Below are 72089 nucleotides of genomic sequence, written 5' to 3'. Positions count from 1 at the left end.
ACAAAATGCTGATCACTTTTATACATTGAAAGAATACTGTGCTTAAGCCATCTTGAATTTAGCTGTTTAGGAACATCTTCACATAAGACTTATCAACAACTCACTGCATGTGTGAAAGAATATTTATTACATTCATACACTGAACCAAGACTGTGGTTAAACCATCTTGCTTGTAGTACTCTGGGATGATCTTTTTATGACTTTGTAAACATTCCAGTATATGCCATACAAACAGCTATCACTGTCTCACAGGGAAAGTACGCTATTGTGAGCCCAGTCTGCACATAACTTTTTAGGAATATACAAATGCAGGTTAAAAAACATGTCACTACAGGCATGACAGAACACTTACAATGTTCATTCACTGAAAGAACATTGTGTTTAAATTGTCTTGCTTGTATTTGTTTAGGAATATTTTCTTATAAGACTTTTCAAACATTTCAGCTTATACCTTACAGAATGCCTCTCTTTCTTACAATGAAAGAACACTGTACTGAACCAGGCTTGAAGACAGCTGTTTAGAAACATCTTCATATAACTCTTAGTGAACATTTCACTACAGGCAGGACAGACTATCTTAACATTCAATGATGAAATAACACTCTGGTTAAGCCATTTTGCTTGGAGCTCTTTAGGAACATCTTCATATATGACTTTTCAAACTTTTGACTATATGCCAAACAGAATGGCTAACAAGTCCTGACAAGGAAAGAACACTGTGCTGAACCAAGCTTTCAGGTAGCTGTTTAGAAATATCTTGATATAATACTAACAAACATATCAATAAAGCTGTGGAAGAATATTTATAGTGTTCATTCACTGGAAGAACACTGTAGTTAAGCCATCTTGCTTGTAGCTTTCTGGGAAAATCTTTGTATAAAACATTTCAGACATTTTAGCTTAGGCCTGACAGACTGCCTATAACTCCCTTATAATCAAAGAACACTGTTCTGAACCCAGCTTGCAGATACCTGTAAAGGAACATTCACATATAAGAGCTAACAAACAAGTCACTCCCTGCATGACAGAATATCCATAACATTCTTTCACTGAAAGAACACTGTAGTAAACCATCTTACTTCTAGCTCTTCTGAAACATCTTCTAATATGAGTTTCAAACATCTCAGTATATTCTGAACACAATGGCTATCACTTTCTTACAAGGAAAGAAACACTGTGTTGAACCTAGCTTGCACATAGCTGTTTAGGAACATTATCAAAGATTTCATTACAGGTGGGACAGATATCTATAACGTTCATTCTGTGAAATCACACTGTGGTTAAACCAACTTGTTTGCAGCTGTTTAGAAACATCTTCCTCTATGGGTTTCCAAACAATTTAGAATATGCTGCACAGGATGGTATCACATTCTTACAATGAAAGAACACTGTGGTGAACCCAGCTTGCAGGTAGCTATTCAGGAACATGTTCATATCAGGCTTAACAAACATATCAGTACAGGTATGACAGAGTGTCTATAACATTCATTCACTGGAAGAACACTGCAGTTAAACCATCTTGCCTGTAGATCACTAGGAACAGCTTCTTATAAGATTTTCAGACATTTCAGTATATGTTATGCAGAATGACTATTACTTTATCACAAGGAAAGATCACTTTTCTAAACCCAGCTTGCAAGTAATTGTTTAGGAAAATCTTCATATAAGACAACAAACATCACAACCAGTGTGACAGAATATCTATAATGTTCATTCAGGGTAATAAGCCAGTGGTTAATCCATCTCGGTTGTAGCTGTTTAGGAACATCTTCTTACAAGACTTTTCAAGCATTTTAGCTAAGGCCTCACAGAACACTGATCATCTTCTTACAAAGAAAGAATATTGTGCTGTACCTAACTTTCAGGAACTTCTTCTGATAAAGGTTTTCAAAGATTTTATTATATGGTTTAAAGAATGGTGATGACGTCCTTATAATGAAATAACACTGTGGTGAACTAAGCTTTCAGGTAGCTATTTAAGAACATCCTCATATAAGCCTTACAAAACATACCACTCCAGTTGTGACGTAATGTCTATAACGTTCAATCAAGGAAAGAAAACTGTGGTTAATCTGTCTTGCTTACAGCCATTTAGGAACGTCTTCATATAAGACAGATCAAACATTTCACTAAAAGCATGAGGGAATATCTATGAATTTCATTCACTTAAAGAACACAGGGGATAAAGAATCTTGCTTGTAGTTCTTTAGGAACATCTTCTATAAGACTTTTCAGCAGATGGCGTCAAGATGGTGGCATGGGCAGACTCTGAACTCACCTCCTCCCATGGACAGAATGAATTTACAACTACTCTTTGAACAACTACCCCTAAGAAAGAACTGAAAACTGGATAAAAAGAACCACCACAACAAGGGATGGTGCTGATGGCAGTGGAAGAGGCAGAAATTCCTTTCTAGAGAGGAAAAAAGCCATCTTATAGCCACGATTATTCGTGGCTAGCTGGACACAACCTTAAGGTACAAAGCCTTCCATACAGGAGTGGTGGATCTGAGCAAGGGAGCATTACCACAATAAACAGCTTTTGGACTCGGCACAACTGAGGCAAGTGTCCTAATACCTGGAATACTTTTGTTGGCTATTAACTAAAATGAGGAGTATCCCCAGAAACACTATCAGACACAAGGGGAGAAAAAGAGCCCATGCACCAATTCACCCTCTTCAGAAAGCTACCTAAAATCACCAGAAGGAAGGTACACTATCCTTTGGTGAAAAGAGACTCACCTGATAGACTCTGGGAGCATCTCAATGAGAGGCAAGACCCCTGCAGGGACTTAGACATTGGTGGTAACCATTATTCTGGTCTACTTCAGGTGTGTTGAGACAGACACTGGCAGATACCATTGGAGTTCTTCCTCTGGCCTGTTAGTGCAGGAGTCTGCCCCCCCCTACCCCCACCAGACCACCAATTTAGTCCAGCTTAACCAGGGCAGGCAGCCTGCAAAGAGCAAGAACTTAGACAACTTGTGGGTCCACATAGGTGGGGTGACTGATACAGATGCTACCAGGTGAGTGGATCTGCCTCTGTGGGGCAGGATGTGTATGAGGGGAAGGCCTGCATTTGTGGAGCATGTGGGGATTCTGCAGTGGGGCAATTGAGTCCACTTGAGTGAATCTGGACACACACTTAGGGCAGGACTCTGTTGACAGGGTGTGTGGCCCTGTGGGTGGTGAGGACTGTCAGCTGCAGCAGACTTGTGCTTCTCAAACAGCCACATAGGGGATTGGCCCCATCTTCCAAGGCCTGAAAAACTGGGCGCTCCAATACCTGTGCTAGGCCCACTCACCTACAACCCTGAGACAGCTGACAACAGCCTTGCCGGCAGCAGGCCTGCAGCAATTGTAAGGTATTGAGCCTAGCAACCAGCCATACTGATGACCTACTCACTTAGAAAAACTGAAACAGGAATGTGCTATTAGTCCTTGCAGCCAACTATGCTGGAGCTTCCCATGCCTGATAAAGTGACTGAAAGGACCATAACAGCTAAATGCAGCTAAGCATTACAACCAGCATGCCAGGGGGACAGCCTACACTCCCTGGGCACCTGTAGCAAGAGCAACCCTGCTATAACAGAAGGACATATGTAGCCCACACAGAGACATCCAGAAAGAGTTGGAACTGGTGATGAGAGGGAAGCAAACTGCTGGGCCTCATAGGGAATCTTGTACATAAGTCCATCTCTCCAAGATTGGGAGGTGTAGCTGACATACCTAATACATAGATATAAGCACAGAGAAATAGGCAAAATGAGGAGACAAAGGAATATGTTCCATGTAAGGGAACAGGACAAAACCTCAGAAAAAGAACTAAATGAAACAGAGAAAAACAATCTAAGTGAAAAAGAGTTCAAGCAAAGAGTAATAAGATGTTCAGATGCTCACTGAGCTTGGGAGAACAATGGATGGATTTAGTGAGAACTTCAACAAGAATTGGCAAATATGAAAAAGAAGAAATCAGAAATTAAAAATGCAACACTGGAAATGAAAAATTCACTTGTGGGACTCAAAAGCAGAGTAAATAATACAGAAGAATGGATCAGCTGGATGAAAGACTAGAAGAAATCACCCAAGCAGAACAGATAAAAGAAAAAAGAATTAAAAATAATAAGCACATTATAAGGGACCTCTGGAACAAGACCAAGTGCTCTTACATCTGTGCTACAGGTGTCCCAGAAGAAGAATATGGAGACAAAGGGGAAGAGAATCTATTTGAAGAAATAATACCTGAAAACTTTCCTAACCTAAGGAAGGAAGCAGACATCCAGGTACAGAGAGCACCAAACAAGATAAACCCAAAGAGGCCCACACCAAGACACATTATACTTAAAATGTCCTCTAATTAAACATAACGAGAGAATCCTAAAAGCCACAAGAGAAAGGCAACAAGTTATGTACAAAGGAAACCACATAAGGTTGCCTGCTGACTATTCACCAGAAGCTTTACAGGCTAGAAGGGAATAGAGTGATATATTTAAAGTGCTGAAAGGAAAACACCTACAGCCAAGACTACTCTCCCTAGCAAGGTTATCATTAGGATGGAAGGAGAGATAAAGTGTTCCCCAGACAATCAAAAACTAAGGGAGTTTATCACCAAGAAACCAGATTTACAAGAAATGCTAATGGAACTTAAGTGGAAAACAAAAGACCATAAGTAGGAATAGGAAAATTATCCAAAAAAGCAGTAAAATCACTGGTAAAGGCAAATATACAAGAAAGATCAACCACCTATGAAGCTAATATGGTCAAAAGACAAAAATACTAAAATTATCTATTTCCACGATAACAGGGCAATGGATATACAGGAACAAAAAAGAGGTTAGATATGATATCAAAAACATAAAATGTGGAAGGAGAGGAGTAAAGGAGTAGAGCTTAGCAACAGATCAAACTTAAAAGACTATCAACTTAATATAGGTTGTTACATACATAGGTTATTTTATATGAACCACATGGTAATCACAAAACAGAAACTAATAATAAATACAAAAAAAATAAGAGAAAGGAACCCCAACATAATAAAAAAAAAAAGAAAGCCATCAAACCACAGAGAACAGAGCAAGAGAAGAAGAAAGGAACAGATTAGAACTACTAAAACACCCGGGAAAAATTAACAAAATGGCAATAAACACATTCTTACCAAGAGCTACTATAAATGTCAATGGAGTAAATGCTCCACTCAAAAAGCATAGGGTGGCCAATTGGATAAAAAACAAGACCCATATATATGCTGCATACAACAGACATACTTCAGACCTAAAGACACTCACAAACTGAAAGTGAAGGGATGGAAAAAGATACTCCATGCAAATGGCAAATGAAACAAAGCTGGGGTAGCAATAGTTATCTCAGAAAAAAGAAACTAAAACAAAAACTGTAACAGGAGACAAAGAAAGGCACTACATGATGATAAAGGGAACAATGCAACAAGAGGATATAACACATAAATATATCTGCAACCAACATGGGAGAACCTCCATATATAAAGCAGTTAATAAAAGACATAAAATGAGAAATAGCAACACAATAATAATAGGGGACTTGAACACACTACTTACATCAATGGATAGATCACCCAAACAGAAGATCAATAAGGAAACAGTGATCTTAAATGACACATTAGACCAATGGATTTAGTAGATATATACAGAACATTCCATCCAAAAACTGCAGAATACACATTCTTTTCAAATGCACATTGGACATTCTCCATAATATATCACATATTAGGCCACAAAACAAGTTTCAATAAACTTAAGAAGATTGAAATAATACCAAGCATCTCTTCTGACTACAACAGTATGAAACTAGAAATCAACTAAAGGGAGAAAATTGGAAAAGCCACAAAAATGTGGAGATTAAACAAAATGCTACTGAATAACGATTGAGTCCATGAAGAAATCAAAGGAGAAATCAAAAAGTACTTGACAAATGAAAATGAAAATACGACATGTCAAAATTTATGGGATACATCAAAAGTGGTTCTAAGAGGGAAGTTTATAGCAATATAGGCTTACCTCAACAAACAAGAAAATCTCAAATAAACAATCTAACAGTGCATCTAACAGCCCTGGAAAGAGAAGAACAAAGATCAAAATCAGTAGAAGGAAAGATATAACAAAAATAAGAGGAGAAATAAATGAAATAGAGTCTTAAAAATGGGGGGGGGAATCAATGAAACTAAGATCTAGTTTTTTGAAAACAAAATTGACAAACCTTTAGCTAGACTCACCAAGAAAAAAAGAGAGAAAACTTAAACTCAGAAATGAAAGAGGAGAAATTACAATGGATACATCACAAATACAAGATTGTAAGAGAATACTACAGAAAGCTATATGCCAACAAATTGAATGTTCTAGAAAAAATGGATAAATTCTTAGAATCGTGAAACCTTACAAAACTTAATCAAGAAGAAATAGAGAATTCGAATAGACCAATCACCAATAAGGAGATGGAAACAAATCAAAAAAGTCCCCCAAAATGAATTCCAGGACTAGGCATCTTCCCTGGTGAATTCTACCAAACATTCAAAGAGACACAATACCTATCCTTCTCAAACTCTTCCAAAAAATTGAAGAGGAGGGGAGGCTTCCTAATTCATTCTATGAAGCCAACATTACCCCGATACCAAAACCAGGCAAGGACAACACAAAAAAAGAAAATGATAGGGCAATATCACTGATGAACATCAATGCAAAAATTCTTAACAAAATACTTTCAAATCGAATACAACAATACATTAAAAATATACACTGTGATCAAGTGGGACTTATTTCAGGGATGCAGGGATGGTTCAACATCGGCAAATGCATCAACGTGATACACCACATTAACAGAATGAAGAATAAACTCTCATGATTATCTCAATAGATGAGGAGAAAATATTTGAAAGATACAGTATCCATTTACAATAAAAACCTTGAATAAAATGGGTATAGAAAGAACCTCAACATAATAAAGGCCATATATGACAAACCCACAGCTAATATCATTCCCAATGGTGAATAACTGAAAGCTATCCCTCTAAGAACAGGAGTTAGACAAGGATGCCCACTTTCACCACTCTTACTTATAATTTGGAAGTTCTAGCCAGAGCAATCAAGCAAGAAAAGGAAATAAAAGTGATCCATATTGGAAAGGAAGAAGTAAAACTGTCACTATTTGCAGATGATATGATTTTATATAAAGAAAACCCTAAAGAATCCACCAAAACGCTTTAGAAATAATAAATGGGAAAATAGTAAAGTTGAAGGGTAAAAAATCAACATAAAAATCAGTTGTGTTTCTATACACTAACAATGAAGTAGCAGAAAGAGAAATTAAGAAAACAATCCCATTTACAATTCCAACAAAAAGAATAAACTACCTAGGAATAAATTTAACTAAACAAATGAAAGACCTATACACTGAAAATTGTAAAACATTGTCAAAAGAAATAGAAGACACTAAGAAATGGAAAGATATTCCGTGCTCTTGGAATGGGAAAATTTAACATAGATAAAATATCTATACTCCCTAAAGCAATCTACAGATACAATGTAATCTCTATCAAAGTTCCAAAGACATTTTTCACTGAAATAGAAACAAGAATCCTAAAATATATATGGAACAACAAAAGACATCTAATAGCCAAAGGATTCCTGAGAAAAAAGAACAAAGCTGGAGGTGTCACACTCCCTGATTTCAAATTATACTACAAAGCCATAGTAACCAAAACAGTATGGTACTGGCACAAAAACAGACACACGGATCAATGGAACAGAATTGAGAGCCCAGAAGTAAACCCACACATTTATGCACAGCTAGTACTCGACAAGGGAGCCAAGAGCATACGATGGAGAAAGGAGAATCTCTTCAATAAATCGTGGTGGGAAAACTGGACAGCCACATGCAAAGGAATGAAAGTAGACCATTCCCTTACACCATGCACAAAAATCAACTCAAAATGGATTAAACTCTTGAATGTAAGACCCAAAACCATGAAGCTTCTAGAAGAAAACATGGGCAGTACGCTCTTTGACATCGGTCTGAGCAGCATATTTTCAAGTCCCATGCCTGACCGGGCAAGGGGAACAAAAGAAAAAATGAACAAATGGGACTACATCAAACTAAAAAGCTTCTGCACAGCAAAGGAAACCATCAACAAAACGAAAAGACAACCTAACAATTGGGAGAAGATATTTGCAAACCATATATCAGATAAGCGGTTAATATCCAAAATATACAAAGAACTCATACAGCTCAACAAAAACAAACCCCCAACAATCCAATTAGAAAATGGGCAAAAGATCTGAACAGAGATTTCTCCAAAGAAGATATACCAATGGCCAACAGGCATATGAAAAGATGCTCAACATCATAAGCTATCAGGGAAATGCAAATCAAAACTACAATGAGGTATCACCTCACTCCAGTCAGAATGGCTATAATTAACAAGACAGGAAACAACAAATGTTGGAGAGGATGTGGAGAGAAGGGAACACTTGTTCACTGCTGGTGGCAGTGCAAACTGGTGCAGCCACTATGGAAAGCAGTATGGAGTATCCTCAGAAAATTAAGGATAGATCTCCCATATGATCCAGCTATTCCACTGCTGGGTATTTATCCAAAGAACTTGAAAACACAGAAGCATAAAGATACTTGCACCCCTATGTTCACTGCGGCATTGTACACAATCTCCAAGACTTGGAAGCAACCTAGGTGCCCATCAAGGGATGAATGGATAAAGAAGGTGTGGTATATATACACGATGGACTACTACTCAGCCATAAGAAATGACGAAATCCAGCCATTTGTGACAACATGGATGGGCCTTGAGGGTATTATGCTGAGTGAAATAAGTCAGAGGGAGAAAGTCAAATACCATATGATCTCACTAAGTAGAAGATAAAAACGACAAAAAAAAACAACATCGCATTGGAGATTGGACTGGTAGTTACCATTTGGGAAAGGGGGGAGGGCAAAAGGGGTGATTAGGGTCACATGTGAGGGGATGCACTATAATTAGTGTTCGGGTGGTGAACATGATGTAATGTATACAGAATTCGAAAAATGATGTACATCTGAAAAAATAAAAATTAAAAAAACAAAAATAAATTAAAAAAAAATTTAATTGTTAAAATGGTAAATTTTATATTATGTATTTCTTACCACAATTAAAAGTTTTAAAAAAATAACCAAATAAGCAAAGATGCAACCTTTATACTTCCAAGTGGTTTATGTTCCTTCTTGCCCCCAAACATGATGTGTCTCTCATTCATCCACCTTAAATCACACTGATTCTGCATCAAAGGAAAGGAGGCATGGATCAAGATTGTGAGAATGATGCTTTCCTCCTAAAGCAGAGGCCCTGATGAGCTTTGCAGCATGTGGAGCAGAGCTTGAAAATCTTCACTGAGAGGTTGTTCAGGTCACAAATGGTCCTCTGCTGATAGATATGGATTCAGAAAGATTGTCTTTTCCTGAAAATGTGGTTGACAAGAGTTGATGTAAAATGCTTGAGGTTTCTACAGAGAGCTAGTGTGGTTGGTCAAATGGACAAGATGGCTCTTCAGGTAGCTGGCCCTGCTGCTTCAGAAAAGTGTCTCAGTGTGTCCAGGCAGCTGAAGCATCCCATCATAGGTTTCCCATTCAGCAATCACAGACTGGAATGACTCATTCCAACGCTGCATAAAGAGAGATATGTCTCACGGACCCAGATCATGCAACTGTCACTGAGGACTGTCAGGGTCATGCTGAGGGGAGTCTTGGAAGGACAGAGCTGCCATGCCAGTGTGCTCATGCTCCCAATATTTTCCTTGATATGGGGGCTAGAGAGGAGGGTGAGTAGGTGAAGGATGCCCCTCACTGTTGGTCCTGTTGACAAGTCACTCATAAGTGTCTGAGGAAGGTGAGAGTTCCATCCTCCCTTCACAGCCTGAGAGGGCTGGACCACCATGGCCTCCAGTTACTGGCCCACATGGCCCCCAGAAAAAATCCAAGGAACAAAAGATGTGTGGAGTGGATAAAGAGTCAGTACAGGTGATTGTTTGCTGATGAAATAATTGAGCATAGGAAAGTGATGAGAGCTGCCTGGGGCAGTGTGCAGGTTGCTTTGTTCCAGCTGAACAGCCAGATAAGGTCTCCTACTTGGGGTCTTTCTGCCAGGAAATTCACAGCTTCACTTCTACTCTGCCCTGGGTGCTGAGCTCTTTGGTTCTGAAACCATATCTAGGACGGATAAAGGGAGATACGGATATCAGAGCATTCAGCTCTATCTTTCCTGAATACAGGAGAGGTAGAGGGCCATGCATGTTGGCCTAATCTCAGGGGGGATTCTATCTATACCTTTCTTCTGGTCTTTGAAAACTAGGTACAAATTCAGGGTAACTACTGAGACCTGTGTAGGAGTGGATCCCACATTTATTGGCTGGAATTATGGGCCTTTCACACTCTGCCCAGGAACTCTCTTTCTCTTCATTTCCTGGAAATCTATACCTTAATATCAATCACCTTATGAGTTCTAGGGCAAATATTTAGATATGCACCTCTTCTTTCCTACCCAGAATACTCCAAGTCCTCAAGTATATATGCATTCCTCGGAACCTTTCGTCTGTTTGCTAATGGCTGCAACCCAAATGGAAATCACCTAATCTGGCTCAGAGGTTATCCCTGGTTCAGTCATGGGTTGAAATTCATGCCTCTAGTCCATGTGTATAGTTGATGTGTATACAAGCACATCTATTATGGATGGAGGTCATGACAAAGGTAGCCACTGAATAAAGATGGAAAAGAAAAATGGATCTAGAATCAGCCCAGGCTGGATCAGGAAAGGAGCTCTCCTGACCAGCTTGAGTTTCATAGATAAGAACACAGGGCTTCTGAATGCATGTTCAATTAGAATCCTAGGTTCTTTGATCCAAATGAGAGTTTCCATCTTGATTTACCCAAGCACCTGCTTCATAATTCACAAACATTTAACATACATGAAACCACTATCCTCATGACTTATGTAGAACAGTAGTTGTCCAGTAGGGGTCATTGTGCACCCATCCCCACCCCAGGTCATTGGCAATGACCCTAGATGCTTACAATTAGGAGAGGGGTGGGGTCAGGGCCTCTACTGGTGTCTAGTGCCTAGGGATCCAGGATGCTGATGAACATCCTCCCACACACAGGAAAGCCCTCACAACAGAGAACTAATTAGCCAAACATGATAGTACTGCCGGGGTTTGGAAGCCCTGCCACAGAGTATGTTCTCAAAATAAGTATCAACTTTCACTTTTTTCCACTTTTTGTCCTACTATTGGTTCTAAATGCATATGCTCCTGCCAATTTGATTTGAAAATATGTCCTTTTTCCAGACTCAAACTCACAATGTCAGGTGTTTCCCATTATATATTTTTACGCTAGATCACTGGGATAACCCCAAATAGCCCTCATTTCTTCATCAACATCTCAAGGGGCATACCACTTCCAGAGAGGACAAAATTGTGTGCCACAGACAACTTATCCGAATTCTGGGTTCTGGAATGTCTGTTTGTCTAGCTAGTTCTTCCCTGGTGCTGATACCAGGAAATCAATTACTCTCAAAGGCTTGAACAAGTTGGTGATCCAGTGATGGATGTCTCCTTTTGTCTGGCTTCTTTTGGTAAGCATTGTAAAGGAAAACTCGAGAAGAAAAAAGGGTTTTTAGGCGATCTTTCACATTTAACCTCAAAACAGAGATTTCTAAATATCATTCTGACAACCTTCACTCCCTCTTATTTCCCCGAGGAATTCATCAACAACTCTTGGCCCTTGGATAAAACCCCTGAGGTGACAGAAGAGCAGGACACTGCACTGCTTAGCAACAGCAGAAACAAAGTCCAAAGGCTTTCTTGCTAAGAACCTGCCTTTCCCAGCAAACAGTGGGATGATGTTTATATCTTTGACACTAGGATGCCCCAACCATACTATTATTTTTTCCTGTTCTGTGCAGTTGTTTGCAGAAAATTTGGGCACAACATGCAGAGTTGTTTATCCTCTCAAGGAGATCTATTACTGAACTGTATTTGGACTGCTGACTTCTTACCATGAGTCCTAAGATGAGGCTTATCCCATCCTTGGGTTTGATAGTCTCCTAAGGAGCATTCAGATCTCAGCCATCTCTATCTAAGCTGTGGTTTTCAAACCAAATCTAAGTGGGAAAAGAAGGTGTGAGTCATGTAACTCAGTCTATATCACTCCAAACATTGATCCAATTGAACAACGCTGGTTTGGCATCTGCTGGTGGAGTATTATCCATAAGAGAAAGGCAACGTATTATTCTAGGAATGTTATTATCTCAAATATTGGCAAGAAGTTCAGGACAGCACTTGATCCACACTCAAATTAGCATGTCTTCTATGATCATTCTCATAGTATCCAAAGTAAATTTCCCTCGTTCAAAACACTGCTATGTCTCCTCAAAGAAATCCCTCTCTCTGTCTCTGTCTATCTCTCTCTCTCTCTCTCTGACAGCCAAATCTCTCTGACAGGTGTTTCCACATGAATCACTTTCATTACCAGAGTTTGAGTAAATACTGTCTTCCCTATCCAGAACAGATACATAGAGAGATAAGAAAAATTTCTTTTCAGCATCCTCCAAGACTGAGGTCATTCTAGCCAATTGTTAACCTGAGACTACATAATGCATACAAAACCCTGAACTCATTTATCTCTAAAAAGACATTTTTACTTATCTTCATCAGTTTAAATACTGCTTCACCTGGTATAATTATATACATCTATCTCTTTAATGATTAGGAGAAATTCATCACAACAGCAGTTGTTTCATTTTTACATCAACAATTTTATTCAAAATAATTCAATACAGAACTTTACTTCCAACACTCTTTTGTGTATGAATCACACTTCAGACATTAACTAAAGATTAGCCTATGAATTGGCAATTTCCATGAATTCTTACTCCACAGTTTTCTCTAAATTATATGTTATTGTTTTGCTGTATTTAATCCAATAACTAAAGGCACCATATCATTATCATACTCATCCAATTCTGTACTATATTCTGTAAATCTCAAAATTTGCTTTCATTATCTCCTATGCAGAAAGCCTGAGCCAGTACATCATCCTTCCCCCATCAGTGAATACACACAACCAATATTTCCACTGTTAGTAAAAGTTATAAACAGAATTCTGTATTTGTGTTATTTTTCCATTATACAACAGGAAAAATTTCTTGGCAAAATACCTGATATAAGAGAATTGCTCAAAAATGTTTAGCCTAGCTTTTCTTGTTACTTTGATTCTGAGAGAGAATGAAATAGAAATTAATGCCAACCGTTATTCTAGGTTCTAGAATGTCAATTTCTTTGGTCAGTTGTTCCCTGGTAGCTATTCCAGGATAAGCGTTCTGTTCAAACTATGATTGGAGGATATCCTTTTCACTGTGGTTCAAAACAATCCTCCTTTGCTGGGCTCTCTTTGTAGTGAGCCTGATGAAAACAAAAAAGGGATAGGGAGCATGAAGGATTGTGGTGGGAGCACATAGTTTTTGTTTATTCCAGGTTGAAAGTCTGTACATTCAATGATGACTATATATTTTTACTTTAGGGACACAGATTAAGCCATGCTACTATGGACACAAATAGGTATAAATATATATTTTAGAAAGGATGATAATCAATGATCGAAGTATACAAAGCAAGAGTTTACAGAACATCCATGACATTACATGCAAAGAAAATAGGAAGGAACAGAACCTAGGAAAATTCCTGAAACTAAATGAAACAATATCATGAAAAAATTAAAAGTTTGAATAAAATCATAGAAGTTGCTACAGTGGAATAAATGACATATTTTGATAAAATTAAATATATAATGTTAGGAATTCCTTGTGTTTTGTCCAACTAAAATGTTAACTTTAACACTTCAGGTAAACAACTCATGTGTGGTACCCCTGGTTGCCATCTTAAACTTGAAATTACAGTAACACTTTTCAAAAGACACCGTCCTTGGATCCAGTTTATCACTGGGTCTCCTCCAAAAACATATCCCTCCAATCATGGTGATAATTTAAACTTTCATAAACTCTGGAAAATAAATTAGGCTTTTGTTATTATAAAAGAAAACAGTGAAGAGGTTGATGGGAACTTATCACTTGAAATGCTGATCAAATCCATATTGGGAGAGTCACCTAGCTTTCACAGAGACTGCTGGCCAATTTAGCAAATCCCAGAGACACAGGATTTATCAAGACCTAGGGTGGCCCACCTATTTCTTAAATATCTTTCTATTTAATCATTTCATTAAATATTTAATGCCTTTACAAAGGATTTCAAAGCAATCAGATTAAGAGGAAGTGAAAGTAAAGATTACAGTAGGTAATTTTGCATCTATCATAATGCCTTTCCAAATATGACTTTGGTTCTGTGCTCTCTAGTTTATACATATATAAACATGTTGTTCTTTACTATGTTCAAGTTCTCTTGTTTCTTAATTATCTTGGCTCGGCCATTTTATTTTATGTTGGATAGGCTTTTTTTTTGTGAGGAAGATTGGCCCTGAGCTAACATCTGTTGCCAACCTTCCTCTTTTTGCTTGAGGAAGATTATCCCTGAACTAAGGTCTGTGCCAATCTCCCTCTATTTTGTATGTTGGATGCCACCACAGCATGGCTTGATGAGCAGTGTATAGGTCCGTGCCTGCAATCCAAAACTGCGAACCGCAGACTGCTGAAGCAGAGCACGTGAACTTAACTGCTACACCACCAGGCCAGGCCCTGGAGAGGCCTTGTAATTTGTGCAGCGTTCATGCATTCTCCACAGATTTTTTTGATCAGATCTTTTCTATTGAAAGCAGGTGTGTCATTTTTCAGCTGAGAACATTTTCAGTGAGAGACAGACAATGCCCCAAAGAGGTCAGGGTGTGGTTCTGAGAGGCAACTTTATCCACCATTCAAGAACTTTACAATGCTTTTTGCTAAATATTTTCAATGAGAAAGAAGTATTTGCTTATTTTGCAACTGCAATTCAAATATTTATTATAGAGTATAATGTAGAAAGAAATGAATAAACCTTTGTGCAAATGTTTGCTCCCCAATTCTTTCTTTCCATCTATCTGTCTTTGTCTAGGCGATTATAAAACTCAGTTTGACTTTCAAAAATTGCAGAATGGACATACTGATAGGCAGACAATCTTCATGGGACTTTTCCTTGGGGTGTACCTCAAAAACTGTGTTGGTTTCTCCTATTCTTGAGGAAATGAAAGGAATATTCTGTTCATTCTGTAACTATCTCCCATCTCTTACTACAATAGTAATTGCCACTCAGTGTAATTTCTGCCATGTCAACCACTGTTGTGATGGGCTACCAAGGACTTGAAGTGAATTAAGATATAGGATCCAGATGAAGCACTTGTAAGGAGATAAAAATACCTGTGGTATTTCCTATAGGAATTCATTTTGACCACATCTTATCTGAGACAAGTAATAACACACTTTAAGAGATTTAATACTCTTTTCACCCAAAAACTTTGCATACAGCTACCAGCCATCTGACCTCCACCCATGCCCCAGCCAAGAGAGGTATCAAAGGTACAGTTTGGCTCCTGCCTGCCTGGAACACATAAAGGCTTTTAAGGAGAGGCCCCTCAGTGACTGGGGACTATCTGAATCCCCACAGCAGTCTCCCCTCTGTAGCTGGCCAGTTGCCTGACACTCTTTTCTTCTTCAACCTTGGTTCTCCACTGGAGCTGGTTGGGGAGCAACAGGACTGCACCTGACTCCCTGGGAAACTCTTCAGGGGTACAAAGTCCTTTGTTTAGGGCCAGCCACAAATTCCTGACTCCTGACTTGCACAAAGTACAAACTGGCCAGGCCAAGGAATGAGTCCCAACTCTCCAGCAAGAAACAGCACTTGGACCTTCTTCAGAGCCTAAGATCTGACCTAGACTGCTAGTGAGTGAATCCCAACTCCCATTTCCAGGTGCTAAATCCTGCTCCAGAGGCAAAGGGGAGGCTTTTTGCACCTGAGGATTCCTCTCCACTTTAACAGATGTTCCCCTGGAGGAGACTGTCAACTGATGGGAATGGACCAGACCTGACAGAGGCCTTCATGGGCAAGGTGACAAGATGTAATCCACTGCACAGGTCTGCATCCTGAGGCTTCTCTGGGCTGGCCTGGCCGGGTCTTTCCAAACCTCTGCCAAAGAAAGAAAGAATAAAAAGTACAAATATAAATTGTAAAATGCAATATACATTACTACATATGCTCCAGGCACATCAGTTAAGAGGATATTTCCAATGACTTTATAGCAATAAATTTGAGAACAGAGATGAAATGGACATATTCTTGGAAAAGTTCAACTTGGCAAAAATGACTCAAGGAGAAATGGTTGTCCTATGATCATTTAAAATATGGAATTAGTAGTCAAAAATCTTCCCATAAAGAAAACATCAGACTCAGACGGATTGACTAGAAAATTCATTTAATGAAGGAATAAGTTTTTACACAAGATTTTAGAGAATAGTGAGAGAGGTAGCAAACCTAATTCATTCCAAGGCTGGTTTAACATGATCCAGACCCCTAAAGATAGTGCTAGTAAAGAAAATGATTAGAGGCCCACTCCTTTGTGAACATAGATGCTATGATTGTAATCAAAATATTGGAAACTACAACCCAAAAATACATAAGAAGGATACATCATGACGTAGTTGGGTTATTCCAAAAACACGACATTCTTTGATATAAGAAAAATCTATTTAAATCACCACAGGAACAAGTTACAAGAGAAAAAAAATTATATAATTGCAATCAATGAAAAAACATTTAAGTGCTTCAAAATCCATAGAGAGGGAAGAAATAAAGAAACTGAACAAATTAGAAATAAGTGGACTCCTTTTGCAGAAATTGATAATATGCAGTATAGTAAATGCCACATACTAAATATGAAACTGGGAAATACTGACAACGATGTCACCTCTCACTCTGCTGATTCAATGTATTACTGCAGTTTTCAGCCAACACAGTAAAAGGAAAATAGAATAAGGATTGTATAGAAATACAGGTGCCATTACTGGCAGATGAGGTAATTGTGAACATATGAAATAATGTAGCATTCAGATGCTCAACTGGGTACTCTCAGATCTTGTGACATCTGCTTTATGCACATCCACAGGAGACTTGGTCACAACACTCTGGGTTCCCAGGCAGCAGCTCTCAGGTAAGGGGGATGGTGGGGGCTGCACACCTGACCCAGCACAGGATCCTCCTGGGGCTCTTCAAAGGGCAACAGCTGGGCCTGCATCTCCACTGAAGTTCTTGCCTTAAGTGGGGAAAACTTGGGTGGCCTCAACAAAGGGACTGCCTTTTAGATGTATGGAGACCTGGCTGACGTTTGGATGTCTCTCACAGTAGGGCTTCAGTGAGGCTGCTGCAGGACATATGGCTACTGCGGTGGCTCCATGGTGTAGGAACATTGCAGTAGCAGCCTCATAGGCCTCTCATCCAAAGGCTGCTGCAGTGGGGTCCTTCTGATTCTTGTTGGCTATCTCCCCTCTGAGGGGCAGACAATATCTGAAACAGGTACTGTGCAAGGGCCTCTTTCTTCTGAAGCACAAATTGCTTTGAATTTGGCAACTGCTGTTTGCTGGTTGTCTTGCTATGTTTGTGTTTGTTGGTTTTGTGCTCCATCCTCTAGCCCAGCCCTAGAGGGCACTATAAGCTGTATGATCAGGGGCTAAAACACTGGTGGACACTGCTGCCCAACCAGAAGGGATCAACAGCTCATGGAGCTTTCCTCAAGACAGTGTTTATGTTCAGGCTCTGGAGAGGTGTTCGCCTTGATCTGCTGTGTGGATTACTATTGAATGTTATATGGTTATTATTTCCTGTGGCCACAATCTCGATCCCAGCAGTGGACCTTTGCAGACCCCTCATCCCAAAGATGCTGCATTTCAGAATGGGATTCCTCGGCAGCTCCTTGACGCATACCTTGCCCAAGAGGCATTGGCCGAGACTTGACCACCATTTGTAGAGGTGTATGCTGCAGCTGAGAACACAGGGGCTCTCCATTAGTTTGAGAAAACCCCCTCTGCTCTTGTGATGGAAGGGAAGGCACCTGCTGCCCTAAATCCCCACAACTCAGGTGCATTAGATACTGAGCCTGGAAGAGCAGATTCTCTTGATAATCCTGAAGCTGTTGAGGCTGCTATAAAGGACATCTGCAACCATTAGCCTGCTGTCCTTGAAATAGTGAGTGATGACAATGGGCCTTCTTCTCCTGTTGCTGTTGCCTCTCTCCCTGCACAGTAGAAATATGGTGCAGAATGAAGGGCCTTGCATGCTGGCTTTCTTCTTTCTCAGGCCCATCCCTCTCAAAATACTGCACAGAAGATGTAGGAGGATGAAAAAAGAGTGCTGATTTGTAGCTGGAAAATGGATAGGCAGGACAAAGTTTACTTCTCGTATCACCTTGATACTCCAAAGTACAGCTTGGTTCCTTTACAATGCCTGGGACCATAGTGTCGCCTGGGCCATCCTGTTGACTGGGAATTTCCTGTGTCTCTAGAGAAGAATAGCCAGCTCTCCCCAGTGCAGCCTCCTCAGTAGAAGAGAAGTTGTGCTCAGTGGTGTAGTTGGGAGATTCTGCCTGAGTATCCTGGAGGCTTAAACATGAACGACCTTGAACAGGGAATTCATGTAGTTTCCAAATAGCAAACATTCTGTGTCTCTCTCTGGGTGGCAGTCGGGCTCTTTTATTCTGGAACCAGTTCTAAAGAGAAAAAAAGAGTAGTGTTTTATCAAATTGACTTATCTGGTTATATTCCTCAGTATATTTCCATAATGTAGGAGAGAATTTTGTAGTTAAGCCTAGTCTCAGCATTATCACTGACTTTCCTCCTGACCTTGTACTCAAAAATAAAGGCAATCTTCCCTGGGGCTACACGTGTGATTATGGAAGTCATACAGTACACAATTCCAAAACTCCAACCACCTTCAAAGTCTGCACTGGCCCTTCTGTACATTCAAACCTAAGCCTTTCAAAATCTGCCCCTAATATGTTTGCAATCCTGTGTTTAGACAGAACCTACTCCCAGCTGTTTCCTAAATACACTGAATTTCTCCCACAATGTTAATTTACTCAAGCTGCTGCATAAGAATGAATTCATGGCTCAATGTATTCTAAATCATGTTCTTAAATTCATTGTTTTCAAACGTTATACATAAGCAAGAGTTTAAGTCATAACTTTACTGTATTTTATACGTGTCTCTAAGCATTTCATTTTAACACCTCTAGTCTCCATTGTTCATCCTCCCTAAAATGAGGATAATTATACATGCCAACCCATAATCCCCAGGACATTGGGTGAGCTGGAAATGATAAAATGCTTTTGTAGACAATCCATCCTAATAAGCCAGGGTTGCTGTAGACAGTTAGAGTCATGCAGCCTAAGCAACAGTACCTGGGGGCCTTTTGCCATCTGCTCACTCCTGGAACTGCCCTCTGGCTCCCAGTTCAGAATAGCTTTAGGCCATTAGTATTACTAAAGCTAAACGGATCTCTGATCCCCTCATGATGATTGTTTAAAGCAAAATTCTGACTGCGCACAGTGACCCTGACACCTCCAAACACACTTTCTCATTTTTTCCTCACAACACCACAACATAGATAATTTTACAGAAAGCTGAGTTACAAGAGTCAATTTGTCAGAGATTATAGGGCCAGTTCGAATGTTGATTTCACGAAGACCCAACCAGAAAACAAGTGCTCACTTTCCCTAGTCTAACAGCCTGCCCTGATCCTCCCCCAACTGTGTTTGCTTCCTGATCACATCATGGACACTCTCTCTAAGCACATGCAGCTCAATTCAGTGCAAGGCAGTTTGAATGGCCATATCTGTGAACTTCATGTTATAAAACTATCCCTGTGACATGTTTGGAGGATTAAAAAAAAAAGACTAAAAAACAGTTTGAACTTGAGAAACCCAGTGGTCATGAATCCAGAAATGTAAAGAAAATACAGTATAAAAATGTTTTAAGTATTTGACCAGTCTCTATTGTTTCCTGGCTGTTACCTTTTTTAGAGTTTCTACTTAGTTATATGAAATCATTAACTTGTATTTTTCTTGAAATGTTTCCAACTCATGAAACTCTTATAATATGATGACATAATTACTTACATAGTATTTGCCTATACTTTTATCCTCCAAAGCTACTCTTGCATTCCCTTTCTTATTTCCACCAAGATAATTTCCTCCTATTGTCAAACAAACAACCAATAAATTCAAAGATCTATGGAAATTACAGGACAAAGAGAAATAAGAAAATCTTCCTAATTGTGTGTATGGCACAAAAAGTACAGCTCTAATAAAATTTCATGGAGCTATTATCAATCATTTCTAAAAACAATCATATGAGAGATTCCCTGGACAAAATTTGGTTCACACAACAAATGGTTATGAAGCACCTGCTATAGCTGTGATGTATTGTGCCAAGTGATGGGACACTATTGAGCCAAGTCCTTTCTCTTGCACTTCAGACTTGGATATTCAACTATTTACTTACTATTTCCACTTGGAGGTTTAATTGGCATACTGAACTTATTATGTCCAAAGTAAAGCTCCTAATGCCTCTAGCATAAAACCACTCTATTCCAGGCCTCCCTATCTTAAAGGCAACTCTAATCTTCCACTTGCTTAGGCCAAAATTTTGGATCCCTCTTTATTGGATATACAGTGAGAAGATGCAAAGACCTCTCAGCAAACTATTGGCTCTACCTTCAAAATAATAGTTCTCTAGGTGCCAGCCCAGTGGTGCAGCAGTTAAATCCACACATTCTGCTTTGTTGGCCTGGGATCCACTGGTTCAGATCCTGGGTGTGGACCTATGCACTGCTTGTCAAGCCATGCTGTGGCAGGCGTCCCACATATAAAGTAGAGGAAGATGGGCACCGATGTTAGCTCAGGGTCAATCTTCCTCAGCAAAAAGAGGAGGATTGGTGGCAGATGTTAGCTCAAGGCTAATCTTCCTCAAAAGTAATAATAATAATAATAGTTCTTTATACTTCTACAGTCAGCAACCTAATCCAAACCATCATTGTCCTTATCCTAGATAATTACAACAGAATCTTAACTGGTCTCTGCTTCCAAACTTGATCCACAATAGTCTATTTTCCATAAAACACATACATAACATATTCATGCCCACACTGACATAAATAAGAAAAGTGACCAGATGTCAACACTTTGTTCTGTGTGATGAAATACTATGAAACTTTTTCAGAATTCTTTACATTTTATATTTGTCAATAAAAGATATATGAATGCAAAGCTTTGAATATTTCATTTACATCAATTATATATACTTGACAACGCAGTTGTTTGGCCAGTTCTTTTCGAGTGGTAAAATCAGGGTAAGGAGTCTCTTCAAATGTCTGATTAAGAATATACAATTCATCTGTAGTAAATTTATGTCGTTGTTTTCCCTTTCCTCCTCTCCATTTTGTTCCTTTAACTTCCTTATGACCATCTTCTTCGACTGGAGATCCTGAAAAATATATAAATGGAAAGGGAAATGCATTGAGGAATAATGATAGTATCTAGAAAAAGAAAAGACTGTTCACTGACTAACCATTCATAAAAGATTTTTAAAAAGTGGAACCCCACCTCACACCTATTTACAATACTAAGATTACTAATAGGTTAAAGGCCTATCTTTAAAATTATGAGGAGAAAATGAGATTTATGACCTCTAAGGTAGGGAATCAACTCAACAGCACTAGCAACAAGGGTAGGGAAGGATTTCTTTAGTTTAATAAGAAGTCACACATTATAAAAGAAAAGGCTGATGAAAAAATGCTCAGCCTCATTAGTAATTGAAGAAATACAAATAAACCAGCTCACACCCATCTGGTAACCAACTTAAATGTATGGGACTAGAGTAGGGAAGAACGATAAAGAAAATAGGAAATCAGAAGCAGGGTTGGTATAAGTATAAGTTCTTAGAACCACCTTGGAAGTAATTTTATTATATACAATCAAATTGAAAATGCACATATCCTTCAACACAGCAATCAAAGGACACTTGAAAACAGTAGGAAGGTTTTGTAGTGAGGTTACAAGAATGGTAAAAACAAGAACAAAACAAAAAAACAAGGTTTAACTATACACTGTCTATGAGAGACTCATTTTGGACCTAAGGACACATATAGGCCAAAGAGTGAAAAGATGGAAGAAGACATCCCATGCAAATAGTAACCAAAAGAAAGCACAGGTGGCTATACTAACATCAGGCAAAATATACTTCAAGTCACAACTGTTATGAGACTAAGACATTATATAATGACAAAAGGATCAATTTACCAAAGAGATACAATAATTTTAAGTATGACAGACAAAACCTCAGACCTCTCAAATATATGAAGCCAACATTGACAAAATTGAAGGTAGAAATAGTGAACAACATAATAATAGTAGGAACATCAATGCCCCACTTTCTATGATGGATAAAACAACCAAACAGAAGATCAATAAGGAAATAGAGGACTTGAACAAAAGTATAGACTAATTAGACATACCAGACATATACAGAACACCCCACCTAAATGAAGAATATACATTCTTCTCAAGTGCACATGAAACATTTTCTAGAAGAGACCATACATTAGGCCACAAAAGCAGTCTTAAAAAATTCAATATTGAAATCACACAAAGTATATTTCCAATTACAGTGGAATGAAATTAGAAATTAATAGCCAAAAGGAAGCTGAAAATCTACCCATCTGTAGAAATCAATCAACATACCCTAGAACAATCAATGGGTCAAACAAGTCACCATGGAAATTAGAAAATACCTTATGACAAGTGAAAATAAAAAACATAACACCAAAACTTATGGGATGCAGTGAAAGCAGTGCTAAGAGAGAATTTTTTAGCTGTAAGTGAGTACGTTAAAAAATATATCAAATCAACAACCTAACCTTAGACCTCAAGTGATTAGAAAAAGAACAAACTAAATCCAAATAGAAGACAGAAGGATATAATAAAGATTAAAGATTTTTAAAAATGGAGAATAAAGGGGCCGGCCCCATGTCCCAAGTGGTTAAGTTTGAGTGCTCTGCTTTGGCAGCCCAGGGTTTTGCCAGTTCAGATCCTGGGGGCGGACATGGCACCACTTGTCAGGCCATACTGAGGTGGCATCCCACATGCCACAACTAGAAGGACCCACAACTAAAAATACACAACTATGTACTGGGGGGCTTTGGGGAGAAAAAGGAAAAATAAAATTTTTTTAAAAAGTAGAGAATAGAAAAAAACTGAAAAGATCAACAAAACTAGCAGTTGGTTTTTCTAAAGGATCAACAAAATAGATAGATCCTTGTCTACATTAACTAAGAAAGATTCAAATAAAAATCAGAAATGGGAGCATCACACCTAATACCATGGAAATAAAAATGAGTACAAGAGAATACTATGAACAATTGTGAAACCAAGAATGAAAAAGTTAAAAAATCTCCCCTAGAGCAGAAAACTTTGAGATAAGCTTTGCTAACTCCAGCTTTGCATAATCAACTATTGTTTAAAACTAACCAGATTTTGATGTCCCTCCTTAGTAAAGGAAGGAGCTGTCTTTCCCAGGAACTCAAGACCCAGATGTCAAGATTCAGCTTCATAAGGCCAAATGTAGGCTGAAGATGAAAACTAAACAGAAAAGTCCAGTCAAGGGAAAAGAAATTCAGTCTTCAAGGCCAAATGCAGGCTGATGAGAAGGTACCAACCAGCAATGCATTATGCTCCCGCTACCCCTACTTAACACTCCAGCACATGCTCTCCCTTTCCTACCTAAAACCCCAGATAAAAACCCCTCCCTTTTTCCCTTTAAGGAGGTGAATCTGAGTTCTAACTCCCATGTCCTTGTCTGACTGCCTTTCAATAGTAAACCTCTTTCCTTGCCACAAGCCTGACATTTCGCTTATTGTGCCTACAATGCATCAGGTAAATGAACCTGCATTTGTGTTTCATAACAACTGTATACCAACATATTTGATAACCTAGAAGAAATGGAAAAATTTCTGGAAACACTCAATCTACCAAGACTAAATCATGCAGAAAAAGAAAATCTGAACAGACTAATAACAAGAAGACTGACTCAGTAATCAAAAACCTCCCAGTAAAGAAAAGCCTAGGACAAGATGGCTTCACTGGAGAATTCTACCAAACATTTTGAGAAAAATTAATGCCAATCCTTCTCAAATACTTCCAAAACATTGAAGAGAAGAGAATACTTCCAAACTCATTTTATGAGTTTTACCCTCCATTATCCTGATAACAAAGGTAGACAAAAATATCATAAGAAAACTATAGAACAATATCTCTGATAAATATTGATGCAAAAATCCTTAACAAAATACTAGCAAACCAAATTCAACAGCACATTAAAGTGTTTATACATCATGACCAAGTGGGATTTATACCTGAAATGCAAGGATGGTTTAACATACAAAAATTTCAATGTAACATACCGTATTAACAAAAAGCACAAAAACCATATTATCATCTTAATTGATGCAGAAAAAGCACTTGACAATTTTCAACACCCATTCAGGATAAAAACACTCAACAAACTAGGAACAGAAAGAAAGTACCTCAACATAATAAAAGCCATTTTTGAAAGACCCACAGCAAATATAATACTCAGTGGTGAAAGACTGAAAGCCATTCCCAAAGCACTTGCTTGGAGGACTTCACATCCTACAGGCACTGTGATTGAGCCATCATTGCTTTGGAGTCTCTCTGTTGCAGATTTTTGCCTCGAGACAGAGATGGTGATGGGAGCAGTGGACTCCTGGGTCCACCATACATAGTTCAGGAGCCTCTGACAAATGAGTCACATATTATTCATTGAGCACAACACCAAAAGATATAAGACACAGTTGGAGCAGACCACAGAGCCTTCTCTCCTCAGTTAAGGTTCTTCTAAAAAAAAAAATCAAAGCCAGAACACTGATATTTTGTGATATCTACCTTCTCAAAGAACAAGAGTGTCAAGTCTCTTTCATACCCCAAGCTTGGAAAGTTCCAAGTTATTTTGAATTGCACAGAATATCAAATCATTTGGGAACCAGGGGGGAAAAAATCCCAGGACCACTTCAGCAATTCTTCCAGGATAGCTCTTTAGGTTTGGGAAGGTTTTTTTTTAACTTTTTACCCTGTTAACTTTTAAACATGCATGAAAAGTAAGAGAGAAGAGAGGAATGAACCTGATGATCCTATCACTGACTCAAATAAATGGCACTACATAGCCAGTCTTATTTCATCCACTCACCTCCTTGACACCCCTTCCCATTACTCTGAAGTGAATCCCAGACATACTGTTTCACCCAAAACTACTTCAATATATATCTCTAAAATATAAGAAATATTTTTTATAATGAGTTCCATATTGTTGGATATTTATTTAGGTTTGTTCTCATTTCTCTTTTTTATTCCAGTTTTATTGAGATACAATTGACAAGATATCCCTTTTAATGTAATCAAAACTTCATTTTCAAATACCTGAGCCTCTCAGAAAGTCCTAGCACCCAATTCCACTGTTCGGCAACCACAAACAATTACATCAGTGACATGAGCTGTCCTCAGCCTACAAACCTGCACTTTTAAAAAATGAAAGCTCAATCCCTCGGAAAGCACTAGTACATAAGGTAGGTTGCCTCTCACCAAAGAAACTCACCGTTGGAAGACATGTTGAATCTCTAGTCCAGGGTCTTTTGGAGTGACAAAGTGATGAGCTCTGGAGCAGCAATAATATACCCCTGAGGTGCCCACCCTAGACACACCTTAGACACAGCCCTAGACATGGCTCCACCCTAGGTGGGGCTCCACCCCAGATACACCCTTGGATCACCTTACCTAATCCACCTCTTCAAAACCTGGCTTCCATTCATTGAGCACCAACTGAATCCAATTTTCTTATTTATCTTTGTAATACCCTGACAAAGTAGGTACTATTTTACCCCCACTTAGACTTAGAGGACACCAGGGACAGAGAGATTTAGACCATAGAGGAAGCCTCTGACCCAGACAGTCTGATCTCTGACCTCATGCTTGTCACTACCATCCTATTATGTTATAGACTGCAGGATGTGTGAGTATGGAAGGCTTGTCAGGCTCACAGAGGATCCACATTGCTTGATATATCATTCGACTAAGGAATACTGAGATTGGGAGCAGAAGAGACCAGAGACTAATATTGAATAAGGATTATAGACATTAGATCATTTGCTAATTCATCTTATCCTTGAAACAGTCCTTGAGATAACCAAACCCTCCATTTTACAGATGAGGAAACTGCAGGCCATTGGAGTTTTCTTCACAATTCTAGGACTTTTTACCTTCCCAAATGTGTGGGAGAAGGTTTTTATATACTCCAGGTCTGAAAAACATAACACATGCTTGACAGTTCTTTCATATTAATTCATCTGAATTCAGAGGGATCCACATGTGCCCCTTTCTATTTAAAAAAATTGCTACAAATTTATGTGACAAACCCAACGAATTGATCTCTCACACATTATATTACTTAAGTCTTGTAATAGCCCTACGTGGATATATATTACTCATACCTGTGATACATATGAGGACACTGAAGCCCAGAGAGATGAGCTAAATTGCCTGAGGTCAAACTCTAAGAAGAGGAAAATGCCTAGAGGAACATAAAGCAGGTGGAAGTAAGGTTTAATTAGGCATGTTAATGGCAGAGGTGCAGGCAGAGGGAAAGCCCGTGTTTCTGACTTGATTTCAACAGAGATCACACCTTACCAACAAATGAAGATAAAGCACAAGGAAGAGACTTGGTGGGCAGATGAAATCATGGGAGGTCATGTTAATGAGTTATGACTGTAGATTGGTCCTCTGCTGTCTGCTTGGGGTCAGAGGCACTGATAGCCAAGCCAGTGCATTTGGGCAGTACCAGGTGCTCTGAGGTAGTTGAGGGGAATATTTTGGGAGCTGGAAGTGTTGGAGGAGTTTGGAGGCTAAGAGAGCAGAGCAAACCAAGATAAGGTTGGACCTAAACTGATTTCTCTGCTTTTTTTTTTCTTCCCAGTAATTCAAAGTTCAAATCAGCTATTCTTGGCTTTATTTTTTCTCTCAGTACCTTGAATTCACACTAGGTGGTGACCTTTCCTGTGCCTCCTCCATCAAGCTGCTTCCAAAATACATTCTGCCAGACACGTTCACTTCCTTGCTTCAGGTTCTTTCCCTAACTCCAGTCAGTCTTGCCTCTGGTCCCATTCCATCATTTAGATGTCACTGACAAAGGTCAACAAATCAGCCTCTAAATTGCCTAATCGTATAGTTAAACTTCCTCCCTAAGGCATCAAACATCGTTGGCCAATCCTTTTTTTCTTGAAAACTCTCTTACTTCAGATTATATTGATAAATAAATGGCAAGCAATAGGATATTGGAGTATATGAGGAAGCCATTTGGTGCAAAACTAATTTGGCCTAACCTTGTTTTTTCCCAAAAGGGCCTGAGGTGGCCATTGAGCATACATTGTATATCTGCTTTAAGCATCGGCTATGTCCCAAAGACAAGAAAAAATGCCCTTGAGATAAAGATGCACCTCCTGGTGCATTGGCATTTCCTTAAGGATAAGCATCTCTCCCTAGACTAGGAATTGATTGCTGCACCCACTTGTCACCACCCAGCTCAAGACAACACACCTGCTACTTTCTGTGTCCACCAGTCATGACAGGGCAATCTCATCACTATTGTAAAAGGGGCATTTCAATCATATTGATGTGGATTAAGGCTGCCCCAGCTAGAGAAGCCCAAGGTGACCTGGACTACATGCCAAACTATACGACCCAGTGGACTTTTTTTATGGTATGAATTAGGACCGCCCCAGGGAGCGAAGCCCAGGGCATCCTCACCTACATGCCGATCTGTATGGCCAGATTCGTATCTAAAGTTATATGACCGCACAATAACCAGACCCCATCTGCACTGAAATCATTTAATGACTTTTTACATCATCTTTTCTTTTCTCCAGTAAAAATAAGTCCCGTACCCATGCCTTAGAAAATTAGCCCTAACCCTCAACTCGGGGCAGCAGCAGGAGCTCTGACCGCCCATGGGTCCTGTCCCCACGCACCAGCTCTGCCTGCCCATGGGTCCTGTCCCCATGCCAGCGGGGGCAGCAGCAGCTGCTCTGCCTGCCCATGGGCCCTGTCCCCATGCCAGCGGGGGCAGCAGAAGCGGTGGCAGCAGAAGCTCTGACTGCCCATGGGTCCTGTCCCCATGCTATTCCACACTATTCTCTAAATAAAAGAGCACTACTGCCAGATCTTGAGAGTCTAAGAAATCTTTCTTTCGACTCCTCAGCTCACTGACCCCGCATCAATATTGATGAGGATTTTTAGGCTGCTTAATTTTAAAACAGTTTATGATGAGGATTTTTAGGCTGGTTACTTTTAAAACTACAGATAAGAAGCAGGCTCCGAGGAGTGGAATTTGTTTGCCCTTTGATCAGAGACAATTGCATTTGTGAAGGAAATCTCCATGCCTCCCTCTCTGCGCCAGGAGGAAGGGGGGATGGCTTTATCTCTGGAAACCCTTAATGGGGAAGGCAAGAACTTAAGTTGTTTACTGTCTGGCAACCTCATGTAACTAACCCCCCACCCCAAAATCCTCCTTTGTCTTTAGCTGAAGATAATATTTGAGGGGTGACTTCTGCCATTTACTCAATCCGGTTTGATTCTTATCTAAAAGTTGTGGGGCCGCCCCATGGCCGGACCCTACCGGCACTGGTACCATTTTAACTTTTTTTTCCTTTGTCTTGTAAAGAGATGACTCACATACCTATGCCTTAAATTTAGCCCTAACCCTCAACTCGGGGCAGCAGCAGCAGCAGGAGCTCTGACTGCCCGTGGGTCCTGTCCCCAAGCACCAGCTCTGCCTGCCCATGGGCTCTGTCCCCATGGCAGCAGGGGCAGCAGAAGCGGCAGCAGCAGGAGCTCTGACTGCCCATGGGTCCTGTCCCCATGCTATTCCACACTATTCTCTAAATAAAAGAGCACTACTGCCAGATCTTGAGAGTCTAAGAAATCTTTCTTTCGACTCCTCGGCTCACCGACCCCGCATCAAATATGACACATATTTTCTGGTGGTACACAACCACTCTGTGCACCCCTACTTCTGTGGAGTGCGCCATTCCTTTGTGGAAGGACTCTCCTGAGCTATATGGCCCTCAAATTCTGGCTCATAATAAACTCACCCCAATTTTGATTTATAGATTGGTTACGGATTATTTGCATCAACAATATTAAGCTTGGCTTCAAGGAATATCCACTTGAGTCCTTTATGCTTTTTAAAAATACCTCATAACGTGAGAGCCCAACATAGACCAGGTCCTGTGTATTGAGCCCTGTGACACAGCTGTGCAAAAGCACAAATGCAGTCTCTGCTCTCAGAGAAGCAACATTAGAGTGAACTTTTAGAAGTACTTAACTCCCAATTGTCACCTGCAAGGAAAAGCCAGAACTTACTAGAATGCCTAATAAGGAGTTTCATGACCTGGCCACTACTTCCCTTTCAGCCTCGCCTTTGAGACTCTGTGACTTCCTGCAAACTCTTAGCTCCAACAGGCTAGGCCACTTCCAGGTACTGAGATACTCTCCGCCCTCCTGGCCTGTACATCTTGACAAATAAAAATGGCAAGTAATAGGATATATTGGAGTATATGAGGAAGCCATTTGGTATAAACCTAATTCACCCTGATTTCTTTTTTTTCCTCCAAAAGGGCCTGACTGGCTATTGAGCACGCATTGCATATCTGCTTAGACATTTCCTATGGCCAGAACAAAGGCCCTTGAGATAAAGATGCAACTTCCCCCCACATTAGCATTTTTCCTTAGGCTAGGAACTGATTGCTGCACTCACCTCCCAGCTCACCTGTGACCACCCAGCTGGAGACAACAGACTGCCACCTGCTGTGTTCACCGAGACAGAAGACCTACCTGCTATTTCCATCAATCGCTGTGCCAACAGAGCAGTCTCGCGACTATTGTAAAAGGGACATTCCAATCATATGTGAAACATTCTCTTTGAGGGTATATAATGACCCTGTATACCCCCCCCAACTCTTTGGAGTGATCTGTTCCTTTGTGGAAAGACTCTCCCGGGTTATAATCCTCAGATTTAAGCTCAGAATAAACTCACCCAAATTTTCATCTATAGATTGGTTATGGATTATTTTCGTCGACAATCTGCTTCAGGTGCTGCAAAGAAAAGTCCCAGGTGACATTAGAAGAAAATACTTTAACCAAAAGCAAGTTGATCAACATGGCAATTTGATTAAAATAATCATCTGGTTAAAAAGAAAAAGGCAGCAATAACAACAAGTGATTTAAGAATTTGGTGCTCTGTAGAGTAATTTTGTTTTCCTTAAGTGTTTTCCTCTGGGTTTTTCCCTGCCTGCAGAATTTGGGGATGTTTCCTCTACTTTTTGCATCCAGTGAATTTTTAATTCATTTTCCCCATTGTTTTTGTGATGTTAAAATTTAAACCATAAATGCACAAAAATGTGGTTAGTCCTCAGTTTGCCTACTGCAAAAATATAACATTTGCCTTCTACACAGATGTTGGAAACAGAATATTTCGTTCATTCACTTATTAAATAAATATTTCTGAGCCCCTCCTGTGTGCCACAATTGTTCTATTTAGCGATTAGCAATAATGTGTTTGTTATACCAAAGTTTGGGTCATTTTTTCATTGTTTTTATTTAAACAAAGCCTTTGGCTTCACCTTTAAGTGATACTTTTCTTTTTGTTTTTCAATGTACATGCTCAAAGGGAAATTATTCAGCATTGTGGACAGATTTTTGGGACCTCTCTCCGTAGTATAATAGGTAAATCTAGCAAGAAAATTTCATGGGCTTTAAGTCAGTACAATAAAGTCTGTGCTGCACTGTGAAACAGCTGTGCAGGCCATCTTCAGCCTGTGTTAAAATGACCTTGCAACCCCACACCTCATGACTGAAGATGCCAGCTGGACAGATCCACAACAGGAAAAGAGAAAGGGGTACCTCACTCTCACATCTCCCAGCTGCATCTTAGAGATTGAGGGAATAATTAATGACCCTGGTCCTTGCCTCCCTCCCCACATAGATAATGTCAGTCTATGTCTCTGAACTTGTTTGATATATAATCAAGAAATTCTTGTTTATGTTACCTTTATTATATAATCTAGAGAAAAGCCGCGATGTGCTCTATCCCTTTTGTTAAGATATGTGAACTCTAGTTGTAAGGGTTTTTTTTCCTCTTCCCTGCATGTACACTGTTTGTGAAAGAGACATAAACTGCACTTAATCTCATACCCCTCAGAGCAGTTCCATCAGAGCACTCTCTTGAACAGTTTTCCTGGGGTCTGAACTCCTCATGCTGATTATTGAATAAACTCCTTCTCTAATATCACCTAGACTCTTTATTTCAGGCAACAGTAGTTTCACTTCCTTCCATCCCTTACCCTATGCTGAAATGTTGGTTATTCATGAGGAGAAGTTGATCTCTGTCAAACTGTATGCAATGTGCTACAGTATTCCAAGAGGAAGAGTAAAATTATTCACACAGGCTTAAGGATGCCTGGGAGGGTTAACCACAAGGCCACAAGCCTAGTGGAAGTAAACTGAGAACAGGCCAAATGTCCTGATGGGGTTCAAAGCAGGCTGCCCCAGCATATGCCACTCTGTTATGCAGATTATTTTGAGCTGAAGACAATAAAGATTCAGAAGACTCAGGAAGAACATTTCACCTTCCCCCAAACTGCCTAAAAGGATTTAACATAGAAGGCCTGATCCAGGAAGCAGCTAATACCATGAGATAACTATAGTATAACGGAAAATAGGTGTGATAAGAAAGCCACCAATAAGCTTATCTTATCAAAATTCTGTCTCTTGGGCCACATTCTCTATAGGGGGCCCAGCAAACAGATGTCTAACAAACATTTGCTTTCCATTTCCATGTGAATTGTCTTCCTCCCCTTTGAAGTCCCAAACGGATACCCCCAACATCCTCCTTTGCCTTTAGCTGAAGATGATATTTAAGGTGACACCTTTGGCCATTCTGGCAAGTTGTTCAGTTTTCCTGGGTTTCTCCCATGTACACGTTATTAAACTTTGTTTTACTTCCTCCTGCTAACCTGCCTTTTTAATGTTTTTTAAAAGATTTTATTTTTCCTTTTTCTCCCCAAAGCCCCCTGGTACATAGTTGTATACTTCTAGCTGTGGGTCTTTCTAGTTGTGGCATGTGGGACGCCACCTCAGCATGGCTTTATGAGCAGTGCCACGTCCACATCTAGGATCTGAACCAGAAAACCCTGGACCACCCCAACAGAGCACACAAACTTAACCACTTGGACAGGGGGCCGGCCCACTGCCTTTTAAATTTTTTGACCAGCCATAAGAACCAGAGGGAAATGGGTATGGGGGAATTCTCCCTAACCCCCTACAGGCTCTATGGGGACCCCCAAACTGTTACTGGCTACAAACATAGGTTCTTTACCCGCCACACAAGAGGGGACAAATAAAAACTGGAATGCCAGGCTTATGGCAAGGAAAGGATTCTATTTTGGGTGACGTCAAGCTGGGAGTTGAGACTGAGCCCTCAAATTCATCTTGTTTCATCTCATCGCCCCAAAAGATCAGAGGCAAGGGGTTTTTAAATGTTGCAAGGAATGTGTCTGCTTGTGGGTGGGGGGAGTCAGTGGCCTTGCTGGTTGGAGCTTTCTCACCAGCCTGCATTCAGCCTCAGGAAGCTGTTTGCAGGGAGGAGAAAGAGATGATAAGGAATGCAGGTGGCTGTCCTTGGTTGTCTGCCTCAATCAGTGATGGCGGATTCTGGTGCCAGGAAGCCAGGGAGTAAGCAGGGAATAAGTGCTTTGCTTTTAACCCCATATATGCTTGGTTTAATGTAGGGAAACTGATATCAGGGCCAGTATCAAAACTAGCCCTAGAAGTCAACACCTGGATTTGTGGGAGGAAAATAAAAGTCTAAAGCCATATGTAATCCTAACTAGTACAATACGCTATCTGAAAACTTGGCTCAGAAATCCTTAAAAATTCCAAAGTTCAACAAAACAGGAAATGACATGTTAAAAGATTCACAAAATATCAATATAAACAGAAAAGTTACTCCATGACCAAAAGTAAACATGCCTGACAAAGCTATATAACATACCTATTGAAGTATTAAAGCTACACTCCACAAATCTGGTGAATTTGGCAAACTGACAATTCAAATTCGCTTTGAGCACTTTGGGTTTTGTTGAGATGATTTTATGTAAATTGCCCATTCAATGAATTGTATTTTCTCAAACTGAATTTTATCCATTTGCTTGCCTCCTCCTCCCATATCACAGCACTCAGTTCATGGAAGTATAAACAATAGTAAGAACAACAGCTAACATTTATTGAAGATTTACTTTATGCCACTTCTAAACTAACCATTTCCCAAATACACATAATAAATCAGTGTCCTATAGGCCAAAATCCTGCACAAAATCTGATTATCATCATCGTCATCATCAACCATCATCATTATTTGAATTTGAAGATTTTTAGGCAGGACAAACCCACCTTGGTTTCCCCAGAGTTTCACCACACCAAATTGGATCATCCCTATCCCTTTCATTCATTTGTTAATTTAATGCCCTGAGGACATTTCTGTTTGCAACCCATGAATGTAGGATCTCATACCTTAAGGTCAAATGGTCAGTTGTATTAAAATATTAAGTTATGCTGCCTCTAGTAAATCCCTATTGATTTGCCTGTCATCAGAACTACACTGTACCCAACCTGAAGCCTGGACTGTATTTGTCTTATTCACAGCTGTATCTCCAGGACCTAGCACTGCACCTGACACTAAATGAGTCCTCAGAAGGACTGACTGAATATTTGAGTGAATGACATAACCTTTTCTCCATTCACATTATACTTTGTCAACCTTTCATCTTTCCTAGTTTCCCTGATTCCAATTTAACTCCATCCAACGTACACCAGACATTTTCCCCTCACTGATTAAAAAAATAAAATTGGGGGGCCAGCCCCATGGCGTAGTGATTAAGTTCACTATGCTACACTTCTGCATGCCAGGTTCGCAGGATCCCCAGTGCAGACCTACACCACTTGTCAGGCATGCTGTGGCGGCAACCCACATACAAAATAGAGGAAGACCGGCACAGATGTTAACTCAGGGCTAATCTTCCTTGAGCAAAAAAAAAGAAAAAAAAAGTTTTTACTGACTTACCTTGGCTAAGGGATCAAATCAAAACTACTTAGTTTGATAACTAATGACATTCATGATCAGGACCCTACCCACCTTGTGAGCCTCAACTCCCTTCACTTAACTTCACAATGTTCCCACATTGTTCCTTCTTGCAACAACAAATTGCTCTTAATTCTCTGGACACAATGCTGTATCCAAATTCCCATAAATTTGTTTAGATTGCTCTCCCTTCCTCACTCCCCCATGATCCTGGAAAACTGGGTTGCTATATTAGCACATGCCCATCCTACACTACAGCCATCTCATCAGAAATCCCCTAGGGGTACTATTATCTCTGGACGTCATGATACTGCATTATTGGTATACTTGTGTTGGGGGAGGGTAGAGTTTAAAATATTTTTTCCCAAATAGATAACGAATCATCATAAAATAATTTAATGAATAGTTCATTCTTTCTTCCTTAATTTGAAATGCTACCTTTATCATAAATGCTTGTGTATATGTCAGATCTCTGGAGTATCATTTTCCACTGATTTATTTGATTTACATATCAAATATCAAATGTTTTTAATTATTATAGCTCTTTATAGTGTGTCTCAATACCTGGTAGACCAAGCTTATAGGAAAAAACTATCTTTTTTTGCTTTATTTTGCACATCCCAAATTATCATTAAGGTTGAACGTCTTTTCATGTTTCTTGGCCATTCAAGTCTTCTCTTTAACAGATGTCCAATTCATATCCTTCACTCATTTGCCTATTATATACATTGAAGAATTTCTTCTTCCAGGTCCTTCAATGTTACTTATGGTGCCTTTCATAAGAACAAAGTTTTTAATTTAGATGCAGTTAAATTTTTTTTCTTGCCCTCTATGGCTTTTCATTTTCATATCTTGCTAAATAGTTTCTTTCCCCTCTCTCAAAGGTTGTAAAACTCTTCTCCCATATTTTCTTCATTGTTTTCAATGTTTAGGTCATTAATCCATCCAGAGGGGAAAGAAAGAGATAAAGTGTAAAAGGGTAAGAGATTTCTTTGCCAACCCAGAGGGGATGGCAATATAGGATACAGAATTTAGTTGGGGGGCCAGCCCCATGGCTGAGTGGTTAAGTTCATGTGCTCCACTTCGATGGCCCAGGGTTTCAACAGTTCAGATCCTGGGCATGGACCTAGCACCGCTCATCAAGCCATGCTGAGGCAGCATCCCACACAGCAGAACCAGAAGCACCCACAACAAGAATATACAACTATGTACTGGGAGGACTTTGGGGAGGAAAAAAAAGAAGACTGGCAACAGATGTTAGCTCAGGTGCCAATCTTTAAAAAGAAAACAAAAGAATTTAGCCACCTCTGGCATGTGTGGAGAGGGTAACTTAGGTAGAAGAGAGGAAACCCATCCGAATTTCCAGTTGATTGTGAGTTCCTTGTGGATTGACATAAACTACTCATATCTGAGTAAAGATCTTCTGGTACCTTCTGAATTCCTTATATGTGCATGACAGCCTAACCATAAAAGAGAAATACTGAAAAATAGTCTAAAATTAGAGAAATTCTTGAAAAGTTCTGTTAAAGGCTTAATCAGCAGTGTACTTGAGGAGAGTTACCCTGTCATTTGTAGGACAAATTCGATAAACGGATTGCATGTGGGTTGTTGAAGTGGTAGAACATAGGAAGGAATGACCCAGGGAGGCAACAGAAATTAAACCGCAGTTTAATTCAGAGGATGAGATATCATGTTAATCAATAGAACACTTGACAGCAGACTAGATATGAGGGCAGCCCAAGGGGGGAATCTGGGTACCTGGAAGAAGGAAGATGCTATTAAAATAAATAGGGGAGCCTTGGTGAGGACTGACTTGGTGGATAACAACAGTGGACTTGTCTTTGAGGTGTGGTGCGATACTTAGTGAAAGTTACCAGCAGGAAACTGAGAGAGGCTAAGGCTGGAGAGATTGTTTTAAAGTTATCCAGATGGAGGTGAAATTGAATCTCAAAGATACTATAAACACAGAGAGAAGACAATAGGGAAAACCTGTATCTAGGGGACAGGTAAAAGGAAAGCTGAGAAAACAGGTATTCAGAGAGGGAGAACCAAGAGGGTGATATGATGAAGAAAGATTACGACTAAGACAAGCTGTTTAGCACTGGTAACCCTGATAGTGACAGGCACTGTGGTTTACCTGGGAAAAGGATTTTGTCACATATTCTGGAAGTCATTAAGACATAACCGAATACACTCATGTAAAAAACAAGGAAACAGAACCTTAGCTGTTTCCATGTCAACTGAAGAAGTTCTGGAAATGTGCCACACCTCATATAGCATGGTCCTTAAGAGGACCAGAGCATTCGGCTACCACTGGCTTCCAATATTCCTACCCACTTGCAGGACTTTAGGCACCTCTCTGTGCTGTCTCCTCTTCTTTCAAATGAAGGACAATAGTCTACTGCATAGAGTTGTTTAACAGTACTTTAAACAATGTCTTGAACGTAGTAAGCACTCAATAAATATGAGCTATTGTTTTCACTCACTTTTAAGGTCCCAGCGAAATGGTCTTCCTCTCATGAAGTCTGAGAACACGCTTCTGTCTGATATGTCTCCCACTGCGCACTGATGACACAGTGCTTAGCACAGGCTCGGCACACACGTCGAAGGCTCAGTAATATTAATAATAACCAAAACTTATAAAGCACTAGGGGCCAAACACTTTTGTGAGTGTAATACACGCATAACTCATTTAATCGACCCAAAGCCCCGGGGTAGAGAAATCAAGGCACAGACAAAAAGTTAATGGCAGAGCCAGGACTTAACCCGGGTGTCTATCCCACAGCCCCTGTTCATAACTGCTGTGCCCTAGGGTTCGATACTTCACTAATGAAGAAGCATGGCATGATTTCTCACCGAGCATGGCAGAGCTGAAGTTCAAAAATTAGACTCATGGTTATTAGAGGCGGAAAGCACCATCTATTCCAACATCTTTTTCTTAAACCCAGGAAAGTGACACTGAGAGAGGGGTCTCCCCTGCAAGATGACCAGGGCACCAGACCAGAGCTCTGCAAGATTCGCTCCCCAAGGTTCCGAATCCTTAGACCTTCACCCTCCCGGAGGTCCTGCCTCCAACCTCCAGCGGAGCAGTGTGCCCCGGCAGCGCCTTCCGGGGATGTGCTGCAACGATGGGGAAGGCCGCCGGCGACGAGGCGTACTTCCAGAGGAGCAGTCTGTTCTGGCTCACCGTCATCACCTTCTCCTTTGGCTATTACACCGTAAGGGCAACGGCCTAGCGTAAGATCCACGCCTGCGGGCGAGGAGAGTCCGCGCAGGCACATTCTGGCTCTCAGGCGCTTTGAGCCAAGTGAAAGGGGTGCAGGCCGACAAGAAGACGCAGGCGCACTCCTCTGCCCCTGCCCGTCGCCGGCTCGAGGTCCTGAGAAACCGGCTATTCAGGCTTTCCCTCTATGGGGGCGGGGACGGCTTCCCACCCCATGACTCAGCGTCTAGCTCTTTCAAGATGGTGGTGGCGAAGTCAGAGGGCAGCAGAGCTGCTACGGCCTATTTCCGTACGTCCAGAGCCTTGCCCTCGCTGGTCACGGTCGTGGGGCTGGGATATTTTGCCGTGAGGTATAGGGCGGGACGGGGCATCTATTTTGGCCTGCCAGGCCCTCGTACAGCGGGGGGGAGGGGGACGGGGAAGTTGTGGAAGGGAGGTCTTGCGCTTGCATGCCCGGTGGTTGCCTAGGTTACTGGCGTAAGCGGAAGTTAGGTTGGCTCTTTGGACGGTTTCTGCTTTAAGAGTGTTCATGCCTTTGCGTCCTCGCACATCCACGGTTGCTAGACTAAACTGAGTGTGAGGAGAGCTGACGGAGGGGGAATCCAAGTTGGCAGACTCCCGTAGGCCTGCCAAGTCAGGATAGGGCTTCCGACGCAGAATGCTTGAGGCAGTTAGAATTGCTTGGAAAATGGGAATAGACCTAAGGGATGGGTAGGATAGTTGTTAAGAAGGGATAGAAAGGATAAAAATGTATGGCATAGATATGGAATCAAGAAGACTGAGGATCTCTACTAGAAGAGGAGCGACTTTTGTCTTGAGTTCCTTTAAAGGATAATGGGATAGATGCCTGGAAAAGTAGGTTGTGGACTAAGTTGGTATAATTTTGAAGGAAGGCAAAGCTATTTGGATATTGCTCAGGAGATTGTGGTGATTGGGGATTAGAAGTGTGTTTGTCCATGTGTGTGGTGATGAATTGAAATTAGTCTTTGGGTGGTGAACATGATGTAAGCTACACAGAAATCGAAATATATGACGATGTACGCTTGAAATTTATATAATGTTATAAATCAGTGTTACTGCAATAAAAAAAGAAAAGGAAAAAAGTAAAAGAAGTGTGTTTGTCGTGTCCACAGTGTTGATTATTGACGAATCTGACCACCTTTGTCCTGATTTCCCCATACGTAAAATGGAGGTATTGAACTGAAAACTCTTGAAGGTGCATTTCTGTTCTGTGATTCTGCATCTCTGACTAGTTAGAATACAGATGGAGGAAAGCTTTGGGGACTTCAAATTGGGATATTTTGGAACTGGCAGGTGCTGCTCCTTCTAGTCCCCTTGCTTTTGGAGGATGCAGTGATTTTTCATGCTTTATTTATATTTTGGATGTGTAACAACATGATAGGAGAGGCAGTACTGCTCCTGGCTGAGATCTGAATGGGACAATAAATTTTGGGCCTGTTGGCACATAATTGTTCTCAGAAAAGCCTAAGCTGGCAGAGATTACAACACAGAGACTGAGGGAAAGCTGATGAGATTACAAAAAGCTTATGTGATTAAGTAGTTGCTATTAGCACTTCACAAACCTGATCTCACTTATTTTCCAACTTTGTGCAGGATCATTCCCAATTTTAGAGGTAGAAAAAGTGAAAGAAGAGAAAGGGATTTTAAATTAAACTGGGGTTTCGGGGGCCGGCCCGGTGGCATAGTGGTTAAGTTAGTGCCCTCCACTTGGCAGCCTAGAAGTTCTCTGGCCCAGATCCCAGGCGAGGACCTACACACCACTCATCAGCGATGCTGTGGCAGCATACCATATACAAAGTAGAGGACGATTGGCATGGATGTTAGCTCAGTGCCAGTCTTCCTCAAGCACAAAGGAAGATTGACGACAGATTTGAACTCAGGGCCAATCTTCCTCACCAAAAAAACCCACAGGCGTTTGGCTCAAGGCATGGTTTCTGCAGTAAAAAAGCTAGCCAGGGCACATAAACTCTTAAAATGTGTTAATAAACTGTATAAAATAATGTTTTTGGTGGAGTTCATTAAGAAGTCATCCAACTTGGACATTGAGTCTGATAACCATATAGTTTCCTGAGCATAAATCTCCCACTAGAATAGTGTTTAGAAAATAGAAGTAGAGAGTGGAAGCCCAGGTGACTTAATTCAGAGTTTCTTTGGTCTATAGTTGTTCTTGTGGAATCAGAATTATTTCCTAGCCTCTCTCAAAAGGGAACATTTGCTGATTTAAGTGACCTAATAGGTATTGTGTGCCTCTGGTTCTTTTTCAGTGGGTTGTCTTCTGGCCTCAGAGTATTCCTTATCAGAACCTAGGGCCCCTGGGCCCCTTCACTCAGTACTTGGTGGACCATCATCACGCCCTCCTGCGTAATGGGTAAGGACAGCTGCGGAAATGGGGTGTGGACACTGCAGCTCCGGTCTCACTGTACGCCAGGAAGGCCTGCAGTTGCCTTTAGATATTTAAGAGTAGTGCTAGTTCACGTTAAAGCACCTTTCTTTTTGAGGTTTCTGTGATAACCATCACCTTAAACTAGGCTGACTTTTGTTTCAGGTATTGGCTTGCCTGGCTGATTCACGTGGGAGAGTCCTTGTGTGCCGTGGTATTATGCAAGTAAGTGTTTTTAATAGGTCTTTGTCGCTTTTCTCTTGGTATCTAAGTTGAGAGTAGCCACATTTAAATAATTCATGCATTTGTAGGCTGAGAGCACTCTCAGGGTAGAGTTGAATCCCCACACCTAATACTGAGCCTAGCTTAGAGGGAGTATTCAGTAAACATTTAATTAATGAATTCATTTCATTTGTGTTAGCTAATCAATTATTTCATTACTTAATTTGATGATTTTTGTATTTTTTTTAAAATTCTCTGTATAGCCCCAACTAGAACAAAAGATTAGGAGGCTACCTTCTAGTTTGAAGAGGGGCTAAATTATTGACTTAGGCTGATGATGCCCCATTCTAGTTTCACAACAGAATCACCTGACGAGCTTTTTCAAAATGCTTATGTCTACATATCTGGTTTCCAGACCCAGAGATCCTAACCTGGTAGGCCTGACTTCGGGCATGAGAATTTGTTATTTTTTCAAGCTTCGCAGATAATTCTGGGTTGCAATGCAAGTTAAAAGCCCCTTGACTAAACCCTACTCAACAGATGTCAGTGTAAGTCAATACTATGTGACAGTAATAGAAAAGATTCTCTTTACATTTGTACTTATGTAAGCATATACAGAAAGTATAATGTAATGAAAGAGATGGCTATAGTAATGCCAGACTGCTTTGCAGTTAACTTTGTTTCTGGTCAAGATTAACTGCCACCTGTGTTATTGTTGTATTACCTCTAAAAGTGGAAAATAAGATACTTTATTACCACTACTTTTTAATAATAGAAATAATATTTATTGGGTGCACCCTATGCCAGACACCACTAAGTGCTTTAAATAGATTATCTTCTGGTTTATTAAACAAGCTGGAGTTTTTGGGAGAGGAGCAGAAAGAAACTTTATTTTTTCTCACTCCTCTCCAAGTAAACTCATTCTGTGGATTATTTTCTGCCTCCCTCCCAGCCCTGCATGAAATCAGAAGCAGCACTATAGATTTTCCAGTCACTATCTGATATTATCCAGTCTAGTACAGTCTATTTATTAAAACTATAAACTTTTATCTAATTCAAAATAGCTCTTCTCATCCAGCTGGGGATCAAGAGCCTGTTGTGGGGAAAACAGTGTAGTTAGTGCCTTCTCTTATTCCACCTTTTTGCCATATTCACTAGCAACAGCTGCTTGTGCCCCTTGGGCTGGTAGGAGCAGTTAGGGGAAACAGGGCACAGTGTGCCTTGTGATCAGCAGTGAGGTGCTGTGGATGTTGCATACCCAGTGTTGGCTCTTTCTCTCCAGAGGGTCCCTGGTGGATCTTTGAAAAACCACCCATCACTGGGGATCTCCTTTGTGCAGTTCCCACGATGATTCCTTCAGGTGCCTCCTCCAGCATGCCAGTCACAGTTTCCTCTCAGGAACTATGATTAGGGGGGAATTTCCCTTTTATTGAGAATTTTTCTGCCGTTCAGTTAGGTCTTTAGGCCCACCCGTTGCCAGCGCCCTTCCACAAGATCTGTATGGCTCACGATAATAGCTTCCTTATCCCTCCAGTGGGATAAAATCTGCAAGTGCATGCGGTTCCCAGTGCATGCACTTTAATTGCCTACCAGCCTTTAATCTTTTGAATCAAATATAAATCCCTTCCCCCAAATTGCAGGGGACTTGTGTCAAGCTCTCCAGTTGGTTCTATTGAAGCTGTTCTTTGGGCTTGATTTGTGATAGGAAATGCCACAGCACTAGCACCTCTTTCCACTGGCCTCTTCAGCCTCTCGGTGAAACCTCAGCTTGGAGGTGTGTGGTCCAGCCACACTGACACTGTCCACTGACAGTGTTGGAGTACTTGACACCTATTTTGTCGTTGGCATTTGAAACCTGTAATGAAAACAGAAAGAATCAAATTTAACATCCTGCCATGCCGTTCTTTGAAGGGTGGAGGGAGAACAGGCATAGAGAGGTTAGGTCACCACTATTTTGTTCATGAAATCATTTGTTTATGGTCTAACATGTTGCAGTGTATCATTGGTCACTATAAATCAGAATAAATATTCCTTCTGAATAATGAATTAATGAGCAAGTGTAAGTGAATGAATCAATATATGAAGACATGCAGGACATTTGTGTAGGACAGTTGGTGAATTCCTTTTAACCAGAGATAAGATTGGACTCTATGTTCTACTTTATAGACACCATAATATGTGTACATATAAATATAAACTCTTCCATAACTTTTTTCTTGTGTCGTACATGCCTATTTTTCCATGTCTAGACCTATAAATTTACTTTATTCATTTTATTAGTGCATAGTATTCTATTCTATGTATATGCCTTAATGTATTTAACAAATCTCCCTCATGATGGACTTTTAAGTCTCTGGTTTTTTTACTGTTATAAATAGTACTGCATAAACATAAATGTCTCATACATCCCGGCCCACTTTGGTATATCATTTTTTTATTGTTTGGTGGTAGAATGTATGAATATAGTCGATTTTTATCTGTTGACCTTACACCCAGTGACCTTGCTAAATTCACTTATTAATTATAATAGTTCATCTATAGATTCTTTTTAATTTTCTAGGTACACAATTGTGTCCAGAAGTAAAGACAGTTTTATTTCTTCTTTTCAATTTTATATACCTTTTATTCCTGTTTCTTCCCTTATTGCCCTGCCCACTACCTCCAGCACAGTGTTGACCAGAAGTGGTGATAGTAGGCATCCTTGCCTTGTTCCTGATCAAAGGGAAAGCTTTCAACATTTTGCATCATGTTTTTTCTAGAATTATGTAGATTTCTTCTATCAGAATGAAGACGTTCTATTCCATTTCTATGTTTGCTGAGAACTTGTGTTAAGAATGGATGTGGAAATTTATCAAATGCTTCTTCTGCTTTTATTAAGATGATCATGTGATTTTTCCCATTTAATCTGTTAGTGTGGAAAATTATATCATTTTTACATAGATTGTTTTTAAATTTTGTTTTAAATTAAAATTCATCCACATGAGACTTAATTATATACAAATGAGACTGTAGCAAGCCATTTACTTCTTTTGGGATATTTTCTTTTAAGCTTTGTTTTAAGCCGTTTGGTTTGAATGACTGTATAAACAGGTGTTTATTATTACTATGTGCCAGGCCCTTTACTAAGCACTTTGTGTATATTATCTTATAAATCATCTCAAAACTTTGGTGAGATAAATACATTATTCCTGTTTTTCAGACAAGGAAACTGATTCTGAGAGAGAGTGAGTGACTTGCCCAAGGTCACAGCTGGTAATTGGCCAGTTACATCTGGTCTATCTTCAAAACACTTGCTCTGAAGCCATATCAGTGCTTTTTGACCCTATCCCCTCATCAGAATCACGTGGGAAGCAGTTCTATAACACCATGCCCTAGGCAGTAGCCAGACTGCTTCTCAGGGAAGAGTGAGTGTACCTTCCTAAATGCACAAGAAAAATGAAAATAAATGAACTAAGTATTCAAGTTAAGAAGCTGGAGGAAAATGGCAAAATAAACCCAGTGAAAGTCGGTAGAAGGAATAAGTTTTTTAAAAAATAGAAGATAATAACTCCTATGAAACCACAACATTAAAATTCTGGTGGTTAAACTTTTCTTTTTCTTTTTTTAGGTCTAAAGGCATCACAGATGGTCGAGCTCAACTACTCTGGTTCTTACAGACGTTCCTCTTTGGGATAGCATCTCTCTCCATCTTGATTGCTTACAGACCAAAACACCAAAAACAAACTTAAAGAAGATATCCAAAAGCTTTCTCTTCCCTTTGATATTCAACCCCACCTTTTTTAAGGGGTGCTGTGTTTTTCTCAAACTTTCTACTTTCTAGAAAGTTAAGACCCTCTAGTTATTCATTATTCTTTCATACATTCTGGTTGAGCTTGAGCAGATAATAGGAAAAGACTTTAACTTTCCAATTCTGCAGACTGACCTGTTTGGCAGAGGACTTCTAGCTACCTTCTTGAGGTCCTTGGCTGTGTTGGTGCTCTCCCTATCGTCTGGTTTAAGCCAGGCACTAAATTTGCCTGTTGGCATACCTTTGCTCCCACCTTCTGATTAAAACACCTTACCCTTACCAGCACCATCTTTGTTCTCCTTTTGCACAATCTTTTCCACCTTTCTGGAACAAGATAGAGTGATACTTCCACAACACATCAATTCCACATGCTTTACTAGGCACCTGTGAATCAAGATCTTATTCTTGCAAACTTCTATTTCTCACACAACCAAGAAAGATAAGGAAAATAAACAAGTGCCTGGAATGGGGCAGGCTGAGCGATTACATAGAGGCAAAGAGGACCTGCTGAGAACCAGGAGGAGAGGACTGGGGAATGCCTTCCTGATCCTTCCAGCCAGAAGTGATCCTGGCCGCCACATGGCCCCACGGAGACAGTGCTCTGTAGTGTGCAGGGGTCTAATGGCCACCACTAGATTGCTCCTTCAAGTCAGGACCACATCTTAGACAGCTTTATTTTTCTTTTAGCACCTGTCCCGTTGCCTTGCACACAGGTATTCTGTCAGTGTTTATTGAACAAAGGAGGGAAACTCTGATTTCACTTTCCACTTGTTGAGTATCATTCCAATTTGTGTGTGAAAAGTTTAGAACCCATTCAGTGCACCCTCAAAGAAAAGCACAGGACTGCTTTTGACTGTAGTCTCACCATTCTGTGGGTCCCCTGATAGGAAACCTGTGTCTTTCGCACTTTCCTATTCTGGGTCACTTTCTCCAGGCTCTCTAGATGTCTCCCTCCAGCTCTGGCTTACTCAAATACAAACATTCCTTTTCTAAAGATTCTAGCCCATGGCTTATCCAGCTAGTTACTACTACTCCTATTCACCTGGTTGTACCTTATGACTGACTGGTAGGGGCAGGAGGGTCATTGACTGTGTCCCCTGACCCTGGTAGAATGACTCTGTCACCTCTAGAAGCCATTAGGGCTTCTTTCCTGGAGGACTACCTTCTTGTTCTCTAGGCACTAGACCTTATTTTCCTTCCATGATACAGTAGGGCATATTATTTGTTTTAAGCAAGCATTTGTCAGAAACAGCCCTTTCCTCCAAAGAAAGGCCCCAAGTAAAAGCACAACAACAAAAGATTACGGACTAATGAATTGTTTCTGGTGGAGATCAATTTCTGCAAATTAATGTCGGTCTTTCCCTCTGTTTCTCTTATGATTAAGGGGTTGCTTTTTGGTAAAGAAAAAGATTTTTGATCATAGAGTTAAACATCATGGAACTCCAACCCAGATTTTTTAGAAGCAATGGTCCTCTTCAAAGAGAAATAATGAGGATAATATTAATGGTGCCAGAAACAATATGGCAGATTAGTGAGCGAAATGGACTAACGAATAAAATGCTGTGAATTTCTTCAGAAATGTTTCTCCAATCAAATGCTTTTTTTGTATGTCAGGTTTGATAGATTGTCACATGCTTGATTGTACTTTTTCTCAAATAGGCTCTATTATGGAACTGTTTGTACAGTTCAGGGATTTTTTTTCACTGGTAAGAAATACAGATGCCCTAGTTGTAGGGCATATGTTCCTCATTATGTTTACAGAGACGCCCATAGCGCATTTGACTCCTCCATGCACTGAGTCATGGGTGGACGTGAGTGTCTCCTTTCATTGTAGGATTGTCCTCTTGTTTTATGTTTCACTCAGCATTTGATACAGTCTACACACCAAGTGAGAGTAGTATTCTTTTAAGTGCCAAAAGTATAAAATCCTCTAATCCTGTTTGGAGTATTATGGCTTAGAGCAAAAAAGGATCTTAGTGAGCAAATGGTGCAGGTCATTCATTTTATAGACCCATAAACTGCATCCCATCAAGGTGAGGTAACAACACCACACAAAAATAATTGAGTGTCCTGTTCTCCCCTGCCTCAGCAGAGGAGCTTAGAAGTAAGTCTGTGAAGCAAAAAATAAACAGAAAAATGGTGACATCTTGGCTTTGTGTTGCAGTCATAGTAGTGACATGGGAGAAACATCTTTATGTTGAATTTGGATGAGAAAAGGCCAGAGGCTCTTGGTGGAAGCAACTATGGAGGGCAAACAAACTAAACTTTTCTTACCCACCCCCTACCCCGACCCCGAAATATCAAAAGCATGTATAGTTTTGGTAGGACAAAAAAGAAAGAACCAATTAGGAAAAAAAAAAAAAAGAGAGAATGACCTCACAACCTAGTAACAGGCCAGATTTATAAACTATTTCCTGCATTCAACATGTTATGACTTCATGCAATCCAATATAAACATTTTATAAGTCATGGTTTTAAAACAAGTCTTGAGTTTAAGAGGTTATACTCCAGATGTGTAAAGAGGTTCTTTGGCAAAACAACTTGCTATCTGAGAGCCCTTATGTGTTTACATATAGGCTCTGAAAACAGAGAAGTTAGAGAACCTGCCATTGAGGTTAGAGAACAGAGTGCAATCTCATTGTTATCTTTGCATGGGCCCTTGCTGGAGCCTTGTTAATTAAAGCTCTTAGTTTAGCAACCTGGCTTGTAAATATTTATCCTTCCCTTTCTTATCAGCACAGACCAAAAAATGCTAGTAGGACAGCTGAGTAACATATTGTTAAGTCTTTGAGACCCTTCTCTCTACAAGACTCCTTGACCACATCAAATTGGAAATTTTGGTTTCCCTTTCATCAAGGTTGGACAATGAGAGTGTATAATTATTATTTCACATTTCTCTTTATGAAGAGGAGATCTATACTGATTTCACAGTGGACATTTGAAAGTCCTATTTTAAATACTGTGTTTGCAATTTCTATCAACAAACATTTAAGATGGCTCCTAACCTTTTGTAATAGGTTTGAGTATACCCATTGCCTCATTTCTGTTTGTAGTAAGTCATAAAGCTGGATTAGGGAAAATACCTTTGGCATACTAATACTGTTCAGGGAAATAATCGTGAAAGAACTTTTACTTTTCTCTTGTACCAACACGTTGCACAGGATGTTGCTAGTAAATAAAAATTACTCAATAAAAATTGCCACTCTTGACATTGCTGTAAATGAAAGAGAAATGGCATCTATAGTATAAAGCAGTGAAGTGTTCCTTAAACCTCAAGCATGTAGGGCCCACTCATAACTTTAGTCATGTCTACACTGCACCTGAATTCACTTTTTAAAAAACCTTCCTAAGCAAGAATAACTGAAATGCCAGGCTTGGTTTGTTCGTTATATATTCCTCTAATACATATGAGAAGAGAATAAAGCATAATTATTACCTAAAATCACCATGCATACTAATGATATGTTCAGCACGCTACTAGTAATTAGAAAGTATCACAGTACTCACTGAGACTGAAGTGCGGAGTTTAACCTTGCTCTAACTACAGGATTTTTGTCACCGTCCTGGACCTCAGTTTAAACTCATCATTAAAAAGAATATAAGTAATTTTACATTGTGGCTGGGGTAAAAATAGAATGGTAAATTTAAATGAAATCATCTAGGTAAAGCAACTTTTTACACTATAACGCATTAAACAAGAGTATAGTTTTATTGGAAGGCTGGCTGAGGATGCATCCTGCACTTCTTAAACTTGACCATGCAAATGTATCACGTGAGATCTTGTGAAAGTGCAGATTCTGATTCAGTGAGTGTAGAGCATGTCCAAGTTTTCACATGTCTAGTAGGCTCCCTGGTCGTGTTAAAGCTGCTGATCTGCAGATCACTTTGAATAGCAAGATTTTTAGAGAAAATTTAGAACTAGAAATAAAACAATTCAACTCTGATTTCATGAGGCTTTGGGTTGATTTCTATGCATGCCAACATGTTTTTGTAAGAAAAACAGCTAAACACCCTCACTGGGAGCTCAGCACTTGGAGTCCTGACATAATCAGCAAAGAGCACTGTTGCAGTGCTAAAAATGCTGATGAAATTAGCCAATTGGCATGTCTGCATACTCCCCCTCCTTGAGGATAAAAGTTTGGAATTGAGGCCTTTTGAAAATAAAAAACCCAATACTTTTCAAACATTTTGTTCTAGACACTGACATAAAATATGCAAAACCCACAACAATTCTGTGAGGTAACAGTTATGCCCATTTTATAGTTGAAGACCCTGAGGGGATCTCTGCTCAGATGGCTCACTAGCTCAGGCCACTGACTGCGTCTTCCAAGATCAACCCTGAAAAAACAGTCAACGCACAAGAGAAGCATGGATTCCTAAAACCGAGGAAAAATTAGGGAATCTCCCCTAGACAAGACTACTAGAATTGGTGTGGAGTGGGGAGGGGTGGCCATGGCCTTGGGCAGCAGGGAGAACTAGCTTGGAGGAGAACTTTTTACCTTCCGTTTCTGTCTCTCCCTCAAGTTGCCTTAAGACAGACAGTCATCTCTCTCCGACCCTTCAGCACAGAAGTAGGTAATAACAGTGCCCATGGCAGTGTCTGTCAATATTAGCAACACAAAACCCTCACTGGGAGACAGGGGAAAGTTCATGAAAATAGACACAGGCATTCACTCCACCATGCTCCCAACCAAATCACCAGGATTGTGGATTATGTTGTTATTTCTTCCTAAAGGTTTAAAAGAGAAAATCTCAGGCAGAAGACTGACTGGTGGAATGGCGTCAGTTTTCATGAAGGGTTCTGTGGTTCCTGGATTCTCATCTTTAAATCTCTGATTCCAATATATAGTTAAGGCCAATTCTAATTGGCTTTAACCCTCCCCCAATGCATAGTAGCAGGCATGCTAGTTGATGCCTGAAGGGAAAATGAGCTCACAAACCAAATAACCAGATAGCTAAGGATGACACATATACACCGAGCCACACATACCATCTGAAACAAAAGCTCTGGAACAGAAAGACCTGGAATCTAAAGATGTTCTTTAAGTAGGAGACAAGGCATTATTAAAAGAAGATATTAGCAACATGAAATAAGAACAAGAAATCATAAAAAAGAAGTAAGTGAAAATATTAGACATGAAAAATAAAATAGTTGAAATAAAAACATCTAATAAGTGAAAACAGAGTAAGTGAAATAGAATGAATATAGTTGAAGAAAGAATTTGTGGACACAAGATTGTGGAAGTCTCACAGTAGGAAAACACAAAAAATATAAAATATGAAAGAAAAGCTTAGAAATGTGGATGATAAATATAGAAATACCAATGCCTGGGCAATAGTTCCAAATGTAGAGAAAAGTAAAAATGCAGCAGAGAAGATATTTGAGGAAATAGTGGAGATAAATTTCCCCTAAATAACCTTATTCGAAAGGGCTCATAAAGGGGCAGAGAACAGAGATCAGGAAAAATCCATTCCTAGTAATAACAATAAAATTTGAGAATAATGACAAAGAGAAAAGTCTAAAAGCTTCCAGAGAGAAAGAGCAGATCACCTCCAAAGAAATGACAATGAGATGGATATCAAACAGCTACATTGGATGCTAGAAGACAGTGGAATAGTAGTTTAAAAATATTGAGGAAAAATAACTTTGTAGAATTTTATATTCAGCCAAATTATCTTTCAAATAGGAGAAAGTCATAGAAAATTCCCTGTATCCAAGGGCACAGAATGTTTGCCACACAAAGACCCACATTGAAAACACCTTTGAATGAAGTCCTTAAATAATGAAAAAAGTCAGGCAGTGCTGCAAGAGATATGGGGGAGGAAAGGGGAGAGAGTCATGAAAGAAAAATAAAAGGAGATAATGTTTTCAAAATAACCCCAAATTTAAATTATATATGTTCTAGAAAATTTCCATGATAGCATGTGTGTGTGCATGTGTGTATGGGGGAGGGAGGCAGTAGGATGAGTTAACTGGGCATGAGGGTAAGTTGAAACTGACAAGTAGAAATGGCAAGCAATAGGATATATTGGAATATATGAGGAAGTCATTTGGTGTAAACCTAATTCGGCCTGACTTTGAGTTTCCAAAAAGGCCTGACATGGCGATTGAGCATGCATCGTATATCTGCTTTAAACATTTCCTATGGCAAGAACAAACGGCCTTAAGATAAAGGTGCAACTTCCCCCCACATTGGCATTTCCTTAAGGACAAGCATCTTTCCTTAGGCTAGGAACTGACTGCTGCGCCTGCCTGTGACCATCCAGCTTATCTGTGACCACCCAGCTCGAGACAACAGACCTGCCACCCTGCTGTGTCCATCAATCGCTGTGCTGACTGAGCAGTCTCGCAACTATTGTAAAAGGGACATTTCAGTCATATGTGAAACATCCTCTTTGGGGGTATATAACCACTCTGCACACCCCACTTCACGGTCCTCACATTTTAGCTCAGAATAAACTCTCTCCCAAATTTTCATTTATAGATTGGTTATGGATTATTTTCATCCACTAAACAGTTGCCACCTTAGGAGGAAATATAGATACTAATAAATTTTAAAAAGCAATCAGGATGAACAAACATGAAGTGATGAATTAGGTGTGTGAAAGATGACGTGAGTGGAGCCATATTAAAACAGAGCCAGAGCAGCCATTGCAGAGGAATTGCCTTGCAACACTTGTTTTCTTTATCTTCCAAACTGGACCAAACCACCAACATTCCAAGAAGTGAGTAAGGACAAGAATATCCTGTTTGTAAGGACTGATGAAACTGGATTTTGCTGATGACCAATCATTAACCAAATAAGTCTGGCCTTTTGCCTGATGATCATACCGCAAGCCAATCTCTGAAGTACAAAGCTAGCCTTACCTTATCTAGCACAAATGAACTCTTCTTTAATACAGCTCCTCTCATCCTCCCTTTTCCCCATAAAAACCCTAAGCCCCTCTCCTGTAATTAGGACAGTATTTGGGTTTCTACCTGAATCTGTGCTCCTTGAATTGCAATTCTTTGATCCCAAAATAAACATCTCACTGCCTCTCATTTCGGCTCTTTATTTTTAGGTTAACAGGCGCAACTGCCAAAAGAACAAAAATAGGATATGTAATTGTTTTTATTTGAAAATTTTCAAACATTCAGAAAAGTCACAGAGAAGAGGTTAGAGGACATCCACATACCCTTCACCTCCCAGGTTCACCAGTTAACATTTTGCCACATTTGCCTTATCACTCTCTTTTTCTCTCTCCCTATATAACTTTTTCTTTTTTCCCCCAAATCATTTGAGAGCAGTTGCTGGCACCATGACACTTCATCTTCAGTGTGCATCTCCTAAGAACACAGGTGTTGTGTTACACAACCCCCACATAAGTATTACACTCAGGACATTTAACATTATCTTATACAGTTCAGATTCAAATTTCTCCCATTGTGCTGATAATGTCTTTAGAAGCCTTTGGACTGCAGTAGTGGGGAAGTCCAGGATCCCATCCAGGATCACACACAGCATTTAGTGATCAAGTCTCTTTGGTTTCCTTTAATCTAGAAGGGTTCCCTTGCCTTTTTTGTTTTGGTTTTTACCTTTAATTACTGACATTTTTTAAAAGCCCAGGCCATTTATGTTGCAGAATGGCCCTCAATTTTGTCTGCTTCCTCATGATCAGACTGAAGTTAAACACACTAGTAGGAGTAGAGCCAGATGACGCTATGTCCTTTTCAGTGCATCACATCAAGAGCCACGATGTTTGTCCCATTATTAATGATCCTAAATTTCATCACTTGGTAAGCTGGTGTTCAACAGTTTTCTCCACTTTAAAGGTATCTCCTGAGGCCGGCCCCGGGGCCCAGTGGTTAAGTTCGCGAGCTCCGCTGCAGGCAGCCCAGTGTTTCGTCAGTTCGAATCCTGGGCGCAGACATGGCGCCGCTCCTCGAGCCACTCTGAGGCAGCGTCCCACGTGCCACAAACTAGAAGGACCCACAACTAAGAAGATACAACTATATACCGGGGAGCTTTGGGGAGAAAAAGGAAAAAAAAAGGATATTAAAAAAATATTACAGATATCTCCCCTCCCTTTGAATTAATAAGAGATCCGAGGAGTTATACTACAATACCACATGACCACATGTTCCCCACCAATTGTTGAAGCATCCATTGATGATTCTTGTCTCAAACAATTTTTACCACGATGTTTGTAAACTGGTGATTTTCCTATTTCTATCACTTCTTCTACATTTATCAGTTGGCATTTTTCTGCATAGAAGAGTTTTCTTCCTTCTCCTATTTTCATTTATTGGTTTGTTTAGTATTGGAGGTATCATTATGAACTTATGAATTCTTTTTTATTCAATGTGTTATAAATTGTTTCTAAGTTCATTTATTTTGCTGCTAAAATTTGGCCAGTGGGAGCCCCTTCAAGGTGATTTCTGCGTTCTTTTGAAATGCTCTCATCAGTTTTTTAGTATTTTCAACAAGCTGTAATTTTTCTATGCTAGGCCTAGAATCAGCCTATTCTCCAAGCAGTTTGGCTTTCTTGCATTGAAGAAAGGTGTTTAGAAACCAAGATCTGGTTTGTTTCTTGCTGCCAAGGGTGTCCTTGCTTTAGAACCATTCAGTGGACAGAGCTAAGGACATAGATTTTTTTTTTTTAATCATGAATTCATACTGATACCTTGTAATTCCAATTCTTTGCAACAGGGTTTTTCCTTTCCTTGTGTCTCCTCCCATAAGGAGAACTCTAGTTCAAATATCAATGTATTTACTTAATCACTCAGTCCTACAACACACACAAAATAGTTTTAGAATAGCTGACTTGTCAGCCAATATTCCTCCGAAGAACAAACTTTCTTGGCAGTCCTTTTGATCCGTACAATGTATGTCATAGGAGTTATATTTTTGCCTCCTTGTGAATATGCCATAGTTGGTGTTCAGTTAGGTTTTAAGTTCATTTGCTAATTTGTATTCAATTTTCGGGTTTCCTTTTTCCCCATCCTTGTTAATGTTCTTATGTTCTTTAATATATAAGACATCAATAGGGTTCAAAAGGCAAAACTATATAAGAAGTATAATTGAAGAAGTCTCATTCCCTCCTCTATCTCTTCCAGCCCAATCCTACCCACTCTCTATAGGTAACTGTAGGAGGAAAAGCTAAAAATAAAATCTCTTGCCAACCCAGAAATCCTTTTCACAAATGGAGAAAAGAAAGAAAGCAGTTTTATTATTTAATAAGCACTAAACCAGACTATGATGTGCCTCCCAGGCAATCTTCTAACAAGATTGCAAAGACAGAAAGAAATCTCACCCTTCTAGATAGGCAAGCAGATAAGATCCATTACATACATGTTCTCAAGATAAACGATAACTAGTTTTCACGTAAGGGGACATGACAGCACCAGTTGCTGTACATTTTTTCATAGTTCTTCCTAAATTCACCTAGTAAGTAGGGTGACCATCTGTATTACCTTCATCCTAAGGAAGGATAAAATTTCTCTCTCTAATGACAAGCAGGTAGCTACAGCTTGGTGCAAGGCAGTAGGCTCAATTTTCACGGTGTCAAGGTGATAGGGCCACTGTCTCCCTGGATATTTACATTTCTAAGCAATAGCTCCCAAGCCTTTAAGAAAACATTCCTGGGTGGTAACATCATCAAGAGACTTATTTAGCTTTTACATAAGGTTTATATACATATCAAAGAGATGGGGAAAGGACTCATAAATATAGTTTACTCATAAATACAGTCATAAATACAATTACATTGTTATATATTATATATTTATTATATTATACATTCATAAATGCAATTACATGTTATATATATAGTTACATATTGTATATTTACTATATTAATTATACACTCATAAATACAGTTTCTCAAGGAAATGCTCCAAGAAAAGAGAAAGAGGAAAAGATCTCCTTCCCTTTGGGCAAGAGGGAAAATTCAATCTTATTTTTATTTACGCTTATGTAACAAATATCATTAATTCCCAGTTTATCATTTCTGTGTGTAATTTTTTGAATAAAAGTAAAGACATATAAATATTATTATTTCACTTTTTTCCTAGGTGTCAAGTCTTGTAATAGATGCCCACCATGGAGTACATTCCCCAGACAAAATGGGCAAAAGTTCTTTCACAACACACCTGCTGTGCTATTTCAGGTGCCTTGGGGCCAGCCCCATGACCAAGTGATTAAGTTTGTGCGCCCCACTTCAGCTGCCCCAGGTTTTACTGGTTCGGATCCTGGGCACAGACATGGCACTGCTTATCAAGCCATGCTGAGGTGGCGTCCCACCTAGCAGAGCCAGAAGGACCTACAACTAGAATATACAACAATGTACTTGGGGGCTCTAGGGCAAAGAAGAAGAAAAAAAGAAGATTGGCACCAGATGTTAGCTCAGGTGCCAATCTTCAAAAAAAAAATAAAAAATATATATTTCAGGTGCCCATCTCTGGGATAGTGGTATATCACGTTAAGAACCAAAGTTTGAAGAACTTCCCACTTTCTAACTCTCTAGAGGCCTCTAAAAATCTCTGTGAACTGGAATTATTCACCCTGATACAACCTCAGAAACCCTGAGTTGAATTAATTTACCTTACCTTTCCTGTTACTGGAAGATGAAATCACCCAAAAAAGACAAGATCTGATAAAGACAAAGCTCCCTAAGAGGGAATCTTGCAAGAAGTTTACTTCCAGAGGGAAAAGTAACAGCATAGCAACCCTCTGAGAGAACTGATAAATAACAAGCCGCAATTCAATCTTTTGTTGTTATTGTCGTAGTTTCCACTTAAGAGCAAAAAGGCAGCAGGATGTAGTAGAACAAGGTCCTGGCCTTTTGAGTGACACTGTGTTCAAATTGTTACCCACTGCTTACTAGCTCCATCACCTTGGGTAAATGTCATCATCTCTTTGAGTCTCAGCAACTACTCTCCTCTTGTTTTGTTTGCTTCCTTTTATCCCCCTTCCACTACAGTCCCCCCTCCCAGGAAACAATTCCAATGTGTTTGCTGTGCATGTATTCTTGCACAATGTACATTGTTGTTTTTGTGAGCATGCATTTTTAATTTACATGAATAATATTTTGATATATATGACTTAAAGACCCAATCATGTTGCAATATGTCAATTGCTACTAAACTTTGGCATCTTGAAAAGGATTCCAAGGACAGTGTGAGTTTGGTAACTTAATCTGATTTTCATTTAATTCTTGACAATTTGCCAACAAGAGCTGAGTTGTCCACATTCCATGCTGCTCCCTTGGAGGGGGAAAAACATCTGTCTCTAAGACAGCATGAGAGCCAACTGGAACCCACGAGGTTTATGAACAAGACAGATAACAATAGAAAAAGAAAGTCCAGGCTGGCCAACTAGCATAGCTAATCTTGGACACCTCCACAAATCTATCTTAATTTTGCTCTACTTAGCCAGAATTGCATCAAACTACACAGGATATGAGATGAAACCATGTTCGTGGTTCACTTGTAATCAGAATGCTGGAAGGGACTGCAGAAATCTTAAGATAAACACCCCACACACATACACACCTCTTTACACTGGGAGAAACTGAGCACCTACAAATGAACGTAACCACCAATGTCACACAGCCAGTGTGGTGGCAGACCTAGGTCCCCACCTCCTCAATATTTCACCAAGCTCCCTCTCAGTAGTGTTGCACAAAACATCCAAAGTAATGTTCTCCACAGCATGCTTCACCTCCCAAATATCTTGTAAATATTATCCAAGAATGATGCATTAAGAGTAAGAATAGTTTCCATCGTTGTTAGCTGCCATAAGCCCCTACATCCAGTTCATGTTGCTGGCACCTGCCTTTGACACTGTATCCATAGCAATGCACAAATATTGTAAACACTCTGCAGACTAGGGGTTTTTTTGCCAGGGTTAATCGTGAAGCAATAATACGTTGCACATGTACACAGAATTGGGGTATTTACAGCATTTATGAAGCTTTAACATCTGCACAGCCAGTTTGCCAGGCTTATGTTGTGGGTATTACAAAGTATTTCCTAGGAAACTGAAAATAAATATATTATGAAATTTCAATTTTCAACATGTCAGTAGTGTTGTACTGGCATCCTGTCACACCTGTTGCAAAACACACTGTTGGCCAGAGGCAGGAACTCCTTATGAAATCCCATTACATCCTCTGAATCTGCAGGAATCCCACAGAATGACTTCTATGTTAATGAAAAGAACAAACCTTAACTGAATACTCACTGTGTGCCAGGCATTATGATTAGAGCCTTGCTTGCATCTTTTCATTTAATCCTCACCTTAACCCCTAGGAGGTGGGCACTGCCATTCTATTTTCCCAATTTAAAAATTGAGGCCTAATGAAATTAAGTAGCTTGTTAACAATCAGAGCTAGTGATTGGTAGAACCAGGAATCAAACCTGTATCCCTGTGACTCTAAAGCCTGTGTTTGTAATGTGTATTCATGGCCTATTGGTTGTAAATTACAGATGTGACCATAGTATAAAATCATTCCCTGGATTCAATATATTCACAGTGAAATACATTGCTCTGTGAAATAGGTATTTAAAACAGACTCCACCATCTAATTCCCTTTATAGAAATTATTCCATTTCTACTTCAAGCAAGGGATTCATTTGAAATGCCTCTTTGAAATGGCATCTATTAAGAAAAGACATTTCCATTTGAACACGAGTCTGAGCAAGGACTGTCCAGAGCAGCCCCCTCTGAAGCCACTGAGGAACTGTGCAGCAGAGACTCAGGCCGGGAAAAGATCCCAGTGATGCCTTCTGATTTCTCACCACAACTAGTTAATTCAAGAGCCATTTGCAACAATATGGATGGACCTTGAGGGTATTATGTTAAGCAAAATAAGCCAGACAGAGAAAGACAAATACTGCATGAATTCACTCACATGTGGAAGATAAACACACACACGGACAAGGAGAACAGATTAGTGGTTACCAGACAGGAAGGGAGTGGGTGGAGGGTGAAGGGGTACGGGGGCTCATATGTATGGTGATGGATAAAACCCAGACTATCCGTGGTAAACACAGTGCAATCTATACAGAAACTGACATACAATAATGTATACCTGAAATTTGCATAATGTTATAAGCCAATATGACCTCAATAAAATAACTTTTTTCAAAAAAGGAGGAGGGGCCAGCTCAGGAACACAGAGCTGGCCATGCTGCCCTCTCTGTGAGGCATCATCCAAGGTCGTGTCAGCAGCACAGAGGGCTTCTGGGGGTGGGCAGGGCCAGGCCCCTCTCCTGAGCATGTACATATGCCATTCATCCATAGTCACTGTGGGGAAGAGAGCTCCAAGCAATTCAGCTGTAACTCTTTCTCCAGACTAGGTGGAGCGGGTTAGTAAACGGATATCAGCCTTCAGGGGGCCTGTGAGCCCGAGACCAGGCATCTTCAAGCGGGGTCAAGGTGGAGGTTAAGGGGCCACTGGGATTAGAGAAGGCTGGGCTGAGCCCAGGAGCAGAGTAGAGTTGAATCAGCCCTGTGACTGTGGGGTGGAGGAGGAGGATTGTCTTACAGAATGTAGCAAGGAGAATTTGGCCTTCATCACTTAGAAGTTCTAAAATGGAGGTTCTCATCATGGGTTCCACGGATGGGTCAGTGAACCTTCAATATTGTCTGGGATTAGGACTGGCCAGGTGGCATAGTGGTTAAGTTTGGCACTCCACTTTGGTAGCCCGTGGTTCGCAGGTTTGGATCCTGGGTGTGGACCTACACACCACTCATCAAACCATGCTGTGGCCACGTCCCACATACAAAATAGAGGAAGATGGACACAGATGTTAGCTCAGGGACCATCTTCCTCACCAAAAAAAAAAAAAAGTGTGTGTGTGTGTGTGTGTGTATATATATATATATTTTTATATATATATATATATATTTTTATATATATATAATCTGGGATCCAAAGAGGCCCCGCAAACAGACAGCCTGGGGCCTCCAGGAACTGTTCTTTGGGGAGTGTGGGGGGCGTTGGTGGATGCAGTACCAAGGCTCTCAGATGCATTAAGGAAAATGGACTTAGTGAGCAAGAGCAGAAGGCAGAAGAGGGTAGCAGCTGCCACTTAACTAGCCATGCAATCTTGAGCAAATCATTCCACCTCTTGAACTTGGGTTTCCTCATGAGGCAGTTACACTTGATGATTTATAAGTTTCCAGCTTTAAAATTCCAAAAAATTCCAGAAGCACTATCTACTAGTGATAGACAATTTACTGGGAGAAGTAGTGAGTTCCCTGTCACTGGAAGTGGGACGCCTGCCACAGCATGGCTTGCCAAGTGGTGCCATATCTGCACCCGGGATCCGAACTGGTGAACCCCGGGCCACTGAGAAGCGGAACGTACGCACTTCACCGCTGTGCCACCGGGCCAGCCCCTACAAACTACATTTATACCTGTGTCAGAAACACGCAAACCCACTCCCCCATTTAAGCTTTACAACATACAAATTTCTCAATATATTTTAAGTTTTTAAGAAATAAAATCTGCAGACTGGTAGGAACACTTTAGAATTCTCCATTCATCTACCCTGTAGTCCTAGGGAATTAAGTTAAAAGCAAAATTGTTCCAGGGCAAAGATACTTGCATAGGCCTTTTTTTTCTTTGTTTCTTTGTTCCTTCTTAGTCAAGTTCAGTGGTTTTCAAATTTGTGCTGCAACATGCTCAATTTAATTGTGATTTGAACGGTGTCCAAGGACTATGTAACTTTAGGCCATACTCAGGGCTCAAGGCACAGTCTGGAGCATGTTCACACTTAAGAGCAAGCTTTGGAGTCCAGGGTGACCTCGGGCAGGTTTCTTATCCATTCTCAATCCCTTTTCTAAAATGGAAGTGATGACAGGGGCTCCTTCACAGAAAACGTTTGAAAGGGGAATTCGTGACCCCTGGGCCTCTCCACCCTGCTCTCTGGCACCCACTACACTTCTCACTTCACCCTCAGCTGTAGTTAGAACTAGTCATCAGCATCATCTCCCATTGGCATCGTGGTCACCTTCACATTCAGGGACTGTGCCTTGTGCTGCAAAGCTGAGTCCCAAAGCCCTGTTCACTTTCTCACTGGACCAGGGACACTCAGAGTTTAGGAGGCAGTGCCAAGCCCCTCCTGCTCCTTATGCTCAGTACATTTTCTATGCGTCTCCCCAGCTGGGCCTCCTCTGCTCACCTATTCTCCCTCTAAGTCCTGCTTCCTCATCGGCTCCCCTCTCCACTTCATTGCTGCTAACCTACTGCCTAAACCTGGGGAAGGCCCTTTCTGTGGGCCTCAATTTCCTTTTCTGGACAAAGATGAGCTTGGCTGCAACAAGAATTACTGTTACTGCTATCACAAATGTATCCTGTGCTTGCTGTGAAACACCAAATAGTTGAACAATGAGAAATGTCTAACATGAAGTTCCCCATTATCCCAGTACCCTCACTCTCAACCTAACCCTTGTGTAGAAAAGCAATTACACTTTAGCAGTTGAATGTGCACTTTTCTAGATATCGGCTATATATATAAAAATAGGTATGAATGAAAGAGTGTATAATATACATGCATACATACTCATAGACATACTTTTGTTTATGAATGGGATTGTATTACACACACTCTTCTGCAACTTGCTTCCTTTATTCAATGATAAGTCTAGCAAGTAATTTCCTGCTGGTATACATAGATATAGTTCATTCATTTTAACATCTGCTTAGTATACCACATACCATTTTTATACACTTGTTTCATTATGTATGGAGTAGATTCTTGGAAGGGAAATTGCAAAGTCAAAGGGCATCACATTGAAAATTATTGTAGACATTGGCAAATGGCCCTCCACAAAGGCTGTACAAACTTACATTCCTACCAACAGTATATGAGACTTAGATCATGGAAAGGTGGAGCAGTCAGGAGAACCAAATTTGAGGTGATAGGTCAGTAGTAGAGCCTGAAAGGAGGAACCTCAGCCCAGAGGACTGGGAGAAAGTCTACTTCTGCAGGCTGAGGATGGGCAGAATAGAGAGCACCCCAGGGTCGCTCACAGTGACATAGTATTGGTTACTTAAGAACCCAAGGTGGGAGGATGCTTCATGCTATTGGGAAGAGAGAACCAGGACCTTTACCTCAATTCTATCACAGGAGGATCACAGCCCTTTGGTTCTTAATCTCTTTTGGATTATGGACCTCTTTTAGGATTTGATAATCCTAAATCCCTGAGTGTGCACACATACTCACACAAATGCACCTGCAATTTTGCGTATAATTTTGAAGAGCTAACTGAAAATCTCAGAGTATTAGACATCATGTACAAAGCCTGGACTAGCCTTCTGAAGGATGAGATACCATGTAGTCATTCTATTCCTCCCAAACAAGGCCATCAAAAGGCTACTAGTCCTAGCTATCCCATCAGCCGATCAGGTTCATAAGTGAGTCCACCTGAGATCAGAGGAGACCAACAGAAAAACCACCCAGCTGAGCCCAGCACAAACTGATAACTTGCAGAATCATGCACTAAATAATAGCTTGTGGTTTAAAACCTTTAGGGTCAGGGCCGGCCAGAGGAGGCAAGCTGTCCCAGGCCACGGTCACCCGCCCCTCTGCTCGCTGCAGCCCTGCGCTCCCACCATGCCCTCCTGGTGCTGCAAGGCGCTGATGGGGAGTCATCTCCATCTGCTCAGGGGGCTGGTTTGGCAGGCAGTGGGCACTGTGGCATCAGGGATGGAGAACGGCACATCACCATCTTTGGGGAAGTCAGCAATTGCTCCTGTGAATCGGATCCAAGTAACGACTTCTGATAATTGTGTGGTAATTTTCTCAAAAATATCTCATTCTTACTGTACAATGGCAAAAAAACTTTTCCATTACACAAATGTTAATTATAAAGTGGTAGAATTGGACATACTTGAATATGGAAGCCAGTTTCAAGATGTTCTTTACAAAATGACTGGTGAAAGAACTGTGCCAAGAATATTTGTCAATGTAACTTTTATTGGAGTTGCAACTGACACTGATAAGCTCCGCAAAGAAGGGAAATTGTGTCCACTAGTTCATCAGTGTTCTTTCTTTTAAAAAAGTAAGAAGAATTTTAGTGTTGTAGATTCTCATAACTTTGCTAGTAAAATGTCAGTTATTTAAAGTGATAATGTCTTTTAAATGTTTGAGGATGTTTTCAATATGTGAATTATCTTCATGAAAAAGTTGTAGAAATAATGAACAATAAATCACTGTAGAAACCTCAAAAAAAAAAAAGCATTAAGTTTGGGGACGGTTTATTATACAGGAAAAGCTAACTGATACAATCTCCATGAAGAAAACTTGGAAATGCTATTGGGGGACACCAAAGAAGTCTTGAACAAGTGGAAAGACATACCATGCTCTTGGACAAGAAGAATCAAGATCATGGAGATAGCAATTTTCTCTAAGTTATTTTATAAATTAAATAAGCTACAAATGAAATACTTTTATAATCAAATGAGCTGATTCTAAAGTTCATATAGATAAATAAAGTCAAGAAGAACCAGGAAAAAAATCAAAAACAGAAGAAGAGGAACTATACCAATCAGATATTACAGCATATTATAAAGCTTCAGTAATGAAAAGAGGATAGAACTGGTCATGAATAACCAACATAACAAATAAACAGAATAGATAGTCCAGAAAAAGACCTAAATATATGGAGGAATTTTGTATGGTTCCTAAGCAAATTTTAAAATCAGTATAGGAAAAAAAAGTTGTGTAATTAATGTTTCTGGGGAAACTAGATAGTCATCTGGAAAAATATAGAATTGGTATGAGTCACATTTACCTCAAGATTCAAATGTAGCCCTTTAGGCTCTCTGAGTAGCACCATGGCAATCAGCAAGAACAAGCACTTTAAGAAAGGTACCAAAAAGGGAGCCAAGAAGAAAGTGGTTGATCCAATTTTTAAGAAAGATTTGTATGATGTGAAAGCACCAGCTATGTTCATATGAGAAATAGTGGGGGCCCAGCCTGAGGGTGCAACCATTCACATGTGCCACTTCAGTGGCCCAGGGTTTGCCAGTTTGGATCCCAGGTGCACACCTAGCACTGCTTGGCAAGCCATGCTGTGGCAGGCGGCCCACATATAAAGTAGAGGAAGATGGCCACAGATGTTAGCTCAGGGCCAGTCTTCCTCAGCAAAAAGAGGAGGATTGGTGGCAGATGTTAGCTCAGGGCTAATAGTCCTTTAAAAATATACATAAAATATATATATATAAAATAAAATATATATAAATAAATAATAAACAAATATAAAATATATTTTAAAATATATATATAAGAAATATTAGGAAAACTAGTCATGAGAACTCAAGGGACCAAAATCACACCTGACGGCCTCAAGGGTTGTGTGTTTGAAGTGAGCCCTGTTGATCTGCAGAATGATCAAGTTGCACTTAGAAAATTCAAGCTAATAACTGAGGATGTTCAGGGCAAAAACTGTCTATCTAATTTCCATGGTGTGGATCTTACTTATGACAGAATGTGCTCTATGGTCAAAAAACGGCAGACCATGATTGAAGCTCTCTTGTTGATATCAAGACTACCAATGGTTATTTGCCTCGTCTTCTCTGTGTTGGTTTTACTAAAAAACACAACAATCAGATTCAGTAGACCTCTTATGCTCAGCACCAACAGGCATGCCAAATCTGGAAGAAGATGATGGAAGTCATGACCCAAGAGGTACAGACAGATGACTTGAAAGAAGTAGTCAGTAAACTGATTCCAGACAGCATTGGAAAGACACAGAAAAGGCTTGCCAATCTATTTATCCACTCCATGATGTCTTAGTTGGAAAAGTAAAAATGCTGAAGAAGCCCAAGTTTGAACTGGGAAAAGTCATGGAGTTTCATGGAGAAGGTTGTGGAAAAGCTACTGGGGATGAGACAGGTGCTAAAGATGAATGCAAGCCACCAGCCCAAGAATCTGTTTAAAATTCAGACTTTTAATGGTGATAAATAAAAAATCCTATTTGTGGAGAAAAAAAGATTCAAATGTTAAAAACCCTGAAAACATGAAGTATTAGAAAAAAATGGGTATATATACTTTTAAACCTTGTAGTAGGAAAGGTTTGTCTACAACATAAAACACAAATGTCATTAAAAAAGTATTAACAGAAATGCTGGTAAATTTTACTACAAAAAATTTAAAATTTATGTTAATAAAAAAATTTATGTTAAAACAATTGTAAGAAGACTGAAAAGACAATCATGAAACTGGAATAAATATATGCAACTCATATCGCAGACAAAAGTGAACTTCTCTAATATATAAAGAACTTCCACAATTCAATAAGAAAAAGCCTAATAACACAATAGAAAAAAGAGTAAATGACATGAACATCTAGGTCACAGAAAAGGAAATACAAATAGTTTTTGATATTTTAAAAGATATTAAACCTCACTCATATTAAAAGAAATGCAAATTAAAACAGTACTCAGAGAACAATTTTCCACCTATCATGTTGAGAAAAATATTCAACTTTTCTAACACACTTGGAGCTTGTGTGAGGAAAAAGGCATTTTTATACACTGCTGATGAGTGTATATTAAACCACCTCTGTAAGGCAACTTGTCATTATCAATCAAAATGTAAATGCACATAACCTTTGACCTAGGAATAAAGATATATTCTGATGCATGGAAGTAATGTATGGACAAGATTTTTCATTGCAGCATTATTTGCTATAGCATATAATAAAATTTTATGCAGCTTTAAAAGAAACTGCATGAGGAAGTTCTTTTATGTACTGATATGGAAAGATCTCTAAAATACAAGTAGAAACAAATGAGGAGTACAAATGCTAATATTTGTGATAGAACAGGAGGTGTATGTGTGTGTATATATATCCACATTTATTTGCTTATATGTGAATAAAATAACTCTTGAAACTTGCACATTAATTATTTGTATGATAGGAGTATACATTTTAATTATACTTTGGTATGCTTTTTCCTAAACTTATGCATGTTTACTGATCAAATAGGCTAGCAGTACTTTTACATATTGTTTAAATTTATAAATGCAAATTTGTTTTAACAAAGTTGAACTGTTATGCTGATGAATTTTATTTCAAAAGTTAATACATTTTGTCGTTTATCAGCTTGAAGATATTTTCCAGGATCTTTAAGTAACTTAAGAGCTTGGACTGATTAATTTAATTGATGGATATTCACTGGGTACTTAATTTTTTTTTTTTGAGATTAGCACCTGAGCTAACAACTGTTGCCAGTCTTCTGGGGTTTTTCTTCTTCTTCTTCTTCTTCTCCCCAAAGCCCCCCAGTACATAGTTGTTATTCTAGTGGTAGGTCCTTGTGGTTGTATTATGTGGGACGCCACCTCAGCATGGCCTGTTGAGCTATGCCATGTCTGCACCTAGGATCTGACTGGCAAAACCCTGGGCTGCCAAAGTGGACCATGCAAACTTAAACACTCAGCCACAGCACCAGCCCCTGGATAATTTCTAAGCAAAGTGGAATACTGAAACATGCATACCGAGCATAATTTAACTTTATATACTTTTGCTCCTTTTTTTACGTCTACAGAGAGCCTATATCTCTGGGTCTGTTAATGAACATGTTCATTTTTGTCAAAGAAGTTTTACTTTACAGGACACATATAGCTGCAGAAATTTGTGAACTCTGCTAGTCTGCTAAAATGCTAATGGGTGGACAGTTCGCAGTCACAAGCATCCATCCTCTGGTTTCTCTGTGAAATAGAGAATTAAATCATGTTTATTTTATAATCACTATTTATAAATCACTTAACACATGTTTATTTTATATCTGTTTGACAGTCATGATTTTATCTTTTTTTTAATGTACCTTTTAATAGCACACAGGACAGAAGCCCTATTCATTATAATTCTTCACAAAAATGGAAGCCTTAGAGTTAATTCTTGCCCTTAATCTTAGATGAGAAAACCTGGAAGGCAGTAACTGGAAGATCAGAGATGGTGTTAACCTTCAACAACCCTAATCTTATCCCTCCTACTCACCCTTCTAGTCGAGTGGGCCTAAATAATCTTTTCCCACCCTACACCACCAGGTGGGGCTGGATCAAGGGTCCTAGCCCTGGAAGGCTAATACCAAACACGCATAGTCTGGAAGGAACCAGGAGGGTGAGGGGGCCAGATTAGATTATTGAAGGTTAATACCAGTTTACATGATCTTTCAATTAGGATTAAGGGAAAGAATTAAATTCTAATGCCTAAGGTTTAGTGGTGGGTCCTGTTGTATTCAGTTAATGGGTTGCTGCAGCCGCTGAGGGGAAATGAAGATAACATGAAGTTTAGAGCTAGGAGATAGAGATTTTTTTAAAACTTTTTATTGAAGTATAACATGTATACATCTTAAGAATTGAGCACACCTGTGTAACCAGCGCCCAGATCAAATTGCAGAACATTACCAGCATCTGAGAAGCCCCCTCATTTTTCTCAGTCACCACCCACCCGCAGCACACACAAAAGTCACTCAATACTGAGTTCTCACAACATGGATTAATTTTGCCTGTGTTTGTACTTCATATAAATTGAATCACACAGATTTTTTTTGCGAAAATTTCTTTCATTAATTGTATTTTTCCAAGATTCATCCATATTGTTGCATCTAGTGGTAGATCCATTCATTATCTAGTCTGCTGTCAATACGAATTTGGGTAGTTTCCATTTTAGGACTATTATGATAGTACAGCTGTGAACATTCCTGTCCATATCTTCTTATGCCATGCATTTCTCTTAAGTATATACCTGGGAGTGGAATTGCTAGGTCATATTTATTTCTATATCTATCAGTTTGTATATATATATAAAAAACGATGAATTCATGCTGATACCGCTGATTCCAATCTAAGACAACAGGGCTCATTTTACCCTCTCCCCTTTCCTCATTTGCAATTCCTTTCTTCAACAGTGAGAAATGTAGCTCCCATTAAATATAATATATTTTCTTATTTGCACAATCCTAGAATGCCCATAAAAAGAACTGCTAACCCATATTCCCCAGCTCTGTCTGCTGACAGGGCTTAGAAGCAATGACGCCTCAGTGCAATGAACACACTCAGCACCCAGATCTTCATTTCTAGATGTCATTCTCCAAGAAAAGGAACCAGGGTTCCTTGGAGAAATGACTGAGTCTAGGGAGGGGGCAATGAAAATACAAGATGAGCCTGAAACATCTTGTGGTGTCAGAAAGTAAGGAAGTGCTCAAAATAGAATGGGAGTATTTCGAAAGGATGCAGGAGCCAACTTGAAGATGCTCCTAATGACCATATGTGGGACAATTTGAGCAACAAAACAAAAAATGTTAGTAATGGATTATAATCTGTAGAATAAAATAAATATCAATGAGTTAATACTGGAATAAATAACTGAATAAATAAATAGGGAAGGTACAGCTCATCCTTACAACTGAATTTCAATTAATAAATGGAGAAGGAATTATGCAAATAGAAATCACCTTTGGAAAATCAAAGGTAATACATATTGCAGACAAGAATCATCAGTGAATGCTAGAATTAGGTAGTTGAAAGTAATGATAAAAAGATTTGTATAGTCTCAAAGTATCTCCCCAAACAATACTTATTAATTACAAAAAGGAAAGCAGTAATTTTATAGCGGAGAACCCTAGCAGACATCATCTTTACCACATCATCTTTCAAAGTGAACATCACCAGTAATGAGACACAGCAATATCACATGTGCCTTCTGATATGATGCACTGGGAACGACACAACATCACTTTTGTGGGATGCTCACCAAAAATGGATAACTTCAACCTCATCATGAGAAAACATCAGACAAATACAAGTTGAGGGACACTCTACAAAAATAATTGGCCAGTACTCTTCAAAACTGTCAAGGTCACGAAAGACAAAAATAATTGGCCTGGACTCTTAAAAACTGTCAAAGTTATGAGAGAAAAAAAAAAGACTGAGGAGTTGTTCTACATTAAAGAGTCCTTAAAGAGACATGACAATTGAACGCAGTGTGGGATCCTGGATTACATCCTGGACCAGAAAAAGAACATTAGTGGGAGAACTGGCCATATCTGAATAAAGTCTGTAGATTCTTTAACAGTAGTATATTAATGCTAATTTCCTGACTTCGATAATTCTCCTGTAGTTATGTAAGATGTTATACTTGGGGAAGCTGGTAAAGAGTATTCAAGAACTTGCTGTATTATTTTTGTAAGTCTAAAATTACTTCAAAGAAAAAAGATTTTTAAAAAAGAAGAAGGGGGTGGGGCATGATTGTGTCGTGCTTCAGCCAAAAACCCTGCAAGCACCTCTGCCTACGGCTTAAAGACTGACTCTCCTGAGAGTGGCCTTCAAGGCCCTCAATAACCTGGCCAAACATTCCCCCAGAGCTATTGCCCTTCACTCTCCTATCACCCGCCCACACCCCACCAATCTCCACAGCACGCAGTACACACTGCTTAGAAAAACCCTACTCACGTTCAAAGACCTCCTGCACAGGACCTTGACTCTGCACCCGCTTCAGGAAGCAGAGGGAGCTTCTGGCTCTTCCTGGGTCAGCAGCTGACTTTCCTGACTCCCTGGAAATCTTGAACTCCCTCTAAGGGCCTCTGCAGGCCAGTCAGGCATTGCTGACACCCTTTCTACCCTCAGGAAACTCGCAACATGCAAATGAATAAGAAAGGAAACAATAGTGACAGGCTCAGGAAAGCTCAAGGAGGCAGGTCAGAGAAAGGCAAGGGAATTCACATCTTCTGCTGTGAAGTAGGTGTTCTTCTTACTCCCTCTTTGCTAGTGAGGGAATTGAAGCTCAGAGAGGTGACCCGCCTAAGGCTACACAACCAGTAAGGTAGAGCCAGGTTTGAACTCAATTCCCTGCTCCCCCCGCTGAGGAATTCAACTCTCAAATGCTTTGAATAGTCAGCCAAGCAGGGTCCTCAGACAGCTTACATTTTACCCCAACTCCAACCTCAAGGAGCAAAATGAGATCTTCCTAGAGAACACTGCAGACAAAGTTCTCAAAGAGCTGAGGGACATGCCAACTGACTCCCTACCCACCAAGCCCACAGAGGATCCTGGAATCACGGATGAACTTGTTCTCAGGAAATGTCAATGGCTTTTACAATGAACTAAATTGACATGAGCTATGTGAATCTGTGCAAAAATATCCCAAAGCTGAGCAGGTGGGATACCTTGCTAGACACCATTTGGCCGGCTTCCTCCACATTTAAATGTGGATTCATCACTTCAAAAGACACTGGTTGGGAAACTGCTATTGCAAAGCTCTGGGTGAACCAGCAAACCCACCTGGTAGAGCGGCAGCGGCGATTAACTGAGCGACAGAGCGTGCTTGACACCAAGTCAGAAGCAACGAATATTGGCTATTAGGACTACAATTATTGATATTATAATTGTTCATATCAAACCTCTACCCTCCCCACACACTTCACTTCTCCCTGTACCCAGCAGGTTTTCCCATCTTCCTATATCTCCCTCCCTACCGGGGAGAATTCGGGACTGCATGCAAGACAGGGAGTATATTTTATTTTTTTAAAAGAAAGCACTTCTTAAATTTCAACTTGTCAAGACCCCTGCCCCACTCAGCTTTCCATCTCCCAACAGAGACCTCCATACCCACACCCCACTGCTTCACTTTCTCTTACCATAACTTACGTGGCCCGGGGCTAGTGGTCCCCCTCCATCTCTGTGGAGAGGAGGTGACCCGGCCCACCCAGCATGGTCTTGCCTGTGCCAAGACAAGAAGAAAAGGAGGCTTTGTGTGGCTCTGACCCCTCTGGCTACTGAGGCCCTTCCAGTTAGGCTGTCACTCTTCCCTGATCTCTACCCCTAAAGAGACGGCCAGCCCCTATTTCTTGTTTCCCTTGGCCCCTTGCCTTAGGCCTGGGCTAGGAAAGCAAGACTCCCCACCATTTGTCCCCTCAGCACAGCTAGGGTGGGAGGCCGGTGTGCATCCTGTAGCATTGCCTGTGGAGGCACAGGCACTCTGGAGGCAAATCTCCACATTTCTGAATGGCATCTGTGTGACCTTGGATCACCTCCTAACTTCACCGAGCCTCACACTGTGTTCACTGTGGATCTTGATGTTACCTGCCAGAGCATTAGACGAAAGAGAAGCTCTGCACATTTCGGTGCTTCATTTATGAGGTGGTTATGGGTGGTCTCCCCCTAGCCGCTCTGAGGACTTGCCACTCTGAGCCCCCAAATACCCCCTTTGCCCTCTTCTCACCTTCACCTCCCTCCAGATTCCCTCACCATCTAGTTACACCTCTGGGGCCTGAGAGTCAAGAGGTCTGATAATGCAAGAGTACGGATTTCAGAAGAACATCTACCTGGTTTTCAAGCTGAGATTCGCCACCCTCTGACCTTGATCAAATACATCTTATTTGACAAATGAGATAAGGATACCTACCAGATAGGTTTATTGACGCAAGGATTAAATGAACAACACGTATATGGCCTTAGCACAATACCAGTTTCAAAGAAGTGTAGCAGTAATAATACATAACAGTGTTTATTGTCATTAGTCCCAGCTGGCTGCCAACTTGCTTAGAGGCCTGGCATATGGTTGGCATATTTCCTAGTTCCTGACAATGACACCAGTTTCTCTTATTTTTAATTTCATGGGTCATTTTTAGAGAATGTTGAAAGGAGGACATTAGCAAACTGGGTCCTTATTAACATCTGGAAGTTTTCCTTTACCTGTTTGGGCTGGCTTCTATTGGTATGAGGAAATAAATTGATTTCCAAACACTTATCCTAAATCCAGCCAATTTATGGAGTAATTCAAGTAGTTCTTCTAGTTCTAAGATTTCCTAAGAAAGCAATTTAATCTTCTACTGATAACCATAATTTGTCTCCTTCCCCATAACTCTTCATTTGTGCTTTATTGCATTGATCAGATCATGGATAATGAACAATTGTGATGGTATCATCTTTACTTCATTCCTGGCTTAATGAAGAATGCCTCTCTCTTTTCTCCTGTATGTACATGTGAACTATTTGTTTAAGATAAAGGTAATTATATTGTTAAGGAAACCTCCCTTTATTTCCTTTATTTCTAACTCTTAGAGTTTGTTGTTTTTAAGCAGGTACGGCTGCTTAATTTCATCAGTATTTATTCAAATAAGGTTATTTTATTTTTGTTCTTTGACCTTATGACAGACATGATGGCTAAAGACTTTTCTGGAACTCCACTTGGGAATGAATAGCTAACCAATAATTTATTTTATGTTCAAATTAGTGGATAAAGAATGGACTATGCAACAAGGAGCATTAGAATATTTAGACGTCCACTGGGGGAAAAATTTTGTTTGAACTTTTCCTCTCAATCCCATAAAAAATTCTAGATGGATTAGAGATTATACCATTAAAAAAACTTAAAACTATTTGAAGAAAATATTGGAAAATATTTTTATGGCCTTGATGTGAGAAATCATAAGCAGTGTGTAAAATCTAGAAGCCATAAAAGAAGACATTGAGAGATTTTGCTACCCAAACATCCAAAACTTTTGTACGATGAAAGACACCACAAAGAAAATTAAAGACAATGGAAAAATGAAAGAAAACATTGCCAACATATACAACAAGCATTGGATTACTAATCAGAATATGTAAAGAAAAGAGGAAAAAATATTTGAGTAAAGCTCAACTTCACTCATAATAAATAGCGTGTAAATAAAAACAAGAAAGTAACATTTTTCCTCATCAAATTGTCAAAATTTTAAAAGATAAACACCCAGTGTTGGGGAATGTACATGGCTGCTAGATCTACAACTTCAGATCTCCCACTCCAGAAGCATTTTATGTAAATAGCACCCCTGCAGGACAACATGGACTACAATGTGATGGGTGTGTCTTGGAGCAGTGCTCTGAGTGCCAGGCCCCTCCTAGGGATTTAGTGAGGTTTTTGTCTACCCAGCAAAACATAAAAGGCTCTCTGACTCAATGATTCCTCTTCCAGGAATCTAGTCTTTCAGAAATACATGAGTATGTAATATGTATATAAAGATATATGCAAAAGGATGTTCATTAAAGCATGCTTTATATTGGAGAAGACAGGAAACAAACTATATGTCCATCAATAGGGGATTGTCTGGACAAATAATGGTGCACACATTCATGAGATATTTTGGAACTCTTAAAAAGAACCAGATGGATTTAAGTGTATTAACATAGAATGATCTTAGAGATTTGATGTTATGACTGTGATAAGCATTAATGTGAAAGCAAATCCCAAAAATATCTATTATTCAATCCCAGGTAGATACAATTGTGTCTGAATACGTATTAGATAGGGCATGCATAGACAAGGAACTGGAAGAGTCCACCAAGCTGAGGGGACTAGACTGGAATCACTGGGCAGGAGGAGTTAGTGATAGGGAGGAGTTTCATGTTTTACTCTGTTTGCTGTATTACTTTGTGACTCTACCACAATATGAAAGTATTGCATATGTGTTGTGTTTATTGCAAATTCAAAATATTAGGTGGCCTGCTTATTCTGAGCTTCAAGAATCCCTGTGGGTCTGGCTATTCTTTGACAACTTCCCACCTGGGTAAACTACCAAGGACTGTCCTACTACCCAGTGTGAGAAATTCTTTTTTTATTATTATTTTATAGAGGTCGCATTGGCTTATAACATTGTGTAAATTTCAAGAGTACATAACTATATTTCAGTTTCTGTATAGACTGCATTATATTCACCACCAATAGTCTAGTTTTTATCCATCATCACACATGTGTACCCCTTTATCCCTTTCGCCCTCCCCCCTCCTCCTTCCCCTCTGGTAACCACTAATCTGTTCTCCTTATCTATGCATTTGTTTATCTTCCACATATGAGTGAAATCATTTGGTATTTGTCTTTCTCTGTCTGGCTTATTTTGCTTAGCATAATACCCTCAAGGTCCACCCATGTTGTTGCAAATGGCACAATTTTGTCTTATTTATGGCTGAGTACTACTCCATTGTGTATATATACCACATCTTATTTATCCATTTGTCCATTGATGGGCACTTGGGTTGCTACCACATCTTGGCTATTGTGAAAAATGCTGTGATGAACATAGGGATGCTTGGCATTCCTGAAATAAACACTTTTTCTGAGCTAGCTCATCTGGGCATCCTAATCTCAATGAGAGCTTTTTAAAAATTTAGATCCAACTTTC

General features: G+C 39.9%; 1 protein-coding gene, 2 long non-coding RNA genes and 1 pseudogene across 5 annotated transcripts; 2 read left to right on the top strand and 2 right to left on the bottom strand.

The window, feature by feature from the left end:
• Positions 1-16095: 16095 nt before the first annotated feature.
• LOC139042334 (uncharacterized) lies at positions 16096-37269 on the bottom strand. Of its 2 annotated transcripts, XR_011498952.1 has the most exons (4): positions 36785-37269; positions 30198-30256; positions 21328-21524; positions 16096-18750 (listed from the first exon to the last, which is right to left on the bottom strand). It is a non-coding gene; the product is annotated as an uncharacterized lncRNA (long non-coding RNA). The 2 variants fall into 2 exon arrangements; XR_011498953.1 differs by lacking the exon at positions 30198-30256.
• A 142-nt stretch (positions 37270-37411) lies between these two features.
• Positions 37412-45357, top strand: LOC139042331 (transmembrane protein 254-like). Of its 2 annotated transcripts, none has more exons than XM_070500265.1 (4): positions 37412-37516; positions 39807-39910; positions 40088-40147; positions 43752-45357. In XM_070500265.1, exons 1-4 carry the CDS (start codon positions 37427-37429, stop codon positions 43870-43872), a joined length of 375 nt encoding a protein of 124 aa, XP_070356366.1. In that variant the 5' UTR covers positions 37412-37426; the 3' UTR covers positions 43873-45357. The 2 variants fall into 2 exon arrangements, with proteins under 2 accessions (XP_070356366.1, XP_070356365.1); XM_070500264.1 differs by lacking the exon at positions 37412-37516 and adding an exon at positions 37673-37810.
• LOC139042333 (uncharacterized) lies at positions 40907-67563 on the bottom strand. The gene is made up of 2 exons (XR_011498951.1): positions 67384-67563; positions 40907-41999 (listed from the first exon to the last, which is right to left on the bottom strand). It is a non-coding gene; the product is annotated as an uncharacterized lncRNA (long non-coding RNA).
• Positions 62228-63075, top strand: LOC139042366 (small ribosomal subunit protein eS1-like; annotated as a pseudogene).
• Positions 67564-72089: the final 4526 nt, after the last annotated feature.

Source organism: Equus asinus, chromosome 28 (assembly GCF_041296235.1).
Source record: "Equus asinus isolate D_3611 breed Donkey chromosome 28, EquAss-T2T_v2, whole genome shotgun sequence".
NCBI lineage: Eukaryota > Metazoa > Chordata > Mammalia > Perissodactyla > Equidae > Equus > Equus asinus.
The sequence above is the reverse complement of the archived record's forward strand: the minus strand, read 5'-3'. Positions and strand labels throughout refer to the sequence as shown.

Excerpts from the sequence above, each read along its gene's own strand:
- LOC139042331 (XM_070500264.1), top strand. The coding sequence starts at position 37,709 with ATGGGGGCGGGGACGGCTTCCCACCCCATGACTCAGCGTCTAGCTCTT. Across the intron at positions 37,811-39,806 it reads AGCTGCTACGGCCTATTTCC|TGGGTTGTCTTCTGGCCTCA; the intron begins GTACGTCCAGAG and ends GTTCTTTTTCAG. Across the intron at positions 39,911-40,087 it reads CACGCCCTCCTGCGTAATGG|GTATTGGCTTGCCTGGCTGA; the intron begins GTAAGGACAGCT and ends CTTTTGTTTCAG.